Source organism: Grampus griseus (genome assembly GCF_964374135.1).
Source record: "Grampus griseus genome assembly, chromosome: 21".
Lineage (NCBI taxonomy): Eukaryota > Metazoa > Chordata > Mammalia > Artiodactyla > Delphinidae > Grampus > Grampus griseus.
The window spans coordinates 14,128,119-14,200,207 of NC_139015.1; the positions used below are offsets into that span (position 1 = coordinate 14,128,119).

Below are 72,089 nucleotides of genomic sequence, written 5' to 3' on the forward strand. Positions count from 1 at the left end.
TTGGGTCGCAGGGATTTACAGCTTAGAAATCTCTCCAGGTGGTGGACTGTTGAATTGATGTTCTATTCCTTGTCACAGACAACCAAAGAATGTCAGCTTTGAACCAACAGACCTTTCTCACAAAGAGATACTGGGCACAGAAGGGTCAGTTTTTACCCTGGAAGGTATCTGGATCAAATGCATTTATTTCCAGCATCTAATGAGATGCTGATAGAAACATTTAACTTTGACCCCCTTTTGCTAGGAACAGCACCTTCTTTATTTTTGGAGTTATCGTGGGATATCCCCACCTTCTGTTCTCATCCTTTTGCTTCCCCAAACCACACCCGCTGTAAACATGTGGTTCTAGAGGAAGCAATGGAGAGCCTCCCTCCTGCCCAGTCGCTCTCAAACTTTGAGTCTCTAGGACTTCTTTTATACTAACAGCAGAAGGAAACTCTGTTTTTAAAGGGGTCATGTGATGAGATTAGGCACACCCAGATAAGCCCCATTTTGATTAGCTCAAAGTTGACTGTTTAGTAACCTTAATTACATCTGCAGAATTGCTTTTGTCCTGTAACATAGTGTAATCATGGACAGACAGGGTACCCCAGCTTCTTCAGTCCCTGGGATCTGAGTGGGAAATCTTGGGAGACATTTCAGAATTCTGCCTACCACTGCCTCTTTCCAACTTCATTCTGATTTGGTTCTTCTGAATCTACAAAGAAATTTTTAGTTTTAATGTATTATGAGAACATATGTTTCACTGTAAGAAAAATTCAAAAGAAACACAGAAGTATATTTAAATAGGTTAAAATTGGTAATTGCACCTTTTAGGGAAACAACCTCTGAGGGTTTCTGCTGTGATTCGGAGAGAGGGTAGTTTTTCTCCCAGTCACCTTTTTTTCCTGATGAGGCCAGTAGCAGATGAAATCTCCAATTTAAATTCTTTAACATTGCACAAGCCAGAGGATTCCCTTTTGTCGTTTGCTGGTGTACCAGTTGATACCCTGAATTTAAATAGCGGTACAGCATGAATATTTGAAATATGCTACTTCACTACAGCCAGAAACTATTTTATTGGCAACATTATCCTACATTTTTAATAAACACTGTTCTGCATTGCAGTAACATGCATTAAATATTTATTTAAGAACTAACTCCCTAAAAATCTAATTTACTAGCCAGAAAGATGTATTGCATTTTTGAAGAATAGTTAGAAAACAAAGGGGATTTAGTGGGCAAGGGATTATAGTCTTTAAATATTTTTAAAAGCACAAAAAAGAGAATAAATCATTTTGTATGGATCTAGTAGGTTAATCTAGGAATGATGGATAGAAGTGGCAAGGAGGTATACTTCAGTATATACGGAGACTTTTTCTTAAAAATAAAAATAAAATAGAATTCCCTGAACAGGAACAGCCTCCTAGGAAAGCCAGTATGTTCCTTTCAGGTCTAGGTGTCCTGACAGAGAAGTCTAAACTCTATGCTAGGACTGCTAACTTTGTCTGACAAGGGGCAGATAGTAAGTCTTTTCAGCTTTGCAGGCCGTACGTACTGTTTCTGTCACAACTACTTAACCCTGTAGGGTGAAAGCAACCATGGATAATACAGGAATGAATGAGCATGACTGTGGTCCAATAAAACTTTATTTACAAAAACAGTCTGTGCACAGTGGTTTGTCAATCCCTGCTATGTCTTATTTCCTGAACTGGATGGCAGGAAGACCTAAAAATTGCCCAATTCCCTTCCATCCTTAAAACTTCAGTGTTACAGGATTCCTTCACTAGGATATAGGAAGGCATGGATACCATTTGCCAAAAGGGTCTTCGTGCCTTCCAGGATGATCTATCCATTCCCACCCCTTATTCAGTTGTGTATCCAGGTTATTATATTGGAAAAGTCTAGTTAAGATTTATTATGACCCCGAAATAACTAGGAATGTTATTATGGATCTTTTAAAAAATGGAAGCCCCTACATGAATTCTGTGGTCTTATTATGAAATAGTTAATGTATTTAATAGCTGAATACAGGAATGGGACGTTCATAGAATATGTTGACAGGACGAAAAGTTGAAACTGTTGGCAGAAAAGCAAAGTCAATATCAGAGCCAAGCAAATACTGCCTGCCTAGAGCCCCATAGGGAAAGCTCAAAGACTGGCCATTTTTAAGTGGCGAGAGACACCCTCACCTCCAGAACCACGAAGCAATTGTGTTTTCAGGTAGAGAATTTCTGTTATTCTGATTGCTTCCAAATAGTTTTTTTTTCTTCTTTAAGCATGAAGAAACTACTAGTTGATGTTCTAATTCCCTGTGTATCTAGAGAATGTAGAAGGAATTAATATTCTTATATGTGGAAATATTTAAGTAGAAGATATTTTTAAATCAAAGAGAATACTGAATGATTTAAAATTTTAAAACGGGCTTGAAGATTTTGAATATCGTTCCTTAGGGACTCTGGACCGATACTATTGCTGTGGTTTACAATAATTTTCTTCTTGTTCAAATCAAGAGGCTTCACAAGTGTTTAATTGCCATAATTACTAAGAACATAGGTGCCAAATGAACAATAAACACAACAGTAGCCTAGAGGTCTCAATTTGTATCTTGTGCCAAGTCCTTGGGTACAAAATGTACAGAAAACCCTTGCTTTCTATACTGGTGTGCTTAGATTTGCTATTCAGACATTTACAAGAAAATCTGTAACAGTTTAAATTAAGGTTCATGTTGAATATGATCTACAACCACTAGAGTTATGTGTGTGTTGCCTTCTCTTTTAGGATGATTTCATTCAGACAAGCAGCTTACTTCATTTGCTTGTTTGCTACAGTTTCCTGTGGTGAGTGGATTATCTATAAGACATAAAGTTAAGGGTGAATGTTTCTCTTCCACTGCTCATTGATAATTCCAGCATGAAATATTACCTGTATTGCTGCACAGACCTTGCAGTCTGGGAAGTAAACTAACCCCTTTTTCATGCTAGCACTCCAAAACATATTGGAATGTGTTTATTTCAAGTAGAGTTTGATAGTTTAGTGATGTAATAAAAATTCTAAATCCCCTAATTAATGGGGCAGTTGCCAAAAATGGAATATTATCCTTCAGAACTACCCAGCCCAGACTTCGAAAACAAACTTATGGTTACCAAAGGGGAAACATGGAGGGGAGGGATATATTAGGAGTTTGGGATTAACATATACACACAACTGTATATAAAACAGGTAACCAACAAGGACCTACTGTTCAGCACAGAGAGCTCTACTCAATATTCTGTAATAACCTATATGGGAAAAGAATCTGAAAAAGAATGGATATATGTGTATGTATAACTGACTCACTTTGCTGTACACCTGAAACTAACACAACATTGTAAATCAACTATGCTCCACTATGAAATAAAAAATAAAAAATAAACCACTACCCGGCCCAAATTGATGATTTACTTCCAGAAGGGAAACTGATTGAATTTGCTCTATGCGTTTTATTTGGACAGCTTGCCACCAAAACATTTATAAAGGAATTGATATGAGAGGAGTCAATTTCAATGTATCTAAGGTGAGCAGTGTTGAAGAATGCCAAGCAAGGTGCACCGACAGCGTCCGCTGCCCATTTTTCACATACACCACGCAAACCTTCTTCAGTGCAGGGTACCCGTGAGTAAAATTCACAGTGTCTGTTCTCTCTCATGGTGTTTTTAGGATTTAATTGTATTCTTCATAACCTGTTTTTTTTTTTTTTCCCAGCTGAAAACCGGACAGGGCTTTTAGATCTAACCACTCTTCTTATTAACTCAATTTTGGCGCCATTTCTCCTGAAAAGAGTAATTTCCATTTGGTCTGCAAATTTCCATTTGTGCTTGCAGAATAAGGGTTCAGCAAATAATGCAGAAGAATGGCTCCCACTGCATCCTCACCTTAACCCTCCCTCTGCAGAGGGGGGATGTCTATTTGATGAATAACACAGAACCCTAACCCAGTCACCACCAAGGTCTTGCTTTGTTTATTTTCCACTGACCATGGATCATTTTCAACTGGAAATGGACTTCTGCAGGTACCTGGAAGTTTAGGAAGCAAAGTAACCTCTGCTTTTCACATTCAGGAACAACTGCCTATTAAAGTACAGTCCACGAGGGACACCTACTAGTATAAAGGTGCTGGCTAACGTGGAATCTGGATTCTCACTGAAGCCCTGTGCAGACTCGGAAATTGGTAATTGTATGGCTCTTACTTCACTCCGTGATTGTAGTAGGCAGAAAAAGAGCCCCCCAAAGACATCCACATCCTAATACCTGGAATCTGTTACCTTACAGGGCAAAAGAGGCTTATTAAATATGTGATTACGTTAAAGACTTTGAGATGGGAGATTATTTTGGATTATATGGATGGGCCCGATGTAGTCACAAGCGTCCTTATAAAAGAAAGAGATACCAGAAGGGACAGAGTCAGAGAGAGAGAGAGAGAGAGAGAGAGAGAGAAAGAGAGAGATTTGAAGAGGTTACACTTCTGCCTTTGAAGATGGAGGAAGAGTCCATAAGCCAAGGAATGCAGGTGGCCTCTAGAATCTGGAAAAGGTAAGGAGCCCTGTCGGCCTCTTGATTAAAAAGCCCAGTAAGACCCATTTCGGACTTCTCGACTGCTGATCTCCAGAACTGTGAGATAATACATCCGTGTTGTTTTAAGCCACTACATTTGGGATAATTTGTTACAGCAGCCATAGGAAACTAGTACAGTGACATTGTAGAGAAAACTATAAGGTCATTTCTTGGTGGTGTCTGTTATCTAGTGAAATGACTCTAGCATAATGAATCAATGAAACCCTGTAGTCTCAGACACAGAGGTAATTTTCACTGAATTATCCAGAAACTTTGCTATGACATTCTACCTTATTTAGCATATCAGCATGTCAATGATAACATGTTATTGAAGCCAAATAGCCAACAGTCACTTCTACACAGTTATCAAGTGCCGACCCTGTGCCAGGCCCTGAATGGGGAGCTCCTGGGAAGACTGGGAAGTTGGCAACTATGCATACCTTTCCCAATCTGTTCCATCCTCCCCAGACACACCTCCTCCACAGTGTGTTCCAGATTCATTGCTTCGAATTAACTGATTATTTAATTTTTTAATATTCACATTTGGGTTTTTTTTTTAAATATAATTTCTTTCTCTTTATTGATATTCTCTATTTGGTGAGACATTGTTTTCATACTTCTCTTCAGTTCTTTAGACGTGGTTTTCTTTCGTTCTTTGAACATATTTAAAATAGCTGATGTAAAGTCTTGGTATAGTAAATCCAATGTTTGTGCTTCCTCAGCAATGGTTTATACTGACCTTTAATTCTGTGCAGGGGCCATAGCTCCTTGTTTCTTTACATGTCTCATAATTTTTTCTAAAAAAAAAAAATCAGACTTTTTAAACACTAGCATGTGACAACTCTGGAAATCAAATTCTCTCCTTCCTCAGAGATTTTTGTTGTTACCATTTTGTGTTGTTGTTACTGTTTGGTGACTTTCCTGAACTAACTGTGTAAAGTGTTTAGTCTTCGTTATACATGGCCACGGATGTCTCTGCTTGGTTTTCTTCATAGTTAGCTAATGATGGGACAGAAGTTTCCTTCAGTGCCTGGAACCAGTGAGTTTCCCAGCCTTGAACAAGGGGCTTTTTGTGAGAGTTAGGGCATGCCTACATTGCCTCCGCAGGGATTTTGCAACTTTGCCCTGGTCTCCACTTTCTGCTGACACAGAGCTCACAAAGGTCAATGTCAGCCGGCTCAGGGCTTCCTCAGATCTCTCACAGGCTTGTGCACAGCCTCGGTCATGCACACAGTCAGCTCTATACATGCTCATGGCCTTCTAGATGCCCAGGGATATGTCAGAGATTTTCAGGCTTTCCCTGGTTTTCCTTTTAAGATTTTTATTGGCTTGTGGTTTGTCCCAGCTGTTATTGCTGTCTTAGGCAGCTACAATGTTGTGTAATGGCCATACTTGTTTTTTGTGACAAATACTTCCAAGGAAAACGCTGTTAACACTGAGGAAGCTCTGAGTCAGGTGAAAGAAACTCAATCCTTGGGAGTGGGGTTTTCCTGAGAACTTCCACACAGTCAAATAATGACAATGATCTGGGGAGCGAGCTTTGGGGCAGCTCCAGCTCCGATCTGCCCCCTCCCGGGGCTGTTAGGCTGCTGGATTTCCCCGTAGTTGAGGGTGTTTTCAAGGCTTCTGTGGAGCTGGGGAGAGGGGCTGGGAACAGGGCAAGTTAAAACCCCACAAAACTTGCTGTTCTTATTGAGATTCGGCTGGTTTTCTTGAATAAACTCTCCCTGGACTTTTATAAACCTTTGGTTAATTCCTAGAGTTCTGAAACAACGTTGATTTTGACAATTCTGCCAGCGCTCTCATTACTTTTATGGAGGAGAGGATTTTGGGAGGTCCTTACTCTGTCATTCCCACTAACATCCTGTAGTGCTTTCAGTAAACGAAACAAATGAAAAACAAACTAGCTTTAAAAAAGAACATGGTCTTTGGAACAAGACAGCCCTTGTCCTTCTGTCATCTGGACAGGTCAGACTGTGACTGCACTTTCTATTCAGGTCTGTGCTCCACATTTTGTGTAGAGCAACAGACAAGTGGAACACTTCAAAGGAGAGTAACCCGAATGGTGAGATATCTAGAAATCATGGAAAATAAGATACAGTTAAAGAAGCAGGTTCTTTAAACCTGAAAAAGAGTCAGGATGACTGTTTTAAATTTTTCACTGGGAAAAGGACTAGATTAATCTGTGTAGTTTTATAAGGCAGATACTACTATGATAAAAATAAGAAAAAAATTCCAACACCTGCAATGATCCACAAGTGAGCCTTGTCATGAGGTAGTCAGCTCCTTGTCACTATAAATGTCTTAAATAAATGTTGAACAACTTGTCAAGGGTATCCTTGAGAGGATGCAGTTGTAGGTAGGTATGGATGACCCATAAGTTCTCTTCCAGCTTCAAGAGTCTGGTGGTTTTTTTTTTTTTTTGAAAAATATAAAAAATGATTTAATTAGTTGAGTTCTAATTTCCTAAACTGCCCATCTGAAGATATTATGTTATGGTGAACACTCCCAAAATATGTCCAAGGGGAGCCTGGACACTGGTGGAAATTAAACTATTTGTAAATAAATTGTTCTTTGTGAAAAATGCTCACTTACATTTACTCAAAGAACAAAATATTCTTCTATTCTCAAAGGTTTGTTTTTTTTCAAAAATTATATATGTATACTTTTTCCAGTTTTATTGAGATATAACTGACATACAATTATAAACTTATACATGCATAAGTTTAAAGTGTACAGCATAGTGTTTCGACTTATATGTGTTGTGAAATGATCACTGCTATAAATTTGGTTGGCATCCATCATCTCATACAGATACACACACCAAAAAAAAAAAAAAGAAAAAGAAAAAAAAAAATTTTTCCCCCTAATGGTGAGAACTCTTAGGAACAACTCTCTTAACAACTTTCAAATATACCATACAGAAGTGTTTTTTATGGGTGAATAATATTCCATCACATATATATATATATATATATATATATATATATATACACACACACATATATATGCCTATATATATGATGGAATATTTTATATATCTATATCTATATCTATATATATCTATATATCTCTATATATATATCTCACAGTATCTTTATCCCTTCATCTGTCAGAGGAAACATCTTAAGTTTCCATGTCTTGGCTATTGTAAATAATGCTGCCGTAAACATGGGGGTGCAAATAGCTCTTGGACACAGTGTTATTTCCTTCCAATATATTCCCAGAAGTGGAATTTCTGGATCATATGATAGTTCTGTTTTTAATTTTTTGAGGATTCTTCATACTGTCTTCCATAGTGGCGTTTGTTATCTCATATCTTTTTTTTTTTTTTTTTGCGGTATGCAGGCCTCTCACTGTTGTGGCCTCTCCCACTGCGGAGCACAGGCTCCGGACGCGCAGGCTCAGCGGCCATGGCTCATGGGCCCAGCCACTCTGTGGCATGTGGGATCTTCCCGGACCGGGGCACGAACCCGTGTCCCCTGCATCGGCAGGCGGACTCTCAACCACTGTGCCACCAGGGAAGCCCTCCCATATCTTTTTGATAATCATCATTCTAACATGTGTGAGGTAGTATCTCATTATGGTTTTAATTTGCATTTCCATAATGATTACTGAGGTTGAGCACCTTTTCATACCTTTTGGCCAGTCATTCTCTTCTTTGAAAAAATGTCTATTCGAGTCCTTTGCCCATTTGACAATTAGATTATTTGGTTTCTTTTTTTTTCTTTTCTTTTTTTTTCTTGGCTTTTGAATTGTGTGAATTCTTTAAGTATTTTGGATATTAACCCCTTATTAGATAAATGTTTGCAAATATGTTTTCCCATTCTGTAGGTTGTCTTTTCACTTTGTTGATAAAAATACTAATTTTAAAATTATTTTGAATATGTAAAACAAAAACTGAAAGATAAGAGTGTCTAGGCTTTCAGAACATAGGCAATAAGAGGGAATTTGAGAGATTTTTATGGAGATGAGAGGATAGCAGAGAAAAAGAAAGTTCTTTGGTCAACCTAAGGCTCTAGGGTGGTCCCAACGCTGCATTAGAGCCCAATACAGGGCTCTCTCTCTCTCCTTCTCTCTCTCCTCTCTCTTCGTTTGTGTGTGTAACTCGACCTTCTCACCTTTACTATTTTTATCCAAAGAAATGACCTTAATGTAAAAGTCATCATTCTCATTTGTTTTAAGACTGTAGTCTTACTCCTCTATTTATTTGATTGCCTCCTTCTGAAGTTGTACATTGTTTACCTCATAGGGAAAATCCAAAATACCCTACAAAAGACAAATGTTCCTTTGGTATCAAATGATGAATGCCAGAAAAGTTACAGAGATTATAAAATAACCAAACAGATGATCTGTGCTGGCTATAAAGAAGGAGAGAAAGATGCTCGGAAGGTAATGCATTGGATTATGAAAACACATAATAGGCCACTTGAGAAAAATCATTTCAAAATATATTTTTTCCAAGAGTACTTCACTATAGTTTTCCAAATAATTCAGAACCAAATAATCTGAAAACTTCACAAGAAGTCTTTAACAAATCGAATATACACATATAATTTTTTTTTTTTTTTTTTTTTTTTTTTTTTTTTTTGCGGTACACGGGCCTCTCACTGTTGTGGCCTCTCCCGTTGTGGAGCACAGGCTCCGGACGCGCAGGCTCAGCGGCCATGGCTCACGGGCCCAGCCGCTCCGCGGCATGTGGGATCTTCCCGGACTGGGGCACGAACCTGCGTCCCCTGCATCGGCAGGCGGACTTTTAACCACTGCGTCACCAGGGAAGCCCTATAATTTTTATATATTATATATTATACATCTCACAATCTTTGCAGGAGCATGCCACATCTAAGGGAAGACAACTGTAATACAATAATTGTGCTAAAATAGAAGAGCGTTAGATTTATCTCACCTTGGGTGATGATGTCAAAATTTCTTTGTTGGAATGAACAGAAAATGCAGCCATACGCTACTGACTTAAGTCACTTTCACCCCATTCAACAGCTGAGGCCCAGGAGTATCTGAAGAACTGAGAAATTTTTTGTGTGTGGTGTGACTACAGAATTCTAAAGGCACATCTGTCATAACCTATCATTTTATTTTTTCTACTCACTGTGACACAGGGTGATTCAGGTGGTCCCTTGGTTTGTAAACACAATGGAATATGGCATTTGGTGGGCATCACCAGATGGGGCAAAGGCTGTGACCGCAGGGAACAACCAGGAGTCTACACCAAAGTTGCTGAGAACATGGACTGGATTTTAGAGTAAACACAGGATGGCGATGGTCAGTCTTTGATGAGGTAGCCAGCTTAGAGCATTCGTTTTACAACCTGCGTTCAATTCAAGTACTGAGCCTTGGGGTCCTCATCTGCAAAAACGTGGGGAGTGGTGTCTACCTCCTGTCCTTGTCATAAGGGTAAAAAGGGCCGAAGCATACGCTTTCAACTTTCAGTAATAATGCTGTAATGGGAGAGAAAACAACTGAGGATCTCCACGACTGTTTGTTGTGAAATAAAATGGCAAAAGAGTGTGATTAAAAAGTGTTTTCTTCTGATAGTGAAACAGACTGGAAGATATGTGACTCCAGATTCTAGCACAGTGCCTGGGATCATTCTAATCTCACCACCTCCTCTGGGTCTCAGCCTATCTCAGAGATACTAAATTCTTCTCTCGACCTCACCTGCGTGGTTGTTCATACCTACTACTGCCTGCCTCACTTGGGGTGAAAAGCCGGTAAGCTTGGATTTTGTTCTGCCGGGTGGAATCGAAGAAACCTGTGTAACATGCACTTTTGCAAGGAAGAGGTGGGTTATCTGAACCTAGGAGAATAGTATAGTGCACCTTTTTACGTTGGCCTCCTACCTTGGGGCTAAGCTTCAAATTTACCTTTTCCTTACTGTCTCCTTCAGTAAGTTCTATTTCCCCCATACATCCCTTCCTGTAAGAGCTTTGAAAGGACCTGCCAGTGTTCCCGATCTGGGGTCATCTTTCTACACAGGCATTTGGCCACCAGGCACTGGCTATTCCACACCTTCAGAAACTGTTCAGATAACGGCAACATTGTTATGATAGACATAAAATGAGATTGTCTCTCTCTGTCTCCAAATATTGAAATAAGCCAAGGAAACTGGCAACACTTTCTAGATTTGGAAGATCACACTCATATCAGCAATACTGTCCCTGAACAAAACACAATATTTCCTCTGGTACCTATAACTTCAGCAAGTTCTGAAATGGGGACTGACTTATCGTTATATTCTTCTCTTTGTCTTCAGAATATTTTTTAAAAATCATGACTCCATTTATAAACCTAAGATCTTGTTTTGCTTTTCTCTGGAAAATATGAAGTCTTCTCTGAACCGTAACATCTTTCTCTAAAATTTATTTAAATCAAACGTATTTTAAAAGGTTTTAAATTTTTTATTTCTTTTAGGTTTTCAGGGGACCACATAGAGATCCTTAGAGCTAGTTAGTGTTTAATGTTTTAAGCGAGGACCTGAAATTTGGAGAGAGAAAGCAGCTTGGCCAGGGAAGCACGGGTAGCTAGTGTAAGTGCAAGAGTCTGGTTTCTGCTTAAGTTACATGACCAATAAACTAATGAAAGATCTGGGTAACAGAGGACATGCACCATCCTGATTTCCATAGAGCTTCTAGCCCTTCTTCAAGGTCCATGGGAAGGCTCTGAACAGAAACATAATTAAGTGAAACCCCACAAAGTATTTCACAAGCTTTCCTCTCTATGAACTGCAACAAGTCCTACCACTAGGAGGTGCCCTTATGAACAAAGGGAACTGACCTGCTGTTTTGGGATTGCTTGTCACTCAACAGCTAGACAGTCACTTCTTAGCTCTCCATTGGTGTCTTAGTGCACTGAGATCTAAAGAAAGTTATGTGGACTTCCCTGGTGGCACAGTGTTTAAGAATCTGCCTGCCAGGGCTTCCCTGGTGGCGCAGTGGTTGAGAGTCCACCTGCTGATGCAGGGGACGCAGGTTCGTGCCCCGGTCCAGGAAGATCCCACATGCTGCGGAGCAGCTGGGCCCGTGGGCCATGGCCGCTGAGCCTGCGCGTCCGGAGCCTGTGCTCCACAACGGAAGAGGCCACAGCAGTGAGAGGTCCGCGTACAGCAAAAAAAACCAAAAGAATCTGCCTGCCAATGCAGGAGACATGGGTTTGATTCCTGGTCCGGGAATATCCCACATGCTGTGGAGCAACTAAGCCCGTGTGCCACAACTACTGAGCCCACAGGCCGCAACTACTGAAGCCCATGCACTCTAGGGCCCGCATGCGGCAACTACTGAGTCCATGTGCTACAACTACTGAAGCCCACACGCCTAGAGGTCGTGGTCTGCAACAAGAGAAGCCACCGCAATGAGAAGCACACGCACCGCAACAAAGAGTAGCCCCCGTCCGCCGCAACTAGAGAAGCCCGTGTGAAGAACCAACGCACCCAAACGTTAAAAAAAAGAAAGCTATGAAAGTCACATATTTTTCCATTTTTCAAAAGAATTTTAAAGTCTAAAGGCATTCAGTGTTTGCAAGTGGGATAAAAGAGAGCTGGGCTCATTAGAATGAATCCTACCTTCCTAGGCCTCTGAGGAGGTAACACTATATAAATGGAAACTGTGATTGCAGAAGAGCAGGGCATCTACAATCGGCCCCTTACTTTCTACCCACTCTGTAACCCCCGAACAGCTGAGTTTCATTTCTCTGCTATTCTGAGCATCAGCAAGTCCATCAGGCTTCCCTTGTTTTCTTTTTAAATGGTGAGACTCAAGTTAGCCTGGAATTAATGATTAACAGTTGCTATTTGAAATTGCGGTTAAGTGCAGCTTTGGCCAGCAGGCATCCTAATTGTGAGTTTGACCAACTGCTAAGGCACATGGGCAAATTCAAGTTCTCTAAGCTTCTCTGTATGTCACTTGTTTGAATGCATAGTAAAATGAGAGAAAAAAATTAATGTATTGAAAAAGCAAGCACCTCTACCAAGGTATGTGTTTGATACGCAAAGATTTTAAGGACTTTCACAGGCATGCTGTACAAAGAGACGATGTTACATCACACTGGGAACCAGTAAAAGTAAATATTAAAGTTAAGTGAACATTACCTGCAAAATCTCATTTAGAGGAGGATGAAAACCATTTTGGAAAAAGAAAGACATTCTTATTAAGAATTGCAGCAAACAAGGAGTTTCAGGTATGATTTCAAAAATTATTATTTAAGATTTCCCTCAAGCAATTATTCCCTGAAGTGCCTTTTTCTATTGTACCATGGGGTTTTTAAATTTTTTTACAATAGACAATGATTGATTTTTAAAATGTGTCTGATTTAACATTTTGGAGGTTTTTAGTTAATAACCATAAGCAATGTGGGAGGAGATGGGAGATGCAGAACGGAAGAAGAGTAATAGTTTGTACTCAATAGCAAGTATTTTACAAATTAAAAAGATTTTCAAGAGCAATATGAACAAATCAGAAGACTTGATTTGTCTCACAGCAGGTTTTTCATAGAGCTGTCAGTTCAGGGCTTTGTGGGGATAAGTACATGTATGAGTGACCAAGACAACCTAGGAATAGATTTGTAACATAATTTTTAAATTAGAAAATTTTGTTAGTAAAAAATCATTTATAGCTTCTTTGACAGATTTAGAAAAGAAACTTCAAAGATGGAAAGAAAGGAAATGAATTGAAAGAGAAGAAAGAAATGGAAAAATTGGGATGGGGAGAGAGTCAGATGATGGCAGTGAGAAATGTCTGATTAATAGTGAGCTGGAGGCCGAGGAGAGGGAGGGAAGGGAGGAAAGTGAGAGGACCCTTCCCTTTTAGCCGTTGGTCCTTCGCAACCATGAACGTGTTGACCACTGCACATACGACCATGCTGAGGAACGCTCTAGGGTTGGGGAAGGATAAAGTTCAGCTTACGATAGGAGCTCTGTGAACACTACTGAATTAACTACTCCTCTCCCTCCGTATTTCTTGTAAACTCTGATATCAGTAAGTTACTTATAAATTCACATTTTGTGTTCTAAACACATGTACATTTTTCTTTTTGTAGGATGACTTTATTATATCAAATGGTACATTTCATTTTATTTGCCTCAGTTTCTGGTGGTAAGTAGAGTTTTATCTTTAGTATGGCCTGGGAATAGCTTGGTTCCCTGACTTGTGATGAGAAAACAGAAGGGTATAAGCCCAGAGAGGAAAATCACACTATTGTTCAAAGCAGGGAAGGAAACTGAGGTAAAGGAATTGTTCATGATACTAAGAATCTATGTCTATATCTATATCCATATCTATACTATGTTTATGTCTAAATCTATATCAAACATTTAAATGATATTTAAGACCAATATTAAAAAGCAGAAATCTTGACTTGCCTCACTGATTAGTCAATTTTCCATAATGCAGTCAGTTCAACGCAACACAAACACACACACAGAGGCAATTTTGGACTGAAAAATGTCCCCCAAAATGTCCAAAAATGCAAATATTCCTACATAGTTTATGCATCTCAATAATTTAATCACTGCTGTGAATTCTCCACTCTACGTCATGTCCACTAAGTCTGTTTATAAATTACTTAACCAATATTCAGAAGGACATATCAGTTCAAGTATTTTTAGCCCTTATACTTATTCTTTATTTAAAATGAAAGTTTAATCATTCCTTTTAAAAAAAGCCTTACATATATTACATTTAATTTCTGCTACTGTTGCTAGCATTTAATGCACAGTAAACTTTTTTCTGGCATATGTGGAAAATGGTAAATCTAGGTAAAGAGATTTAAAATAAAACACTACAGTTCATAATTTCGTTTTTCTTTGTGACAAGATTCTTATCCAGGTTATTATACTCCTTCATTGTCATCATTATGAAATAGTATTGTTATTTAATTGATAGGTCAGTAGTAACTCAATGGACATATTTTGAACATTGGACCCAAGAACTGCATCTCTACATATATACATCCTTTACATATGCGTATGGAACATTTACAAAAATTGACCACATAAAAGGCCCTAAAGCAAGTCTCAACAAATTTTAAAGGATTAAAACTCTACAGAGCATGTTATCCAATCACAATAGAATTGAGATAAAATGTAAGAAAAGACAACTGGAAAATCACAAATGTTTCAAAATTAAATAATACCCTTTTAAATAAATATCAGTCAAAGAAGAGATCACAATGGAGATTAGAAAATGTCTTGAATTGAATAATAATGAAAATATGGCTTATCAAAACTTTGGGACATAGCTAAATTGGTGCTGAAATCAAGTGTGTACACTTACATGCATATATTAGAATAGGGAAACTGTAAAAATTAATGATGTAAGAATCCAGTTTAAGACGATGGAAAGAGAATAGCAAATTAAATGCAAAAAAAACTAGAAAGAAGAAAAAAATAAAACAGCAGAAATTAAGTAATTGAAAAACAAACATATATTAGGGAAGCTTAACTTAGTCACAGTCTCCAAAGCATTTTGTAAGGCCAGTGTGATCTTGATACCAAAACATGACAAGGACATTGAGACAGGGATATTACGACATTTTGACAAATCATAGGCCTTTTTTCCTTGTGAATGTAGGTGCAATTATCAGAAACAAAAAAAATTACCAAACGTCACCCAGCACTATGTTAAAAGAAACCCAAAAAGGATGATTACATTGTGACAAGTTTGGGTTTATTCCAGGAACAAAAACTTAGTTTAGTGTTCAAAAATCAGTGGATGAACCACTTCTGGGTATACACCCAAAAGAAATGAAAGCAGAGTCTCAAAAAGATATATTCATAGCAGCATTATTCACAATAGCCAAACAGTGGAAGCAACCCAAGTATCCATCAACAAATGAATAAACAAAATGTGGTATGCACGCATTAATAATGAAATATTATTCAGCCTTAAAAAGGAAGGAAATTCTGACACATACCACAAAATGGATGAACTCTGAGGATATTATGCTAAATGAAATAAGCCAGTCACAAAACAACAAATACTGGATGATTCTACTTATGTAAGTTATCTAGAGTAGTCAATTTCATAGAGAGAGAAAGTAGAATGGTGGTTGCCAGGGTTTGAGGGGAGGAGTAATGGGCAGTGTTTAATGGATATAGACTTTCAGTTGGGGAAGATGAAAAAGTTCTGGAGACATATATGTTACTATAATAAAAAATAATAATTTAAAATACATGCAGAAAAAATATATGATAAAATTCCACTTATGCTAAAAATTCTTAGCAAACTGGAATTAAAAGGGAACTTCCCTCTTCTGTTAAAGGATATCTTTAAAGAAACAAACAGACAAAAGTCTAAACCAAAAATCTTCACGAAAGCTAATAAGAGTGAAATACTGAAAGTTTTTCCTAGGAATTGATAATAAGACAAGAATACTCACTATTAATTACCATAAACATTATACTGGCCTAGTCACTGCAATAAGAAAAGAAAAGAAGTAAAAGGTAAAGGACGAGAAAGAAACTCTCATTGTTCATGGATGATATGATTGTGTCCCTCAAAAAGTCCAAAATAACCAACACATAAATTAGTTGAGCCAATAAATTATATGAGCAAGAATTCTGGAATACAAAGTCCATATACAAAAACAGGCACTTTCTAGTTCACCAAAAACAGATTAACCAGTTTTTACTGGCACTAAGAAGCTGTGTTTGGATTTTGAAAATCAATCTGCCTTGTAAATTTAAATGATCCAATTAGTAGGTGGTATATTTTAAGAAATACAGCACCTATATTAAACATGTAAAATCTGTTTAATTTACCAAATAACTAATAAGCTTCTTAAAAGTAACATTTTAATATAGCATGCTTGCTTTGCACTAAGAGGTGGGATTTCCTTGGTCAACGGGACTATTTCGAGGTGCGAATAGACCCTCTATTAATGGAGGCTGCCGTACAGCTTCCTTAGAAGCAACACAGAGCCTGGGGAGAGGAGGAAGATTCTGTTCACCCTCAGGTCATTCTCAGGGAGCTGCCAATTTTGGAGAAAATCATGTTATATACAGAGGTTATTATAGATGGGTAATACAGAAGGCATATGGGGTGGATTTTTGAGGAGAGCTGTGGCAGGATCCTTGACTCTCTTCTCCCATGTATCCCTTGGCAGTTTAGTGAACTGGACTCCATCCTCAGAATAATGTTTTAAAGAAATAGTGAAAATACATAGGATTACCAAACAAATAAACTATATTTAAATATAGTTAGTTAAACTGTAAAGAAAATTTATATAGAAATAGATGTGCTTCTTATTAACACTTCATGTAGTAAGATTTAGTGGTGGGTCTAAAACTGCATAGTAATTACCATCAAACTAGCAATGAGTGATAATGATATTTTGAGATATCTGCAACTATAGTGTTTTTAAATCTGCGATTTTTATTATGACAAAGGCACAGATACTGTGAACCCTAATGCATTTTTTTCTTACATTAATAATGGAAAGATATGCCATATTTTAGTTAGAAGCTAGGGAAAATAAAGATGAAATTTGCCCCCATTTAAGTCCATGGACTGTATAATCCTAAAAGCCTTAGTGATAATTTCTACTGTTTTTTACCTATATACTTTCCCACATATTTATTGGTATGTTGGTTATTACTACAATAGAAATTAGTTATTTTTAATTTTATTTATTTTTGCTACAATAAATTTAAGTGATATTTTATTCTGTCCAAATATTTTATTTTTTTATATATATTTATATATTTGTTTTTATATTAAGAAAACTAAGGGTTATATTGTAGTATGTCAATAAAAATATACCAAAATTAAAAACTACAACACTTTTATTCAGTGACTAAGTAATAATGACCTAAAACTCCACAATCTGGAATATTCAATATCTCTTTCTAGAAACAGAAGCAAATTTTAATTTTATGCAATTTAGCTTTGTTTGTATTTTTAACTTACTTATGGTTTCAGTGGAAGGGGAGTCAATAATTTTTCCAAGAGTCTTTTTCCTGTTCCTGCCTATTTATTTATTTGTTTGGTTTTTATTTTTGTTCCAGTTTTATTAAGGTATAGTAGATATACAGCACTGTATAAGTTTAAGGTGTACAGCATGATGATTTGACTTACATACATTGTGAAATGATGACCACAGTAAGTTCAGTGAACGTCCATCACCTCATAGAGATACATTAAAGAAACTGAAAAAAATGTTTTCTTATGATGCAAACTCTTAGGATTTCCTCTCTTAACAACTTTCATATGTAATGTACAGCAGTGGTAATTATACTTATGCTGTACATTATGTCCCTAGTACTTATTTATCTTATAACTTGAAGTTTGTACCTTTTGACTTTCTTTATCCAATTCCCCTCTTCTCCAATGTCTGCCTCTGGTAACCACAAATCTGATCTCTTTCTAAATGAATTTGTTTGCTTGTTTTTGAAGTATAATTGACCCACAAGACCATATTAGTTCTTAAAAAAGAAAACAAATGAACAAACATAACGAAACAGAAACAGTCATAGAAAAACAGAATAAACAGGTGGTTGCCAGAGGGGAGGGGGATAGGGGGAGGAGAGAAACAGGTGAGGGAGATTAAGAGATGCAAACTTCCAGTTGCAAAATAAATGAGTCACAGGTATGAAATGTACAGTGTGGGGAATATAGTCAATAACTATGTAATATCTTTGTATGCTGACAGATGGTAACTAGACTTGTCATGATGATTACTTTGAAATGTACAGAAATATCCAATCATTATGTTGTGGGACAGGAACTAACAGTGTTGTAGGTCAATTAAACTGGTCCATTTAGGAAATAAAACAAAAATAAACAAATGGGACCTAATGAAACTTAAAAGCTTTTGCACAGAAAAGGAAACCATAAACAAGACGAAAAGACAACCCTCAGAATGGGAGAAAATATTTGCAAATGAAGCAACTGACAAAGGATTAATCTCCAAAATTTACAGGCAGCTCATGCAGCTCAATATCAAAAAAAACAAACAACCCCAGTCCAAAAATGGGCAGAAGAAAAAAAAAATGGGCAAAACACCTAAATAGACATTTCTCCAAAGAAGATATACAGAGTGCCAACAAACACATGAAAGGATGCTCAACATCACTAATCATTAGAGAAATGCAAATCAAAACTACAATGAGGTATCACCTCACACCAGTCAGAATGGCCATCATCAAAAAATCTACAAACAATAAATGCTGGAGAGGGTGTGGAGAAAAGGGAACCCTCTTGCACTGTTGGTGGGAATGTAAATTGATACAGCCACTATGGAGAACAGTATGGAGGTTCCTTAAGAAACTAAACATAGAGCTACCATATGACCTAGCAATCCCACTACTGGGCATATACCCTGAGAAAACCATCATTCAAAAAGACACATGCACCCCAATGTTCACTGCAGCTCTATTTACAATAGCCAGGACATGGAAGCAACCTAATTGTCCATCGACAGATGAATGGATAAAGAAGATGTGGCACATATATACAATGGAATATTACTCAGCCGTAAAAATAAATGAAATTGAGTTATTTGTAGTGAGATGGGTGGACCTAGAGCTTGAGTTATTTGTAGTGAGGTGGGTGGACCTAGAGCCTGTCATACAGAGTGAAGTAAGTCAGAAAGAGAAAAACAAACACCATATGGTAACACATATATATGGAATCTAAAAAAAAAAAAAGGTTATGAAGAACCTAGGGGCAGGACGGGAATAAAGACGCAGACCTACTAGAGAATGGACTTGAGGACACAGGGAGGGGGAAGGGTAAGCTGGGACAAAGTGAGAGAGTGGCATGGACATATATACACTACCAAATGTAAAAGAGACAGCTAGTGGGAAGCAGCCGCATAGCACAGGGAGATCAGCTCAGTGCTTTGTGACCATCTAGAGGGGTGGGATAGGGAGGGTGGGAGGGAGGGAGATGCAAGAGGGAGGAGATATGGGGATATATGTATATGTATAGCTGATTCACTTTGTTATAAAGCAGAAACTAACGCACAAAAACAACAACAAGAACAAAACACACACACACAAAACAAACCAAAAAAACGGGTCCATTTAATATAGTGAGGTGATGTAGTACATTATCACATCCAGGGCCATCGGATGCCACCCGAAGATGATCAGTGTGGAGCCTCTGTTTCATATAAACATGGAGTTTAGACATGGAGCGGCACTGGGGAAAGGGAAAAGCAGAGGTCATTCTAGACCTGTGAGCATTTTTGCCAGTGAAGATCTGAGAAACGAATCAATTGCTCACAAGGCACCCACGTCTCCAAGACAATCATTCAGAAGCACCATTCCACTGAGGCACACATGCCATTTAGTGATTTTCTTTTCTATCTGGGGCTGCTTATCCAATAAACTAAAAGCTTTTATTGCCCTGATTTCCATGTTCAGGCATATTTCCTGTTAAGTAGCCCTACTTCACTTGCCTTTGTGAGATTATTACCTGATTGGGTACGTGCGCACTAAAATCCCAAATAACACGTGTCATGTATTATAACACAGAGTGTGTGACCAAGCTGTTCCAAGATGCCTACTTTAAAGGAGGAGACATTACTGTTGTTTTCACACCAAATGCCAAGCACTGCCAAATAGTCTGCACCCACCATCCAAGGTGTTTGCTCTTCACTTTTATGGCTGAATCATCATCTGAAGATCCTACCAAGTGGTAAATGTTTGCTTTTCTACATAGAAGAAATAGATTTTATACGACAGACGGACAGATAGACAATTACCAACAATAAATTGCCGTCTACCATTTTATAAAATTTAATGTTAACAATTGGAAAATGTATTTTCCTTCCATTGAAATATTAAATATTACAGAAAAAACGGTAGTGTTTAGGCAGGTCAGGAGGAACAGACATGCCCCTCAGTGTGGTTTCTTGTGGTCTCAATATTAATGATACTTTCTCTCTGATTTCTTTCTACTTTAATGCCAATTAATCATTCTGTTCTTTGCTCTTCAACTGATTATTGATATTTGATATGACTTAAACTGGTACTTTTCCCTCAATTATTTTATTAGAAAAAAATTCATTATTTATAAAGGTAATTTGAAAGAATAGTACAATGATTTCCTATTGCCCCCAAGACTTTTTGCCATTTTTGTCTTCCCTATTATGTATGTGTAGATGTCCAACCATTTGAAATAATTTGAAACCATCATAACACTTCACTCCTAAATATTTCAACATACATTATCTTACACAAAAAACATTAAAAATTAATAAGAATCCCTTTATATCATCTCAATTGTCCCCCAAGTGTAATTTATAGCAATTAACCAGAATCTTATTAAGATTTGCAAATAGCATCTGGTGGTTTTGTCTCTACAGTCATATTCTTAAAATTTTTAGGACATTCCATCCACCATTTTTGTTTCCATATTGAGCTTGAAAATTTAATGATAAAGCTTTACGGCAGAACGAAGTTATTAACATCTTTGTGCATTATTACTGCATTCATAGTATTTACATAGTGCCCTGAACTTATAAAATTTACTATTCTAGAATCTACAACAGAGATTGGCAAACTTCTTCTTAACAGGCAGAGAGTAAATATTTCAGGCTTTGTGGGTCCAGAGGCAAAATCAAGGATATTGTATAAATACACAATGATTTCAAATGTAATCATTAAAAAGCATAGAAACCCTTCTTAGCTCATTAACGGTACAGAAACAGGCAGAGAGCTGCATTTAACCAACAGGCCATAGTTCACCCACTCCTGTTTCCAGTTAGGAAGGAGCATTACATGTGATCTTTTCAATGTCGGGATGTTGGAATGGAAAACAAGCTCACAGTCTTGCTAAGAATATATTTGTTTTGGCGTGAGACAGAGAAGTTTGTTTCCTTCTCTTTGACTCTCTGTGTGCTAACTTTTAAGACCTGTTATTTTAAAACATAAGATTTTCACCCAGTAATGTTATTTTTTTTAAAAACAGGTTTACTTGCATCCTGAAAGACAGTGTTGCAGAAACACTGCCGATGGTCAATATGACGGGAGCAATTTCTGGATATTCTTCTAAGCAATGCTCAGACCAAATAAGTGGTAAGATGTCTTGCTAGAATTGATATATACTAGTTATTGTGATGTGTACGTGCAATTACATCAGGTATGGTTTTGTGGCTATGAAATAAAACCCTGCTATATGGAAACGAGGTCTCCTAATGAAGTTCTTTCCGCATAGAGGAAAAACTAGCATACATGCATGTCCCCCCTACCCCATTATAGTTCATTAAAATTTATCTCATAGGACGTATCTAACTACACCAGTTCATCATTCACTTATTTTCTTTCTCCTTCTCAGCTTAAAGTTTTATATGAAAGTCCTTATAAATATATTAATTCAAATCAAAGGAAGCAACCATAAAGGTTAAGATGACCCTTGTCTTAATGGTGAGATATTCCAGATACTTGAATAGCTTAATTAGTGAATCAATCCATCAGTGGAGTTAAGGAAACAAGAGACATCAGTTCATAGAGCTGAAGCAGAAATGTACAAGTCTAATATTGCTGCAGTGCAAAAAGGACACTGACATTCTCTTACCGTTTCCACGTGAGAGTAGGAGTTGAGCAGATTAAAATAAAACTAGACGCCTTCTGAGGAAAAGTCAGGGAAAGAATTGAAATAGCAAGTCCGGAGGGACGGTTGCTAAGATAGAATTATCAGATGCCCCCAGAGACTGGAAGATAACCGTATTTTCTGATTTTATTTCCAGCTTGCAACAAAGATATTTATGTGGACCTACATATGAAGGGCCTGAACCATAACAGCTCTATTACCAAGAGTGCTCAGGAATGCCAAGAGAGGTGTACGAATGACAGGCACTGTCACTTTTTTACATTCGCCACAGAGCACTTTCCAAGCATAAAGTATCGGTGAGTGAGCTGTGGACTGAGCCCAAGGACCTTAGATTATCTGACAGAAAACAAAATGGGATTCTTTTTTTTTTTTCCTTCAACTTGTAGGGGTCAAAAATTTATTTTTGACCCCTACAAGACAATTCTATAAGTACTCCCAGTTTTCTTGATGGAAAATGCATTTAAAGTCCAACTTGGATGCATTTCATTTTGTAGTACGGAGTCTGTCTTTCAATGACGCTTTAAAAAAATGTTTAATGCATCTCCTAGCTAATTTGAAGAGCACTACATTTTTAAAGTGGCAATTTTGAAACAATTACAGTGGTCTGACAGTTCCATTCTCAGCCTAAAGGATGCTACAGTATGAAGCTATAGAATCAAAATGAAAAAGCTACTCAGATATCCTCCCAAACAACAGTTCCCCACCTGAGACAAAGTAACTGAAACCCATGTGAAGTATTTCAAAACTTGCCCCCTACTGGATTTAGAAATATTCCAGGTATAAACCTCCTGTGTAAGAATATAAAAGGATCTGATCTGTAATTGATTGATCTCTTTTCTCTTAAAAAATATTTTTAGGGAAAAATATCATTAACTTTTTAATTTAGAAATATTTGAGATGTTCTGGATTCATACGGGAAGCTACACTTACCTGAAATCCAACAATGAAAGAAAAGTTCAAATGACTGGTATTTGGATTTTAACATTCTGCTCTAGACATTCACGAAAAGGAGATGAGTGGCAATAAAGCGTCAAAGATTTGTTTGAAGAAAAGCAATGATAACACAGCATGAAACCCTCAAATTAATAATTAAGTTTTCAGGGCTTTTCTTTAGCTCAGCTCAAACTATACCTTTTTACGTATTTTACGTCTAAGATTCAATGCAGCATGAACAGCGAGCCAGGAAGTTGTGAGTTGCTACGTATTATAAAAAAGTTAAAATGCTAAAATTGAGCAGAGCTTGAGAAGTCATCAATTCCTACACCCCTACTCTTCATGTCACCACCCATCTAAAGCTGCCATCTTACTGATGAAAATACAAAGCTGACAAAACTCACAGGACCACCAGCTCTTGGCAGAGTTGGGACTCAAACCAGCCGTCCAATCTCTCAAATCAATACCTTTCAGAGCAATTCTTTAGCTGTCACGCCCAGGCTGTCTCTAAATGTGCGTTTCTTATTATCTTACGTTTTTCCGTATTTGCACTTGGAGGGATAAAATGTTTGTCCACTTTGGTCTTTATTTAGTAACATTTGTCTGTTGAAGTACACCCAAACGGGGATGCCGACCAACATAACAAAGCTCAGTGAAGTGGTGTCTGGATTCTCACTGAAGCCCTGTGCGCTTTCTAATCTGGGTAACTATTATTTTCTTAATGAGGTAGTTTAGCCATTAAATAGTAGGTGCTGATTATGTGTACGATGGGCGTAACTTAGGATACCAATTTGTGCTTACTGATGAAATGGACCCAATGATCTTTCATCTTCTTCTTGAGAAAAAATTCATTATGTTCTACATGATTAAAGCTTATATTTGAATTTAAAGCTTAAAACAATCACTTCAGTTATCCTAATTTTAAAAAATGTAAAAGATCTTGGGATAAACTAACTTTAAAAAATTACTAAGACCTTGTTTCTTTAGTGCAATTTTAGGTTCGCAGCAAAATTGAGGGGAAGGGATAGAGATTTCCCATATACCCCCTGCCCAGACACATGCACAGCATCCCCTATTACCAACGACCCTCGCCGGATGGTACATTGGTTACGACTGACGAACCTACACTGACACACGTATAGTCACCCGAAGTCCACAGTTTACATTACGATTCACTCTTGGAGTTGTACATTGTATGGGTTTGAACAAATATGTAATGGCATGTTTCTATCATTAGAGTATCATTCAGAGTATTTTTCACTGCCTTAAAATTCCTCTGTGTTCTGCCTATTCATCCCTCCCTCATCCCCCAACAAACTTTTTATATGGAATTTACGAACACCATGAGTGGGGTTTTACCTTTGCCAATGCTGCTGGTGAACTGACTTTCTAAATACGGTTTCTTCTGTTGCACAGCTTGTATCAGGGACATTTTCCCTAGAACAATGTTTGCAGACAGTAACATTGACAGTGTCATGGCTCCAGATGCTTTTGTCTGTCGCAGCATTTGTACTCACCATCCCACTTGTTTGTTCTTTACCTTCTTTTCTCAAGAATGGCCAACAATATCTGAAAGGTAAGGAGTTAAGATTGTGTCATGTGTTATCTTTTCAAACAGTTGATCAAAAGCCACCATTAAAAACTCTGAGCAGGGGCTTCCCCGGTGGCGCAGTGGTTGAGAGTCCACCTGCTGATGCAGGGGACGCGGGTTCGTGCCCCGGTCTGGGAAGATCCCACATGCCGCGGAGCGGCTGGGCCCGTGAGCCATGGCCGCTGAGCCTGCGCATCCGGAGCCTGTGCTCCGCCACGGGAGAGGCCACAACAGTGAGAGGCCCGTGTACAGCAAAAAAAAAAAAAAAAAAAAAACTCTGAGCAACTACAAATTTTATCTAAGTGTCTGTCAAGGATACATAAAAGGTGCAAAGAAGAATTCCTAGTTCCTCTTTCTTTCCATTCGCCACCTATTGACTGCAAATCTGGTGTTACCCAGGACTCTCGCCTTTCCTTATGTTAGGGAGGTCTCTGCCTTCAGAGAGTTGCTAGTTCTGAAAGGAATGAAGAAAATAAAGGTGGTCATCTTAGTTCAGTGCCTGGTTAAAATAACTGAACCTGGAGCAGAAAGAAAGAATTGGAAATATCAGTGACTTGTCAAATCCAAAGTGGAGAGGGGTGGAGCGATGGCCTTCATCAACAGAAGCGTGGGCAACGGTGCAGGGAGATTTGAGAATTTAGACCCTGCTTCCCTACCGATGGGTATTAACATTGGAAAGCGCAGGAAATTGCTATGATCATCAAAGGGATGTTTGCTGGGGTTGCTGCTCCTCACTAACAAAATTCACTAAAAAAAAGAAGAAGAAATCTTAAGATTATTTGCTTAAAAATCTAGATTGTATGTATTATCTTAATCTGAATTCTCAGAGCCCTTGTTATTTGCTTGACGTTGCTGCTCATTGCTGGGGAGAGTGTCCCCCAAAGCCATCCAGCCACAGTAAGCCCCTGAGTTCCTGTTTATCAAGCAAGACTGGTTTTTTATCAAGTGAGGATATAATTCCGGAAGTATAATGCTAGGTTTGTCACATGAGAATATATCTGTTACTTTCATTTTCTCAACATGGTTCTAAATGCGGGAATACCATTAGTCAACTCAATAGATTAAAAACCCTGCACTACTTGGACCAGAGTGGAAGTAAAAGAGAAGTGATTAGATTGGGATATATGGTCAATGTAGAGCCAGTAAGATTTGCTGACGGACTGAATGCCAGCTGTGAAGTAAAGAGTCAATGATAGCTCCAAGATTTTTGGCCCAAGAAAACTGGAAGGATGGCAATGCCAATGAAGAGATGGGGGAAGATTTCTTACAGAGATGATTTCAAGAGGCAAGAGGTGCCTGGTAGCCATCCAGAGAGAAATATTGAATTGGTGGTTAGAAAGGGAAGCCTGGGATTTAACAAGGGAGGTTTATGCCCTAGATCTGTGTTAGGTGTCACCAGGATACAGCTGGTAATTAATGCCATTGAAACTGATGAGGTCACCAAAAAATTGAGTGCAGTCAGAGAAAGAGACAAGGTCAAAGACGGAGCCTTGAGGCATTATAAACTTCAGAACTTAGAAAGATGCTTTTGTAATGTGTTATTTTGTCTTAATCACTGCTCCTTTTTTTATTCCTTGTATAAAATTCCCAATCAGTACCCATAAGAAGAGCAACACGTTTAATCCGCATTACAAGGGGAGAGAGGAACATGGGTGCTACAAGCCAAGACTTGGCGTCTTAAATTTACGTTAATGAATATTAAATAAAACTAAATATCCATTTCCTCAGCTGTATTAGCCACATTTCAAGGACGCAGCATATGGCTGGCTAGTGGCTATTGTATTGGCTGGCATAGATGTGGAGTATTTACGTCATTGCAGAAAATTCTGTTGGACAGCACAGCTCCAGACCGTGATTTTGTGCTAATTAGGAAAAGCTACTTCCTCCCAGAAAGATGCTGCCTGGGTAATGGAGTCTGTGGTGGATTTTGCTTATCCCTGTCTACGCCTACAGCAACTCTGGGTAGCAGATTTGTAGGTAGCATGAAAATTCTTGAATCGTTGAGATAGTCTAGGAGAGTTGAGAGAAAGGAAATAAAAAAGGAAGGTACTAGGAACAGTGCTGTTGAATAGAGCAAGCTTAGAAAATTTAGAGGCAGTTTGGTAAATTTGTCTACAACCTATGGATCATGGAGTCTGAGTCAGTGATTTATGAATAGTACTTTCAAAATGGGAACAACTTCCCTATTAAATGCCAACAGGAGCTGACTTCTGTATGTGCTGTGAAAATGTCTTCTTCTTTGATATGTTTTACATGATATCTCTGTATTTCCCTTTTTTACTGTTAGAAATCTGTGTCTACTTAAAACGTCTACAAGTGGGTTGCCAAGCGCACGCATTAGAAAGAACAAAGCTCTTTCTGGTTTTAGTCTACAAAACTGCCGGCACAGTGTCCCAGGTAAACAATGAAAGCTCTTCCTTCTGATTGACAATCAACAAATGTGCGCTAGGGTTTCACGTCTCATATCTGATATGTGCTTTGTTGTCTAGTGTTCTGCCATTCTTCATTCTACCGTGACACTGATTTCTTGGGAGAAGAACTGGACATTGTTGACGTGGACGGGCACGAAGCCTGCCAGAAAACATGTACCAACAGCATCCGCTGTCAATTTTTTACCTATTCTCCATCTCAAGAACCTTGCAACGGAGGGAAGTAAGACGTATGATGAGTTCCACAGATGCTCCTGCCCCATCTAGCTGCAGGGAGGAATTATGTTTATACCATTTTGTTTCCAACCTGCAGGGGTAAATGCTACTTAAAACTTTCTGCAAATGGATCTCCAACTAAAATACTTCATGGGAGAGGAAACATCTCTGGATATACGTTAAGGTTATGTAAAATGGATAATGGTGAGTTTAATGTCACTTGAAAAAATACATCCCCTGTATACTGAGTATGTCATGACTAAGAGAGTCAGTAGTAGCTACAGAGGGGAGAAAATTAGTAAAGTAATGAACTTAGATGCAATTTTCTGTTATTTTCACTGCTATCACTCAGGCTGACCTGTTTTAAAGGTAAATATTGGGCTTTGACTAAACTCTGTGTTGCGTGGCATTAACTGAATATGTGTTATAATTTCATACATTTGTATAACCAGTATTTCCTGGTGAGACTCAGGCTCAGCCCAAATTTTGATGTCTGATTGTTGTTATCAAGGTCAATAATCTTTCTTATTACCCTTTATAATAGAAATATCAACCAGCATCTTGGTTAATCAGATTAGTCATTTTCTTTCTATTGGCTATTACTTGATCTTTAATTCCAACAAAGTCATCATATGTTTGGAAAATTATGTATCTGTGCAAGAAATACTCAAGTGGCTCCTTCTCCAGGGCCTTCAGATTTCCTGCAAGTGTTCTGCATATTTATGAATATTAGCAAGAGTTACAATAAAACCTTATTAATTTGTAACAATGAGTATAGCAGGGTGGAAATAGAAAGACTGTCTATATTAAACAAGACCTATAATAACATAAAAATTATAGTACACATCAGATCAGCAGTGCTTCCATTCCAGTGGCCAATTTCTGAGCACAGAAACAAAAGATGGTTTGTAGGCAAACAACACTGTGTAAGGGATGAAACAGGAAAGAGCCTAATACACACATTCCTCTCTAAATTATTGTAATAACCTATTATGACTTTAATGTTCATTGACTTACGTACACTACATGTTTTTAGACTTTTACTGCTTACTGCCCAATATTATAATACAGTATAAATTAAGTTGCAACTGAGATTTAATGAGTGAAATGGAAGTGATAATTATGCTTTGTCGTAGATTTCAAAGTATGAAAATCTTCCGTGTCAGAAATATTGGCTCTACTGAGAGGTGAATAAATCCTTAACTTCTGAGAACTTGTTTTGTATAATAGAACATACAATATGACTGTATACTGTGTCCAATGCTAGCATCCTAGCTGGGAAATTCTGCCTTTCTAGGGCTTAGAGGGGCTCTGATGGGAATCTGGATGGCTCTAGCTTCTTTAAAAAGACAGTAAATTGAGTTGTATCTCATACATTCTCTGTTTTTCTTACAATAAACTTACCTAAGACGAGAAGGAGTATTTACAATCATTCTGTTGTCTTGGTTCTACCAAGCAATAGAAAGGATGCAGCAAATTTTGCTGTTAGTGATGTTGACATAGTTTAAAAAAGGGAACCAGCACTTATACCTTTAATTGCAGAATTCATTCTCTACCCTCCTTCCTGCTCTTTTCTAATGAATCTAGGGACTCTGGTCTCTAGAGGTTACAGAATAAATCAGGGGTAGATTAATAGCTAAAGCAGAAAATATAAGATAAAGGAAAATAAAATCTGATGTCTTTTTAGTGCATCTTCTGAAATAAGTGAAACTAGATAATTAGGTTTTGCTGCATTATATTAGATGAAATAATACCCTAAAATGAGAGGGAATATCTAACTGAGATGTTTATCATATCTTGTACTGTCATTTGTCTACGCTATAACTTAACTTTGTGAAGATACAGAGCAATTGCCATTCAAAGAAACATCTCTTAACACAAAATGTAAGGCTAAAAACAAATATTTAAAGCATTTTTTTGAACTGAGAAACCAAATAGAATGAACACCAAGACCTATAACTCATCTTAATAAGGTCTTTATTTAGTTGTTCTTAATATATTTTAGTTACTGATCTATTAATTTTCTAAGGCAAGAAAGAAAACAGAAGGGTGAGTTTGAATCAAAGTCCTTGGAAACATCAAAGGTTGAGCAGAAAACCCCAGTCTGTCAACAAGACCAAAGGGCAGGCGCAGCTCACAAACAGAAGAGCAGCCAGGTCTGGGTGTGAGTAGAGCAGGAGTGACTGGGACCAAAGGGCAGCTGGAATGGAAGGGGATGGGGAGGAACTGGACAAAGGCCACAAACTGAGTGGAAGGTGCTGAACTTTTCTTTGTAACGGTAGTTCTTAAACGTTAGTGAGGCTGATTAAAACTCAGATGACTAGGGTCCACTGTCAGAGTTTCTGATTCCCTACGTCTGAGGTGGCTCTCACGAATTTGCACTTCTAACAAATTCTCAGGTGATGCCATTGGTCGGGGGCCACACTTGACAACCATTGCTTTAAGAGAACCATTGAGGTTAGCATTTGATGGAGGGTAAGATTGCCTTGCCGCCCCAGATGAGGCATTAGCTGGGGGCATGCGATTACAAGGTGACTCATCATTCAGTTTTTATGTGCATGTTGTGCTTTGCCAACTTGATTCTAAAGTGTCTTCAAGTCAAGGTCATGGTAAATTATTGAATCCAGGGAAGGTTTTCTTCCCTGTGTGCCTGAAGGAACATAACTACTGTTGGAAAATGAAGATGTAGGAACCAACTCACTGCAATCCTTCTGTTGTAGCGTGTACAACGAAAATCAAGCCCAGAATTGTTGGAGGAACCAAGTCTGTTCTTGGAGAGTGGCCATGGCAGATAACTTTGTACATCACATCACCCACCCAGAGACACCTGTGCGGAGGCTCCATCATCGGAAACCAGTGGATATTAACAGCTGCTCATTGTTTCAGCGAGTCAGTACCACTGCTGTTTTTACTCATTCACCATACTCACACATATATTAAATGTATCCCTAGTATTTTAGTACAATTTTAAAGATGTAAATTATCCTATTTGCCAAATTAATTTTCTGTCTTTAGTGATAAAAAGCAAAAAGGAAGAGCCACTCATGATCTACCAGCATCAGAACAGGTGCAGGAACATGGCTGTTTGACTTCATAATATTCCACTTTTCCAGTTAAATGTATACACATCCCCAGGGGAGCTCTGGTTATTTCCTATTAAGAGCGTATCATCTTCTGTGCACTGTCTGGGCATTGGGTCCAGAACTAAACTCGGAGACAATTTCCTGCTCCCTGAATCTAATTTCCCATTTATTCCCCCACTTCTTCTCCCTCCCCCTCCCTCTCCCCTCCCCCCTCCGTCTTCTCCTCCCTTGTCCTCAATCTCTCCCTTCCTTCTTCTCCTTCTTCTTCTTCTCCTTCTCCTTCTTCTTCTCCTTCTTCTCCTTCTTCTCCTTCTCCTCTTCCTCTTCTTCCTCTGCTTCTTTCTCTCTCTCTCCTCTCTTATTCTCCCTCCATCTCTCTCTCTTTCTCTCCCGCTGTGTTTCTAGACCCATAAGGAAGAGTTTATTGTACATCATCAAACTGGATTCCCTACTTAAGTCAATTTCAATACTGGTAAACTTAACAGCTCCATCGGGAGAGCATTCAGAGTATATGTAATCCAGGGAATTTTAGCTGGCCAAACTTCCTCTTTGCACCTCAGTATCTTCTGGGTTGTTTCCAGACACAGTTTTGTGTTTTTGTTTATTTTATCAGTATGCAACTTACTCATATTATTACTCAAAGATTCATTTGAGGTCAATAGTCTATTTACCCTTTACATATGGGAAAATGGAGTACCAGAAAGTCCAAGAGAATTTCTCAGGGTCACAGCTAACGACCCCAGCAATGAAAGTAAAACCCAGAACTTTTTTTCTTTTATGTGTGTGTGTGTGTGTGTGTGTGAGTGTGTGTTGAAAGGCAGAAAAAGTATGCATTGATTTTTGTGTCTTTAACATAAGGCAAATGATAGCCCAGGACATTCCATATAGGAGGACTATGTGACTGAAAAATCTTAGCATAAAATCACTTCTTTCCACTTAAAAGCCCACCGTTGGCAGAAAATATTACCTAGTTAGTAACAGTCAGTTAAATAGCACTGTACCTCAAATGCTTGGGAATTAGTCGGTAAAGGAACTTTCTTTTCCTCGACTGCTTACTCCTTAGGGTAGAGTCACCTAAAGCTCTGCGTGTCTATAGTGGCATTTTAAACCAAGAAGAAATAAAAGAGGATACATCTTTCTTTGGGGTTCAAGAAATAATAATTCATGATCAGTATGAAATGGCAGAAAGTGGATATGATATCGCCTTGTTGAAACTGGAAATGACAATGAATTACACAGGTATGGAAAATTTTAAACAGAAAGCTGTCTACAGTGACTACATGGAGACGATGTTTCACGCTCCCAGATTCACGGCCAGACCCTGGCAATCTCTCCATGTGTTATTACCATGAAAGGGGGAGGGGTGCCGAGTTAGTCTTAAGACTGTTGGGGGGAGGGGGTGCCAGGCTAGTCTTAAGACTGTTGGGGGGAGGGGGTGCCAGGCTAGTCTTAAGACTGTTGTGCTTTCCTGACGGCTGCATCTTATTTTGGGGTGTGGGTGAAATGGTAGGTTGTCCCCAGGCTTCTTCAGATGCACAGAATGACATAACTTGATAATATACTGGAATATTAAAGAGGATTTTTATCTGCTTTTTAAGGAAGAAAGGATTGTGGGTCAGAATGATGAAGCAATTTCTACAGGGCCACAGGCCTCGCGAGAGTGATGGAGTTAGTGGAGAGGGCTGTGGCTTGTCTCTCTCGTTCCCTCATCCTGGGATGTGTGACAGATAACGCTGAACACGAAGGATGAAAATGTATGACGAGGAGACAAAAAAAAAGAATATAATAAATAGGGAACACACGAAATAACGGAACATGAAGGAAGTTTTTCCTGGGAAAGAAGATGTATTTTGTTTCTGATCATTAAACTGTGATTTTTAAAATTTAGATTCTCAACGACCCATCTGCCTACCTTCCAAAGGAGATAGAAATGTGACGTATACTGAGTGCTGGGTGACTGGATGGGGGTACAAAAAATTAAGAGGTAAGAAATGATGTTTCTCTGTATGCTCCAGCTCTAGATACAGAACACAATTTAGTCGTAAGCTTTTCCGCTATATCAATTCATACAGCTAAAATGAGAGTAAAATAATAATATTATTCAATTGCAGAAAACATATTAATAAAGATGGAAAGACAAAAATCACTCAAGTGAAGACGACACCTCGTCTGTTTGACTGGAAATTTTAAATATGACAATTTCTTTAAAGACATTGTTTTTAATGCAGTTTAATTCAAAACCTAGCACTTTTCAGTAAATGTCTTAGCCTGTTATCCAATTATTTTCTCTGGGAAGTAATTCCAGTTAGAGCCGTAATTAATTTTGGACTTAATTAACATTAACAAAACGGTACTCACAATAGTGAGAATAACATCTTCTCTATACTCTGTAATTATAAAAGATCTATGAAGTAAACCTAATATTTTTTTCCTTCTAGATTTTTAGATAGGTATGGTTTTGATTTTAAATACATATATTTAAATTTGTATATATATTATATATAAGTAGTTGTTCCATTAACAAACTAAAAATTTTTTTCAGACAAAATACTCAATACTCTCCAGAAAGCCCGGGTACCCTTGGTGACAAATGAAGAATGCCAGGCAGGATACAGAGGGCATAAAATAACTAATAAGATGGTCTGCGCAGGCTACAAAGAAGGAGGGAAGGATGCCTGCAAGGTAACAGTGTTCTCAGCCAACTGAATACACTCACATTAGAATGTTTCATGCATTTTTAAAGCAGTCTTCTGCCAATGAGCGGGGAACACAGTGGATTTGTTTTCCTAACCCTGAAATCTGATAGACTGAGGGAAAAACAAGAAATCCTGTTCTTTGAAGTTTATTAAAGGGCCAAGACAGAATTTTAGGTGAAATCACTCTGATGAAAGTGTATTTAAGATGAGAAGTGTCTGAACTGATCTGCGTGCCTTTTCTTTCCTCCATTTGTCATAGGGAGATTCGGGGGGCCCCCTGTCTTGTAAGCACAACGAGGTCTGGCACTTGGTAGGCATCACGAGCTGGGGCGAAGGCTGTGGCCAAAGGGAGCGACCAGGTGTTTACACCAACGTGGTCGAGTACGTGGACTGGATTTTGGAGAAAACGCAAAGCAGCTTGAAAGAGTCCCCAGATGCCATGTGACTCCCTGAAGGGTAAGCCAGGTTATTCCCTGGAAGAGGGTTTGGATTTCACCCAAGAAGACACTGCACCGTCATCTTCCTCCACAGGCTACAATTCTGAGACTGTAACAGATTGAAGGGGCTTGGTATTGGTAAGAACACACCAAACCTGTCACTTGCAATGCCCCCAGTTCCGCCATCAGCAGAGGGCGATCAGCACCCAGTCTCTTGCTCGCTGGTTGCACCTTTCCTGAGCCAAACGAATACTATAAGATTAAGATATTTGAGGATGAAAACATACCCAGATAGACCAGAAAAGAATCAGGCAGTGGCACCAAAGGATCAGGTAGAACTGCTCAAAGAAACCACTGTAAAAAGATTTGTTAAATGAAAAATGGGAACTAGAGAAAATGGAAACAAGGGCAGTCACCATCAAATCGCGAGACTCTGGGCTCTGCGTACATGCACACATCTCTTTTGTAAAGAAAGAACTTGACTGAATTTGATGGCAGGTTTTCAGAATAATCAAGAATTCTTGTCATGTCATTTTTTAATATTTTTAAAATTAGTTTGGGTAGAGACAAGCTATGAGTGAGTGTGAATGTGGGTTCCAGAATTTCTGTATGGGAAAGGATTAAAAGCAGCAATTCACCTGGAAGTGGGACCTTAGGGGACGAATCTTAAAGGTGTTCTTGCCTAGAAAACTATTTGTGCGTGGATTTCATATTTATTTGCATAGTTTTGGGTAGGGGAGGGCTGATGAAGATGAGGGGCTAAGCTAAAGACCTCCTAAAATAAGCTGCCTCTGTGAGTGTGGGTTTACAAATCTACGTTTATAGATGATAAATGTATTGACAGAAATCAAAATAAAATACATCCATACTACGGGGAAAACGATTTGGGAATAAATGGATGGTTACAGTAACGTCTTCAGCATCTTGAAAGTATTCTCAGTACTGGGGTGTTCCCTGTAAATATTTACCTGGTTATATAGTGCAAATATTCACCTGGTTATTGTTGCTGATATAGTTTCATAATCTAGAATTTTCGTTGTCTCCACCAGTTTTCAATCCATGTCAACCACTTATGCCAATATTCAATCCAATATGTGCAGTATTTCTTGAACAGACTGAGCTGGTGGGATACAGTAGTGAGCCAATAAATAGATCCCTACCTTCCTGAACCTTCCGGTCTAGCTAGCAGGAGCCACAAAAATAAAATAATTACACATGTATAAAATATATGATATAATTGTAAATGGAAATGAGAGGGAAGCACAGGGTTCTACGAGAAGTTAAGGAAGAAGAGAGTTTAGGGAAGGTTCAAAGACTGGGATAAAAAGGAATTTGTCTGAGGAAGAAACAATAAAAACAAAAGCAAACAAACAAACAAAACCCCCAGAATCAAACAACTGGAATGGCAATAAGGCCTGAGCTACTGTCCTACCTCATCAAAGACTCAGGGAAACTCTGATCCATTCTGATAAAGAGGCATGTCCCCAACTGGTCCTGTTCAGACCCACTTCTCCCTTTACCTTGTGGGTCCTGCCTTGTCCTCTAATATTCCTTTCTTATGGGCTTTTCCCACATCCTCCATCAACCTGAGTCAGAATGGGCCTTTCCCTGTCCTTGTACGAGAGAATTTTCTACATTCTGGTTAATGTCTTTAAAATTCACATTTAGAGAATTTACCTACTGCCCTGAGGCTCCAGCAGCAGTGAATGGTGGTCCTGTGCTGAGGCAATGGTTTCCTTTCTTAGCCTGCCTCTCCATGAGACGTTCTGAGGCCGCCAGGTACCCTGAGGAAGGCTTCTCTGGGGGCCTCTCCCTACATCCAACCCATTTCCCTCACGGGGTATGTACGCGGTGCTCATTCATCAGAGCAGGGCAAGCTTCTATCTTTCTTTCTGTCCTTCCCAAAGCCATCGACAAACTGAAACTAACTCTTCTGAGCAATTTTTCAATTAGGAATGTGACCGTGTGTGTGTGTGTGTGTGTGTGTGTGTGTGTGTGTGTCTGTCTGTCTGTCTGTCTGTCGGAGGGCGGGGGGAGAAGAGCTGGGGAGAGAGATGGAGAGAATGAAAAGGAATATTTCCAGTAAACACAATACTTAACACACACTCAGCCTCACTGCCTCTCTTGATGATCCCTCATCTTCAGATATAGTTTTAATTTCCTAGGGTTTCAGTAACAATTTGCCACTAACTGAATGCTTTAAAACAACAGAAATTCTTTCTTTCCCAGTTCTGAAGGCTAGAAGCCTGAAATCCCTCTGAAGGCTAGAAGCCCCCTCTGAGGCCCGCAGGGGAGGGTCCTTCCTGGCCTCTTCCAGCTCTGGTAGCCCTAGGCCTTCCTTGGCTTGTGACAGCACCACTCTGATCTCTGCCTCTGTCTTTACATGGCCTTGTCTCCTGGGTCTCTCCGCCTCTTCTCATAAGGACACCAGTCACATTGGATTAAGTGCTCACCCAACTGTGTAGAAGTATGTGCTACATGAAGTATAGAAATTATTGTCATTATCCATTTAGTTCAGACTTTCCGAGAAGAGACTATATTTAAAATACCCGCTGCAGCAACTGGCACAAAACAGATATTCAATGAACAGTTGTCTCTCTTTTGCCCTTGAGCATCAGACAGTTTTATTATAAACGTCGTAGTATGTGGTGGGATTCCCAGGTGGAGATTGTGATTGTGCATGTATGTGTTTGCTTTACTTGCTCTTTCTAAAGAAGTGTCAACATTTATCTTTTATCTACTGAGGCAGCTTCCCCACTGCACCCAACACCCCCGGGGAACGTGTGCACACTTTGTAACTCCAAGAAACTTTCAAAGGACACTGTGCTGTACCCAGGCAGAAACTTCCATATCCTGTGAGGGTCTGTGTTAATGCTCAGACACTGTGAAATAAACAGTCAACGGGCACTCGCGACCTTGGTTGGGAAGGTACTTTAAAAAAGAATACAGGGGGGCCTTCAAGATGGCGGAGGAGTAAGACGCAGAGATCACCTTCCTCCCCACAAATACATCAGAAATACATCCACACGTGGAACAACTCCTACAGAACACCTACTGGACGCTGGCAGAAGACCTCAGACCTCCCAAAAGGCAAGAAACTCCCCACGTACCTGGGTAGGGCAAAAGGAAAAAGAAAAAAACAGAGGCAAAAGAATAGGGACGGGACCTGCACCAGTGGGAGGGAGCTGTGAAGGAGGAAAGGTTTCCACACACTAGAAGCCCCTTCGCGGGCGGAGACTGTGGGTGGTGGTGGGGGGGAAGCTTCGGAGCCGCGGAGGAGAGCGCAGCTATGGGGGTGCGGAGGGCAAAGCGGAGAGATTCCCACACAGAGGATCGGTGCCGACGAGCACTCACCAGCCCGAGAGGCTTGTCTGCTCACCCGCCGGGGCGGCGGGGCTGGGAGCTGAGGATCGGGCTTCGGTATGAGCGCAGGGAGAGGACTGGGGTTGGTGGCGTGAACACAGCCTGCAGAGGGCTAGTGCGCCACGGCTAGGCTAGCCGGGAGGGAGTCTGGGGAAAAGTCTGGACCTGCCAAAGAGGCAGGAGACTTTTTCTTCCCTCTTTGTTTCCTGGTGTGCGAGGAGAGGGGATTAAGAGCGCTGCTTAAAGGAGTTCTAGAGGCGGGCGCGAGCCGCAGCTAAAGGTGCAGACCCCAGAGCCGGGCATGAGACGCTAAGGCTGCTACTGCTGCCACCAAGAAGCCTGTGTGCGAGCACAGGTCACTATCCACAACCACCTTCCGGGGAGCCTGTGCAGCCCGCCACTGCCAGGGTCCCGGGATCCAGGGACAACTTCCCCGGGAGAACGCATGGCGCGCCTCAGGCTGGTGCAATGTCACGCCGGCCTCTGCCGCTTCAGGCTCGCCCCGCATCCGTACCCCTCCCTCTCCGCGGCCTGAGTGAGCCAGAGCCCCCGAATTAGCGGCTCCTTTAACCCCGTCCTGTCTGAGCGAAGAACAGACGCCCTCCGCTGACGTACATGCAGAGGTGGGGCCAAATCCAAAGCTGAACCCCTGGAGCTGTGAGAACAAAGAAGAGAAAGGGAAATCTCTCCCAGCAGCCTCTGAGCAGTGGATTAAATCTCCACCATCAACTTGATGTACCTGCATCTGTGGAATACCTGAATAGACAACGAATCATCCCAAAATTGAGGCTGTGGAATCTGGATGCAACTGTAGACTTGGGGTTTGCTTTCTGCATCTAATTTGTTTCTGGTTTTATGTTTATCTTAGTTTGGTATTTAGAGTTTATTATCATTGGTAGATTTGTTTATTGATTTGGTTTATTGATTTGGCTCTCTTCCTTTCTTTATATATAGATAAATGTGTCTTTTACTCTTTTTGTGAGTGTATATGTCTATGCTTCTTTGTGTGATTTTGTCTGTATAGCTTTGCTTTTACCATTTGTCCTAGGGTTCTGTCTGTCCTTTTTTTTTTTTTTTCTAGTATAGTTTTTAGCACTTGTTATCATTGGTGGATTAGTTTTTTGGTTTGATTGCTCTCTTCTTTCTTGCTTGCTTTTTTGTTTTTTCTTTTTTTATTACTTTTTTCTTTTTAATAATAATTAATTATTTTCATTTTCATAACTTCCTTCCTTCCTTCCTTCCTTCCTTTCTTTCTCTCTTTCTCTCTTTTTTTCTCCCTTTTCTTCTGAGCCGTGTGGCTGACAGGGTCTTGGTGCTCCAACCGGGAGTCAGGTCTGAGCCTCTGATGTGGAAGAGCTGAGTTTAGGACACTGGTCCACCAGAGACCTCCCAACCCCACGTAATATCAAATGGTGAAAGCTCTCCCAGAGATCTCCATCTCAACGCTAAGACCCAGCTCCACTCAATGACTAGCAAGGTACAGTGCTGGACACCCTATGCCAAACAACTAGCAAGACAGGAACACAACCCCACCCATTAGCAGAGAGGCTGCCTAAAATCATAATAAGTTCACAGACAACCCAAAACACACCACCAGACTCGTTCCTGCCCACCAGAAAGACAAGATCCAGCCTCATCCACCAGAACACAAGCACCAGTCCCCTCCACCAGGAAGCCTACACAGCCCACTGAAGCAACCTTACCCACTAGGGGCAGACACCAAAAACAATGGGAACTACGAACCTGAAGCCTGCAAAACGGAGACCCCAAACACAGTAAGTTAATCAAAACGAGAACACAGAGAAATACACAGCAGATGAAGGACCAAGATAAAAACCCACCAGACCAAACAAATGAAGAGGAAATAGGCAGTCTACCTGAAAAAGAATTCAGAGTAATAATAGTAAAGATGATCAAAAATCTTGGAAATAGAATGGAGAAAATACAAGAAACGTTTAACAAGGACATAGAAGGACAAAAGAGCAAACAAACGATGAACAACACAATAAATTAAAAATTCTCTAGAAGAAATCAATAGCAGAATAACTGAGGCAGAAGAACGGATAAGTGACCTGGAAGATAAAATAGTGGAAATAACTACTACAGAGCAGAATAAAGAAAAAAGAATGAAAAGAATTGAGGACAGTCTCAGAGACCTCTGGGACAACATTAAATGCAACAACATTTGAATTATAGGGGTCCTGGAAGAGGAAGAGATTAAAAAAGGGACTGAGAAAATATTTGAAGAGATTATACTTGAAAACTTCCCTAATATGGGAAAGGAAATAGTCAAGTCCAGGAAGCACAGAGTCCTACACAAGATAAAACCAAGGAGAAACACGCCAAGATACATATTAATTAAACTATAAAAAATTAAATACAAAGAAAAAATATTAAAAGCAGCAAGGGAAAAACAACAAATAACATACAAGGGAATCCCCATAAGGTTAACAGCTGATCTTCTGGCAGAAACTCTGCAAGCCAGAAGGGAGTGGCAGGACATATTTAAAGTGATGAAAGGGAAAAACCTACAACCAAGAGTACTCTACCCAGCAAGGATCTCATTCAGATTTGACAGAGAAATTAAAACCTTTACAGACAAGCAAAAGCTAAGAGAATTCAGCACCATCAAACCAGCTTTACAACAAATGCTAAAGGAACTTCTCTAGGCAGAAAACACAGAGAAGGAAAAGACCTACAAAAACAAACCCAAAACAATTAAGAAAATGGTAATAAGAACATACATATCGATAACTACCTTAAATGTAAATGGATTAAATGCTCCAACCAAAAGACACAGGCTGGCTGAATGGAGACAAAAACAAGACCCACATATATGCTGTCTACAAGAGACTCACTTCAGAACTAGGGACACATACAGACTGAAAGTGAGGGGATGGAAAAAGATATTCCATGCAAATGGAAATCAAAAGAAAGCTGGAATAGCAATTCTCATATCAGACAAAATGGACTTTAAACTAAAGACTATTACAAGAGACAAAGAAGGACACTACATAATGATCAAGGGATCGATCCAAGATGAGATAGCAATTGTAAATATTTATGCACCCAACATAGGAGCACCTCAATACATAAGGCAAATGCTAACAGCCATAAAACGGGAAATCGACAGTAACACAATCATAGTAGGGGACTTTAACACCCCACTTTCACCAATGGACAGATCATTCAAAATGAAAATAAATAAGGAAACACAAGTTTTAAATGATACATTAAACAAGATGTACTTAATTGATATTTATGGGACCTTCCATCCAAAAACAACAGAATACACTTTCTTCTCAAGTGCTCATGGAACATTCTCCAGGACAGATCATATCTTGGGTCACAAATCAAGCCTTGGTAAATTTTATTTATTTATTTATTTTATTTTTTGCGGTACATGGGCCTCTCACTGTTGTGGCCTCTCCCATTGCGGAGCACAGGCTCCGGACGTGCAGGCTCAACGGCCATGGCTCATGGGCCCAGCCGCTCCGCGGCATGTGGGATCTTCCCGGACCGGGACACGAACCCGTGTCCCCTGCGTCGGCAGGCAGACTCTCAACCACTGCGCCACCAGGGAAGCCCGCCTTGGTAAATTTAAGAAACTTGAAATCGTTTCAAATATCTTTTCCGACCACAACACTATGAGACTACATATCAATTACAGGGAAAAAATTTGTAAAAAGTACAAACACATGGAGGCTAAACAATACAGTACTAAATAACCAAGAGATCACTGAAGAAGTCAAAGAGGAAATAAAAAAAAAAAAAGTGAACAGCTTGTTAAGTGGATATCCCAGACTTAAAATTCAGTGGGCCCAGCAATTAGTATCATTAATAAATATAGTAACACCATTTTGACTAACAAGAATAAGAAAAGAATGCAAGTAAGAATATTACAATATGGGACTTCCTTGGTGGCGCAGTGGTTAAGAATCTGCCTGTCAATGCAGGGGACATGGGTTCCAGCCCTGGTCCGGGAAGATCCCACATGCCGTGGAGCAACTAAGCCCGTGTGCCACAACTACTGAGCCCGCATGCCACAACTACTGAAGCCCCCGTGCTCCCCAACAAGAGAAACTACCACAATGAGAAGCCTGTGCACCACAACAAAGAGGAGCCCCCGCTCGCAGCAACTAGAGAAAGCCCGCGCGCAGAAACAAAGACCCAATGCAGCCAAAAATAAATAAATAAGTTAATTAATTAAAAAAAAAAGAATATTACAATATGCCCCTCTTGTGGAGTGCCTGCTGTGTGTTTTACTCCTTGTACCACCATGCAAGATAAGGTATTATTATTATCATTATAACATAATATCATGTTGTTGCTTCTACAGGGGGAAAAAGAAAGAAAAGACAAGAAGTTTTGCAAGTATTTTCTGCTCAATTCTCCACTTTCCCTCTAGATGGCACTTTGATACCTCCTTTTGCCACATTTTAAACCATAGCATCTGGACAGAATGCATTTAATTTATAAGTAAACAAATTCTATGTATATGTAGTATCTGGAAACATTAGATCAAATCAACTGCTTCAATTCAAAGTCGCTTGACTTTTCAAATATAATTGTTGTAAATATCGAGTCCCTAGACAGTAGTTTGTCTTTTAAACCACGTGCTCCAGAGCCCCCACCCCCCTTTGGGGACCCCTCACTTCCCCTTAGTGACTAACTACAGGAATCCTCAGCAGCGGGTGACACTGGGTCCTGGGTACCAAGGTGTGCTCCTAAAGACCTCTAGGACTGCAGAGGGAGTGATCAACTGTCTTCCACCAAGCCATTCCCGTTGTCACTTGCCACCTTGCTGAGTCACAAGCCTCAGGACTTCTTGCCATCTCTCTGTGGCTTCCCTTCAGCTGTTGCAGCGCTTTCTACCACCCCGCAACCGTCTGGTCATTTCCAGTCTCTTCCCCACCCTTGCTTTGCTCCACATGGGAACGGAATCCCCTCCCTTAATTACTCAGTATTGTAAAGATCACGATGCAATATTTAAAACAAACAAGCAAAAACCTTTGAGTTCTGAGGGCTTGGTGATAAGGAAAAAAAAAAGAAAAATACACCTCCCCTCAACACACACACACACACACACCCCACGTTTGGAAGTGGATGGAGATACAACCACTCCAAGACTCCGTGAGTCAAGTTCCTCCTCAAGGTTTCCTTTCCGGCTGTGTGTTTCCCTGGCCCCCCAGCTTGCAGAGACCAGCTGGCTTGGGGCTGAAGCTTATACTATTTCACAACTTTGACAAAGAAACCCTCTTAGGGACAGAATGTGCATCAGTATTTGGGTTTGTCCACTATGTGTGGACAGAGAAAAGGCCTGGACTACAAATCTTCCCTGACTTGTGGACAGTGTCTAGTAAGTCGGCCAGCTGGCTAGTGACTTCAAAAAAAATTTAAAAACTGGTGGGAAGAAAATCTAGGGAAGAGTGATGTAGGTGCAAGTCGTGGAAAGGGCAGTGTGAAATCGTCAGAGCTTCCACGTGTGCCCACCAGAGGGCGCAGCAGTTAGTCTGTGAACGGAAGACTAATTCTAGACTCTAGAGTCTAGAATTGAGAAATTTCTTGACGCCTTAAATGTCATTCCCCTCGCTGTTCTACCTTAGCGTGTCTTCAATTTGTAGCCCTCGAGTTTTCAAAAATTACTGGAGTCCAATGTTAGTTCGAGCACCCTATAAAAAATTGTTATTCCTACTAACCAGAGATACATAAGTATTGTCAAGGGCAAGTTGTGCAGAGCCCATGAAAAGTGACAGGTACTACCTACCCGTCTTTATCTGGCTCCCACAAAGCTCTTTAGAAACTTCTACCCGCAAGCTGTGCCTGGACATCGCAGGGATGGGCTCGAAACGCCTCGGCCACTACACCGTTAAACTAGAATTACCATCTGTGGAAGAAAAAAGATAGGTCCCTTCGTAAAGTGAGTCTAGATGGTGGCCCTCTGCTAAGAGGTGCCTGTTGGGCAGATATTTATTTGAGTGCCACATACTTCGGGGGGAAATGAGGCCTTAGGAAGTCATATTTTATTCCAACATTGCCATTAAATTGTATATCTAAGGAAGAGAGTATAGTCTTAGAGTACACAGCAAACTTTCACATAAAAGTATTATTTCAGAGTGAATTTCAGCTCAAGATCTGACTTCTAAAGTCACCCCAGGCAACAACAGCCACAAAGCAGAGGACTCAAAGATGCTAATGCCAAAAATATTCGACTCTTAGCAACAAACTAACAAAATGAACTGTGTTGCCAACTAGCCAGTTCAGCCAAGAATAATCATTCCAATAGATTCTGAGGCCTGTAACTGTCATTTTATTCCTGAGCGTAAGAGACTGGGAAAGAAACTTTTAAAACGCAGTTGTTAATTATATGAATGGGACATGTTAAATGATGTTTCATTGGGAGAACTTATGAAAATGATATTATAGTTCAGATATTTTAATTTTTTTCTTTCAAAAACAATGAGTGAATCTAAAATATAATTAATGAATTTTAAAATAATGCCAACTTCTTTTTTTTAACATCTTTATTGGAGTATAATTGCTTTACAATGGTGTGTTAGTTTCTGCTGTATAAAAAAGTGAATCAGCTATACATATACATGTATCCCCATATCCCCTCCCTCTTGAGCCTCCCTCCCACCCTCCCTATCCCACCCCTCTAGGTGGTCACAAAGCACTGAGCTGATCTCCCTGTGCTATGCGGCTGCTTCCCACTAGCTATCTATTTTACATTTGGTAGTGTATATATGTCCATGCCACTCTCTCACTTCGTCCCAGCTTACCCTTCCCTGTCTCCGCGTCCTCAAGTCTCTAGAGAAAGCCCACGTGCAGCAACAAAGACCCAATGCAGCCAAAAATAAGAAATAAATGAATAAATAAATTTTTTAAAAATGAGATGAATACAGAATTGATAAGCCGGGACAGGAGCTCCAGCACCACCCGTGTCCCTGGAACAGAGACTGAGAAACCCCTGGGGCACTTTGGAAATAAGTTTCAAACCAAGAATAATCAATACTTGTAAGAAAACAAATCCAGAAAGCTTCCAGGGTCAGCTAGTGGCAGAGCCTGGTGGTCCCTCCACTGCACCCAAAGCTCCAGCACATATAATGTCCTGCCATTATATATATTATGTATAATATATATATATAATGCATAAATATATACAATGGAATATTATTTAGCCATAAAAAAAGAAAATCCTATAATTTGTGGAAACTTGGATGAACCTTGAAAGTATTACCGTAAGTGAAATACGTCAAAGCAGCACAATTACTGAATGATCTCAATTACATGTGAAATCAAAAAGCCAAAGTGACCGACACAGAGAGCAGAATGGTGGTTGCTAGCAAGTGGGGGAAATGAGGAGTTGCTGGTCAAAGGGTACAAACTTCCAGTTACAAGATGAATAAGTTCTGGGGACCTAATTCACAGCATGGTGATTATTGTTAAGAACACTGTATTGGGGCTTCCCTGGTGGCGCAGTGGTTGAGAGTCCGCCTGCTGATGCAGGGGACACGGGTTCGTGCCCCGGTCCGGGAAGATCCCACATGCCGCGGAGCGGCTGGGCCCGTGAGCCATGGCCGCTGAGCCTGCGCATCCGGAGCCTGTGCTCCGCAACGGGAGAGGCCACAACAGTGAGAGGCCCGCGTACCGCAAAAAAAACAAAAAACAAAAAAACACTGTATTGTATCCTTTAAAGTTGCTAAGAGAGTAGTTAGGGAAAACATCAACGCTCATAAATCAGCTACATTTTACAGATGCAGAATATGAGGCTCAAGAGATTAAGTGATTTCCCCATAATCACAAAGCTAATTAGTGATAAATCTGAGTTTAAACAATGGATCTAAACTTCAGTTTGGAGCTCATTTTATTATACATGCTGCCATCGTGATCGCCAGTTATGGTAAGCTTTTCAAAATCCTAAAGACCACACACTTAACATTAGAACAAAGAGAACTCTGTTCTTTCTTTTTGGAGCGTCTCCTCAAATCATCACCTTTTTATGGGAGAGCATTTCTAGCTGTTACTCTGTGCAGACGATGCTCAGATTTGCTGTTCCTTCTATGTTACACTAAATACTTAATGAAAACACTTGCTTCAGTGTCTTTGTTTAGCTGAAGAAATAATGTCTTAATACTAACTCTTCAAAGATATTGTAAAATGTTTGCTGAAGACAAAAACTATATGTTACCTACAATGAAGCATAATAACAAAAGGAACACCTGTGGACTCCTCTCCTCCCCCAAATACCTTTAATCAACCTGTGTGAATTTTCTTCATTTTATTACTTCCTCTTCCCCCAAGATAATGCTTAGCATTACCTCTTTTAAAAACCTTTTAAAAAATTTAGTCACAAAATGGAAAAAATTATATTAAATTTCGTTTGTTTTTAAGTTACATAAATTTTTTTTCCTAGACTGTATGCAGTTTTCAGAAAATTGCCATTTCATTCAATATTATGTTCCCAAGATTTTTTCACGTTATTTCATGTAACAGGAGCTAATTGATTTTCTGCCAAATCATGTTCTACCAGGCAAAATACATTTATTCATTTTTTTATCAGTGGATACCAGGTCACTGACAATTTCTATTGTGAACAATGATATCATGACACTTTTATGCTAGTCTACTAGGCAAGTATTCAAATTTATGAGGTACTGCCATATTGACTGTTATAATAATTTATTATATAAATTGCTATAACAATTTGAATAATCAGATCTTTCTTTTTCCAAACTAATGTTTATAAAATTGTGCTTCATTGAGATCTCAAGACGTTATTTCCTGAAAAGTTAGTGAGGGTAAATATCTTGTAGTTGTTTGTAATTTGGCTTCCTTCTCTTTGAAATAACTCTTCATGTCTTTTGCCTGTTATTCTACTTGTTTGGGGGTTTTTCTTTTTGACAGGTAGCAGTCTTAAATATGATTCTTTTCTCAGTTATATGTATTGCATGTATCTCCTCCCAGCTTATGAGCTGTCCTTTTTTATTTTATTTAATTTTTTGGCCGTATTGCGCAGTTTGCGGGATCTCAGTTCCCCAACCAGGGATTGAACCTGTGCCACTCGCTTTCACGGCAGTGAAAGTGAGTCCTAACCACTGGACCGCCAGGGAATTCCCAATGGGTTGTCCTTTTAACGTTCTTTATAAAGTCTTCTGATGTACTTTAAGTAAAGAATCTGATATAATTAGAGTTATCAGTCTTTTATTAGTAGTAGTTTTAGGTCTTATTGAAAGCCCTTCTTCACTATTAAGTTTATAAAATGATTTTCCTAATTTTCTTCTAGAAGATCTGAAGTTTTTTTGTACTGCATTTAAGTCTTTCATCCATCAGGAACTTATTTTGGGATATGGTGTGTAGAGGGGGTCAATTTTCCCCACATGGATAACCAACTGTCCCAGGGCTGTTTGGGAAGCTTGATCCTTTTTTCAGTTATCTGCAATGCCACCACTGCTTTCTTACTTCGGTTTTGCGTATACGTGTTAGTCTAGTTCTCGGCTCTTTATTGCGTTCCTCTTCTCAGTCTGTTGATTTTAGCGTCAGCACCACATTTTCTTAATTGACCATGTTTTGCAATATGTCTTCCTCTGTGGTAGAAAATGATTTCTCCAATTCTCTTTCTTCAGCATCTTGTCTATTCTTAGGTGTTTGCTACTCCATCTTAATTTTAGAACCATATTGTCAAGTTTGTCAAAAAAAAAGAAGAGAAAGAAAAAACAGAAACTATAGGGGTTTGACTGGAATTGGGTTGAAACTAGATTAATCTGGAGAGTGAATACTATCGAGTATACTGCTTGGAGCTTTATGATACTGAGTTTTCCTACCCAGGAACACAGAATTTCTCCGTGGCTTTTGTCTTTGTTATTGTCTTTCAGCACAGTTTTCTAGTGTTCTCCATACTATTTTTAAACATCTCTCGCTAGATGTATTTCTGAGCATCTGGCTTTTGTTGAAGATTTTACTTGTAAAGCCATCTGGGCCTGTAATTTCTCTGTGCAAAAAAATTTGATTACAGAGTCAGTCACTTTAATGCAAAAATATTTGGTTTAATTTAATACTTGAAAAGCCTGAGTGGTCGCAATGTTTTTCTCTAGAGAGGAAATGCATCTTCTTTTGCCAAGATCCAGGGAGCACTTCTGACTCGGAAGCACTTCAGCTTCATGGAGGCGGGGGTGGGAGGGGAGTGTAGTCCGGGGTACCACTCACCTTTCTGGTCCTGATTGCTGTACCTTACAGGGACTTTGCTTTTATGTGAATAAAACTTAGTACTTACAGCTCTGAAAGATGTCTAATGCAGGACGCAGGTGTTTTCCAGTGAAAGGGCCCCTCAGAATATCTAGTCCGACATTCTGCCAAAAGCAAACATCTCAAGGCTGACTCTTAGGAGGCCACTTAACATCATTCATGGCTCCCAGTTGCTACAAAAAATAATGTAGGAATGTTGATCCTGACGGAAGGTGGCTGAAGGGCCTTCTCTTCTATTTAGAGGGTATGCTTATTTGAGGTGGGCATTGATGAAGGCATCCCTTGACACTGCTGCTCCCCTCTCTGGTTTTCCACACATCTACGAATCGGGGAGTGGTGAAATGAGGCCATTTCAACCCGACAGTGATGCTTGTGGGAGTGCTTAATGCATTTAGGCACCATATAAAGTCACGTGATTCCTAGTTTTGCTGATCAATGTACTCACTTTGGCTGAAAGAATAACCCTGTAAATGGTTATTGAACTCCAGTGAGGTCTGCATGTCACAGCCTTGACCTTGGAATGAGCAGCGATGCTATTATTTGTGATTAGGCTCCAATCTTTCCTCTGCTCTCCTTTGTTTATGTGGACCTGCACTTGAGCACTGCTCTCGAACATTTCTTCTGAGAGTTCCTGTCACCCACCACCCTTGAAGTGAACAAATATGCCTTATTCATCTCTATGTCAACCACTAGGCTGGCAAACGTTTGGTGTACTGAACTCTTCAAAGAGTGGGGGAGTGAAGGGTACAACTTGTCCCCTTTCTACATAGTCTTGGTTATACATACTGTTTAAAATCAGATGCAACATGATCCTACCTACTCATTTGTAACTTGGTTTATATATAACCGTTTACTGAGTACAACAAATAAGTTGAAGCACAAATACCTTCGGGAGCATCACCCACAGGAATATATAAACTTGGCAAGTAGATGAATTGCAGCTCATTCTAAATGTCAGAAACCTACCTGGAAATTACTCATCAGCCTCATTTGAGAGGCGAGCTCCACCTGCACAATGCAGCCCAATTAGCACTCATGCTTGTGTTCTCTCTGATTTTACACTACATGCAGATACAGTCTGGATTCTATCTTATCTAATTCGTGAAATAGTTTTCACCATTTATTCTTTCAAATAACAAACATATAGTGATTTTACTAAGTGTACACTATGCTGGACATTAGGAATACAATAAAATGAGAGAGACCAAGTACTGACCCTACGGGATCTCAGAGTCTCCAGGAAGAGACAGATACACAGTTGTAGGAGCGTAAAAAGTACTTTGAAAGAGGTACATACGCAATACCCAGGACAATCACTGAGAGTAATGAATTCTGCCTGACAGTCAAGAAAGGCTCAACAGAAGAAATTATATTTGAGTCAGATGGCAAAAAAAATACGCAGAAATTTTCCGGGATGAGCACAAGAGGAACATCTCAGGTGGAGGCACAATTATGATGTGGTGGCTATGAGGACAGTGGATTGGAAAGAGAAAAGCATGAGCTCACATCTGGCCCATTGCTCCTTGCGCTTCCGTTGAAAATCATTTTCCTCTGAGAGAATAATTTCTTCTTTGCAAATTAGGCATAATTATCTATCACACAAGGCTGTTGTAGGTTTGACTGAGATAAATTAAAAAGTGCTTAGCATAGTACACTGGTTTATAAAAATCAGTCAAGAAGTGGTAGCTTTAACTCACAAAGACAAATAAGTCATGATAAATCATTGTCAAGAAAGGAACTGCAGGTCAATCATTGTTTTTAATATTTTCCAATGAAGTCCAAAGTGTTCAGAGACCCATCTCTCATTGCTAATTTACCACTGCTTTTTAATCTGATTCTAAAAAGATTCTAAAGAGGAGGAGAGAGGAGAGTTTTTTCTTCCCCCACACTTACATTTATCTTAGTTCTGATTCACTGTGATATCAAGCAATGGTGATTTTAACACTCTGCAGCATTCAGGTTAAAACAGACTGGAACGTAAGTGGTTGACACTTGATAGCACTTGATGTTCTGATAATAACAGCTGGCTGCTTTGTATTTCAAACGTCTTTGAACTTCCAGCTGACTTCTCCTCCTTCTTAGGAAGGAAAGGGTTATTAGCAGGTCTGTAAACAATTTCTCCCTCCTAACGAACACCAGAAGCAAACCTGGCCATGAGCAGAACCCTGTGCAAAGGTGAACCGTTAAATCGGGGTCTCTCAGGGTTGCCATACACGGATTACTCATCTAGTACCGCTTTTAGCATGATATGCCGTGTCTGTCTAGAATAGATCACATACTGTCAATAAACTTGCAATGTGTGGGCTGCAGCTGTGTTGAAGAATAAACACTGGAACCAGAAGCAGCTACATGATTTGGAAGATAAGTAAGCTGAGAGACCCTACACGCAGCTTTGTATTACCTATTCTCCACAGACTTCTCTCTCAGACACCAAACCTCATCCTGGCAGAAATGGGGACTCGGGAAGCTCTATGTCATGGGTCTGGGCACTCCTGGGTACCGATGTTGCACGTACTATTACTTTTGTTATATATTTTACTAATCATCAGTAACAGTCTGTGCTGGGTATGAAATGTATTTTGTGTGAGTCTGATTGACAGGTAAGGGCTTCGTGTTCATTTGATTTAAAAAATCATAGAGAAATTCAACCTGAAATTGTCTTCACACAAAGGATTGACTCTAACCACACCTCAGACTGAAAAAAATGGAACATTAGGTTAATATACTCTTACTGTTGTTTGGACCCAGAAGTTCTGGAGCTGCGTCTCTGCTCTGCTGTTACCTGCTTCTTCTGTAGTGTTATGAAGCGTGTAAGAAGTTCTACTGAAACAAATACTTTACGTTTACTAGTAAAGATAGCTGCTCAGGCTGAACTTTTCTGATAACAGTAATGATCTCATCAGTTATTTAAATAGTTTAAATAGTGCCTTGGAGAGTAAGAAGATCTGCCATTAAGAGAAGAAAAGGCACAGCTGAGTTGTCTCAATGAGTTGAGATGCTCACTAGCTAATCTTCTCCAAAGTCTCCAATGATGTCCTGTTTAATGGCCACTAGAAACACAGAAGCATTTTAGTAGAGGGCTCTCAATCTAAAACCTTTTTAGCTGTAACATCGATTACTTTGTACATAATAATAGTAACACACATAAGAGCAGCCAACTTTTACTGAGAGCTTACTATATGCCAGATACACATGGGAATAGAGAATCCCAGAAAAGACATCCTGCATTAGTTCATTTGGCTAGCCACTGGATGTCTAACTCAAGTTATGTGTACATTTATTAATTTGGGTCAATTGACATAATTGACCAACTGTTCAAAATTGTGCAGATGGCAAGTACAGGCAGGTCCCAAAGGATCATGATTTATGAGAAGATACATATTGCATCCTGCCTCGATAGAGAAGAGAACTGCTTTCTCCCAGGCAGCATTAAGTCTTCATCCTGGGGTAGTAAAGGAGAAGGTTCTGTTGTTGCTCTAATCATTTTTATCCTTAATCTTCCTAACTTGGATTTCAACAATCCAAAATGAACAATGAATATTCACTGACTGAGTGTAATGCTGTACAGTTGGGTGGTATGGAAAAAAGAGAGTTCCAGAGTCCTTCAATAAAATCTCCAACAACCCCAGCGGTTGATTCAGATCATCTAATTCTCATCAAATTCTAAGCAGGACAGAGTTGGTCAGAGGACTTAACCCCTAGTGGAATCTGGCAGCACGGGTGTGGACAGTCAGAAAGAAAGCCTGCCCTCCAATCCCACCTCTGCTTGTGTGACTTTGCCTAACTTATCAAATCTTTCAATATTTCACTTTCCTCACCTCTAAGAGTGGAGACACTAGTAACTACCACATTGGGTTGTTGTAAAAATTGAATCCAAATGAGATGATATACATAATGTGCCGGGACACACCAAGCGTCCACTAGGTGGTGGCTGTTATTATTTTTATGGTTATTGTTAACAAGGACCACTTGGGCCAGTTCATCGCAGTGATATTAGGCCTCCATTTCCTCTGCCTAAGATTTCAGTACCCTTCCTGCCAACTTTGACTGGAACCTTGCCCCAAAGCTCTTTTCATCTGCCTTAAGCTTCCGTAGCAGACCCTGCTTCCTTTATACCTGTCCCACCAATACCATACATACCTCCTCCCTCCCCCACGGGCTGGCTGTATTTCTGCCACGGAGTAAATAGTCAAAATGATGCCAGTGCCCGCCTGGTTTTTTAGTATGAGCTGACATAGTAAGTTTCTTCTCTATTGCTGCCTTACTTAACAGCTGGACATCCTTAGGTCTCAGAAATAGCCTCCACCAGGGCTAAGCTTGCCTTTTGTACAATGAGTTACTTGGGGGCTATACTTGCTACAGTTGGCGGCATGAATTGGATTAGGTTGTGCTTCCCAGGCTCCTTGCTTAGCTTCGGTCTCCTCTCTGTCTGCTTAGATCCTGGCATGCGACACGTGTGAGCATTTTACATATAAGGACACGCAAAGGAAAAAAATCACGGCAACTTCAGCAAAGAAACTTACAATTCACTTTTCAACACAATCTTATCATTTACTCCAAAAATACTTGAGTAACTGACACAAAACCTATTATTATTTTACTACTATTTCTGTATAGGTAGAGTCCTATTAATAAATACCAGCATAGCATCCCATGCAAACCTGTGTTTTATCCTACCTTATATTGGTGTGCTAGTGTGGATATACAAAAATAGAGGTGTATCTCAAAAAAATAGAGGTGTATCTCAAAATCCTTATCAATTTCTCTCAGTGTATAGGAAATCCTTATCCATTTCTCTCAGTGTATAGGAAAAGTATAGCAAAAACTGTATTTTAATACCACTATAACGTGTCATTAATAATATTCAGCATTATTTTAGCAGAAGGAGTTCTGGGTGTTTTTCTGAGATCAAAAAAGTGCTTCTAAGTAGAAATCACAATGTTTCCCCCACAACCAACTCATCCTCTAGATTCTTCGTTTCTCAATAGGTTTTATTTTTGTCCTAGTCATGCAAGCTTATAGCCTTGGAGGCATTCGAATACTGTTTTAGCAGAAGATACAAATATATAACTGGCTGTATCTTTTAGATAGCATTGTATTGAAACTAGCCAAACATGATTATCTCATATAAACATCTCCTTTGTGTGTTATTCCTCACAAAAACCTTTTTAAAATATTTATTTATTTTGGTTGTGCCAGATCTTAGTTGCGGCTCGAGGGCTCCTTAGTTGTGGCGTGCAAACTCTTAATTGCGGCATGCATGTGGGATCTAGTTCCCTGACCAGGGATCAAACCCCAGCCCCCTGCATTGGGAGCGCAGAGTCTTATCCACTGCGCCACCAGGGAAGTCCCTAAAAACTTCTATTGAGGGCTTCCCTGGTGGCACAGTGGTTGAGAGTCCGCCTGCCGAGGCAGGGGACACGGGTTCGTGTCCCGGTCCGGGAGGATCCCACATGCTGTGGAGCAGCTGGGCCCGTGAGCCATGGCCGCTGAGGCTGCGCATCCGGAGCCTGTGCTCCGCAACGGGAGAGGCCACAACAGTGAGAGGCCCGCGTACTGCAAAAACAAACAAACAAACAAAAACTTCTATTGAGACAATTTTCAGAGCAATTTTAGGTTCACTGCAAAGCTGAGGGGAAGATGCAGTGATTTCCTGTGTACCCACCTGCCCCCACATATGCACCGCCTCCCCCATTGTCAACATCCCCCCACCAAAGTGGTACATGTGTTTTAATGGATGAACCTGCACTGATGCATCATAATCACCCAGAGTCCACAGTTTACGTTAGGGTTGGCTCTGGGTGTTGTACGTTCTTTAGGTTTGGACAAATGTATAACGATGTGTATCCACCATTATGGTATCATACAGAGTGTTTTCACTGCCCTAAAAATCCTCTGTGCTCTGCCTATTCATCCCTCCCTCCACCTCCTACCCTCGGCAACCACTGAACAGTTTACTGACTGTTTACTGACTCCACAGTTTTGCCTTTTCCAGAATGTCACACTGTTGGAATCGTACAGTATATCGCCAGTTCAGATTGGCTTTCTTTACTTAGTAACACACCTTTTAGTTTCCTGCACGTCTTTTCATGGTTTCGTAGCTCATTTCTTTTTGGTGCTGAATAATATTCCATTGTCTGCATGTACTACGGTTTATCCATCCTCCTCCTGAAGGACTTCTTGGTTGCACAAAGGCTTTTTGGACTGTATTTGGTGCTAGACAAATGATATTCCATAATCAAAGCAGTACCCCCACTTCTCCGTACACTGTAACATTAGTATCCCTTTTATTGAGGCTTAGATTTACTCTAATAATGTCAATATGACAGACAGACACAGGTGTGAATTAGGCAATGTTTTACTGCACGAACTCTATGAGTAGTGTGTGGTTTTTTACACTTCTGAAATATCCTACATAAAACCACGCATGCTTGTAAAAGGCCTCTATGAAAATGGAATTCCCCTCACCCCGAGTGGGTATAATTTTGACCACTGCAGGATGAGGGAACTTTCTGAAGCAATTGTTGACATGGAAATAAACAAAAAGGCTTTGTGCACCGGTGACCAAAAAGAAAAATCCAAACTTTAGGAAGAGACGCGATGGCTTCCCAGTTGCAGTCACACTGAACACACATTCTACCAACTACTGGCATGTTTTGTTTTTCTGTAACAAAAAGCTTCTTTATATAATATAGGTAATTAGTTATACTCAGTTGGGGGTTCAGCTCAGCTTCTGTCTCAGTAAACAGAACCAGGGAGGGATTAGCTCTGGTGCAGGATGCCTGCCAAGTGCTAACCCCTACTGGACGGATGAAAATAAAACATTGTTTAAAAGTCTTGTTCTGGCCTTAAACACTTCCCTACGTTTTCGCTATACTGCCACAGCTAACACACGTGGTTCCTCAAACTGCGTCATCCTAGGGGGCGCTGTTCTCCTGGGACAAACTTGTTTCCCACACTGTATTTGTATGTGGGAAACCTTTCGGTTGCTAAGTGTGTTTAGTCATTCCAGAATGGTCTTTTCATAAAGAAAACCTGAATACGTAATCACCTTGCTTAAAACACTTTAAATGGTCCTCAGTGCTTCTAGGATAAAGATCCCAATCCCTCCTGTAGCCTCTGGAGCCTAACATCATCTGGCCTCTGATGGTCCCTGCAGCCTCCACTCATATCACGTGCCCCTGCCCCTTGCCTTCTGCTCTCAGCATCCACCACCTTCTGTCACCTCTCTCCACAGCCCCTTCCCATCTCTCCCAGGAGTCTGTTCTTCTCTCTAGTTGTAGCTCAACTGTTACTTCCCCAGGAAGCCTGTTCTGACCATTCAGAGTACATGATAATCCCTGGTGCAGGCTTTCTTGGGGATGTACCACTTCTCTGCACCTCTTTTCATCACATTTCATATGTACATGTGTCACATAGAAATATATGTCACACACAGAGATTTGGCATAGAAGGTAGTGACTAGGGTGGAGTCTGACTTTTTTCCTAGGTATTTCTCTGAAAAATGCAAGGGCTACTGGTGAGAGCAGACTTGCGGTGGTGACCGTTGGCCTCTGCTCTACAGAGATTTTGTAACTCCTTGGAAAGAAGAGAATCAATCATCCTCCCTTTCAGTAGCTAGAAATTTAGAGTAGTTGAAATATGTGGGAATGAACCTCTGAGGGCCGAAAATGAGACATATTTGGGAACAATTCTTAAACTCTGTTTACCTACACGGAATATAGTTTTGTGAACTCACTGCACTGATGCTGTAAAAACTAGACGTTGTGGTCTATCTGTCTCTAAATAAGTGTTTTCTCTCCTTCAATATTGCTGTAAACAGTGGCATCCATGTAGCATATGTTTGATTTTTTTAATGTTTCATATACAAACTACCTTCCTGCAAATAAGCTTACCTTCCTATCCAGACATTTTTGTTGTATACGTGTTCTACCAGTTAAATACTTTTGCAGGTTTAATCCTGTATTATTTCTCCTGTTTTGTTTTGAGTAAAAGGGGGAAAAATTAAAAAGCTGGAATTCCCCTCCAAAAATGTGATGTTAAAAAGACATATATCAGTTACGCATATCTGTATGGTTAATATTTGTCTCATGTCCCAAACTCCAAGCTTCACAAAGCAGGAGACTATGTGGATTTTGCTCTTCATGGCGTTTCCAGGGCAAGCCTAGTTCCTGGGATGTAGCTGGCCTCCAGTCACACATTTCACGGAGGACAGGGAAGGATTGGAAGTTAATCGGCCTTTTTTGTAAAGAGAGCACGGTCATTCCAGTCAGCACCTCCCAGGTCAGGTTCTAGCGCTAGTTCTACAACTTTCTGCAGCTGTGCCCTGCTGTTGGCTACTCACTCTACTCACTACCCTCATTTCTCCTGCCAGTTTTGCTTGCATCTTTCTCACTTCTATTTATTGTCTTGCCTGGTAACCTGCAAGTCATTGATCCCTTATTCAGCCAGGCTCTAGTCCAGGTCGCCTTTTGTACGTGCTGAGCTTGACACTTCATATTGTTACCAGGAAGCGCTGATGAGGCCATGCACGAACCCAGGTGATGGCAGAGGCGAGGTCAATTGTCCTATGAAGGCCTCCTGCACCTCAGTTGTTTCACGCCAGGGAGTGCTATGCTTTTAGGTTTTTACCTCAGGCAGTGATTCACGCCTTTCAGGGCATAACCTGTACCAACTATTCTGACAATCTTTGCACACTTGCATTAATTAAAAAGGACTCTAGGTTTGTGGAGAAAAAGAAATCCATGAACTTCAGAGGTATTTGGATTGCTCAGAGATGTAAACTGCTTCCTCAAAGCTTTGACAGGCAAAAACACAATAGTATTTACACGTAGACAGATTCTTTGGGAAGGTCAAGGGTACATAATTTCAAACTAAATGTTCTAAGATGTTAACTGCCTTTTTTTTTTTTAACCCTTGGTATCATAGGACTCACCAGTGATGCCCCAAACAGTATCTATTTATAGAGATGTATTGATAGTCCTGGTTTATTAAAGTGTAACTCAAATTCAGTCTGAACTTGACCTAAATTCTAAGTGAATTCTGCACCCTCTGCATAACAAGTCATTGGCCTTTGGGAGTGAGGGGAATGGGCAGTCCTAAGTCACTTGATTGTTACGAAAGTCATTCACAGCCAAGTCAACAAGCTGGTCAAGTTGCCAGCATTATGACTACATCAGAAGAAAGCTAGGAAAAGACTTCATTGTTCTTGAGATTCAACCCAATCAAGATCTGAACCTTAAAATTTAAGTAATAATTCAAAATAAATGTTCCTGAAGTAAAAACAAGACCAAAATCTATGAAGTTGAACCACATTAAGTTGCCAATATTCAAGAATAATTTACCTTTACCAATGGCAATTTCATCTTACTGAATATATACTCATTTAAAGAGCCCACTAGGATCTGGGCAAAAAAGGACCCATAATTCTCAACCTTAAAACATATGCCAGTAAAATTACTAATGTTTATAGATCAAGAAAAACATATTTCTGTGCCTCTAAAAAACAAACACAAAAACAAAGCCATTTACAACGGAAAGAAATCTTGATTCACATCAGATTTCTCCCTGGCATAAACAAAGCAAAAGAACACTGAAATAACATTTTCAAGAAACGCAAGGAAAGAAAGTATGACTCAATTACTTTCTATCCAGCGAAGTTTTTTTTTTTTTTTTCCCAACTTCCAAGGCTTTGGAAAATAGTTTAAAACATACATATGCATCTGGAATATTGCAACCATAATTTTTTTCTGAGGAATGAACTACAAGACAAGCTTCATCAGAACATGTGGTTATAGGCGGAGCTTTGAACAAAGTACTGAGCATTAAGTGTATTTACATGTAAATCTAAGATTAAAACAGGATTAGGATAAAGATGGAAGAATAATGTGCAGACGTTAAACACTCCAAGAAAGTGAAAACGATTCCACTTTAAAATGAGAGGAGGGAGAAAATAGACTAAACTCATTGACTGCTGCATGGAGAAGAGATTATAGAAGCTAGTGAACCAAACAGTAAACTCCTAAGTCAGGAAAAAGGAAACTAAGGGCTTTATAAGAGATATTAATGTGAAAGTTACCACCAGGAGAAAAAAAAGCAAACCTTTCTAGAATCCTATAGAAATACAAAACCCAAGTATAATTTTATTTTTAAAAAAATATGAGCAAAGGAGTGGTTGCCAGAGGTTATGGATGAGGTGAGAACTTAAATATAAAGGGTTAGCACAGGGAGTGTTTGGGGCTGATGGAACTGTTAATGCATCTTGACTGTGGTGGGTGTTATACAAATCAATGCATGTGTTAACATTTACGGAGAGAAAATGTCTACGTTACTGTTTAGTTGATTCATTTTTTATTTAAAAATATAACAAAAGCATGTTTGTCAACTTACTGGATAAATAAATGAATAGCCACCTTTCCCACTATTCCCCCAAAATGAGCCAAGAAAATAGACGGTATGGTGAAAGACACATTATAAACATAATTCATACAGTAAGTATAACTTAAAATAATGACATAGAGAGCAAACACATCAGTCCTATCAATATGTGTAAACTGGCTTTACTCCCCTGTGGTAGGCTTGTGAAACATAATCTACAAAACACTGTTCCACACTGTAATTTGAACGCAGCCTCCATCTTCTTGCATTGTTATAACCTCTCCAGCAGTCAGCAGCAACCCACTTACTCATTTTCTTTCAAAGCTCCATCTTTTTGTGGATCATCTCGTTACTTTGCTATTTCTGGTCTGAGGAACCTACCTGGTTATCAGTCCATTTATTCATTAGTTCATTCTTTTGCATAAAAATAGCTGGTGGAAAACATCAGGATTTCATCTTACTAATTCTTTTTCAATTTTAAAATAATTACTGTATTAATATGTTAGGACTGCCACAATGCTTAACAGAAATTTGTTTTGTCACAGTTCTGGGAGCTAGAATTCCAAGATCAAGATGCCATCAGCGTTGGTGTCCAGAGAGACTTCTACTCCTGGATGGCAGACGGTGGCCTTGTTGCTGTGTCCTCCCACGAACTTTCCTTAGTGTGTGCACCTTGAGACCTCTGGTATCTCTCCTTAAGAGGAGGAATCCTACCTCCCTACAGGCCCTATCAGTACCAGTGCCCTTTCATCTTTTCACTTTAAGTGCCTGACTAAACCCCATCTAAAGGTAAATCTAATCCTCTGCCTTCTCTGTCCTTGTACCTGGACAACTGAACGTGATTGTCACACATTAAATTCATGTCCATGTACCTCAAGGGGACCATTAGGGGGCCAGACAACTCTTCTGCACTTCCTGAGTCCATTTGATCTTTCATTGCCCTAGATAATTATTTTATACCTTTATTTTCCTCAAATCTCTCAAATGTTACTTCTCATGTTTGATTCTTATTTCAGTGAGAAAACAAAAGCTATCAAAACATACCGTAAAACTCACCTGTTTAAAGTGTACAATTCAATGGTTTCTATTATATTTAGAGTTGAGCAACCATCATGTAATCTAATTTTAGAACACTGTCATCACCCCAAAAGTAATATATGCTATTTTCTCTTTTATTCTAAAAATATATTTACCTATTTATTTAGTTTTGTTTTTTTAATCTGCTCATTAAAAGCGAAAAAAAAAAAAAGACATTAAGGGGAAAGTGAAATTCCTAGAATTACTAAGCATGCCAAGAAGTTATAACTCACAAAGTGTTTCACTTAACTGCCATGCATGGCCGAAATCATTTAATTAGCCAGGCCAAAATGCACACTTTGTTGTGGTGTATTCTCTTGAGTGCACGTCCAGGGCCACATCTTTGAACGTTTTCCAGTTTGTTGTGTCTTTCTCTAATGCCACTGGGCTCTTCCGTGGGCTTGGCAGAGATAATATAGCAAATTCCAGATCGCTAATTCCCACAAGGCAGCCATTCTGTCATGTGCTTGGGATGGCACCACACGCACATGTGTATTTAACACACGTTTTCTTTTTGCCGTGACGGAAACCCTTTAATTTTTATTAGCTCAATTTACTGCAGGAAGGAATGACATCAATTCCTGCGTGAGGTGATGACATTAATTCCCGCGTGAGGTGACTGCAGCCACATGGAAGCTCTGGACTCCTGAAGCTCAGCCCCCGTGGCCCACAGGCAACATGCTGCCGAGTCAAGCTGAGGGCTCTGAGCCTCTCACTGGCTGACTCAGTGATGTGCTAAAACTGCAGCCCTTAATCTGGCTGCACAGGAACTTTAAAAATATCCCTGTGCCTGCCCCCATCCTCACACATTTGAATTTAATTGTCTTAGGGGGAGGTCCTAGCAAGGGTCGTTTTAAAAAGCTCTCAGCTTATTCTAATTTGCAACCCAGGCTGAGAACCACTGTTCTACTAGTGACTAGGTCAGGATCATGTTAATCAGTCGAACCATGTGAAATTGCCGTCTTCAGGGGGCAAAACCAGTTCAATGTTGGCAATTTCATACAATTCAGTCTAATTTATGGGCAACTGGTTTTTATTTTTGAGGGGGAGGTGAGATTGTCCTTCCAAAGTCATTCTACAGAAAACCCCCGTCCGGTGACAGGGAAGCCAATGATCTATTCTGTCAAGACGCTGCCCCTTGATGGACCAGACCCCCTGCATCTCCCCTTCCAGTGGAGCTTAAACATTCAGAAGCCCGAAGCTGCCAGGCATGAAGGGAAATGAGCAAAGCAGGCCAAGGGTGAGACAACCAGAGGTTTCCAGGGAACATGACAAAGAGAGAAGCTTCGTGCCTCCTTCAAAGGCATTTACATTTAAGAATATATATATTTTAGGGGCTTCCCTGGTGGCGCAGTGGTTGAGAATCTGCCTGCTAATGCAGGGGACACAGGTTCGAGCCCTGGTCTGGGAGGATCCCACGTGCTGTGGAGCAACTAAGCCTGTGAGCCACAACTACTGAGCCTGCAGGTCTGGAGCCTGTGCTCCGCAACGAGAGGCTGCGACGGTGAGAGGCCCCCGCTTGCCGCAACTAGAGAAAGCCCTCACGCAGAAACGAAGACCCAACACAGCGAAAAATAAATAAATAAACTCCTACCCCCCAACATCTTCAAAAAAAAAAAATATATATATATATATTTTAAATACACGGCAGGCCAAATAAAACACATGGATGGGGGAAATCTGGTGCTCAGGCCTGCAGTTTGTGACCTTGTCCTGAAAGGTAGATGTTTATGGAAGAGGGAGGTGGCCCAGAACAGGGGAGGACACAGGATACTCGACACAGCGGGCCTAGGAGCCCAGGGAGAAAGCAGCTAACAGCTCACTGCCATGCCTGGTGTGCCCCGGGGGACCCTGTGAGAGAAACAGGGAGGCAAGACACGTTGGCACGGGGCCCTTTGGGGAAGGGAGTGCAGGGGACCAATGAGGGGGTGTGCAAGCGTTTTGAGAGAGGCTAGCACATCCCCGGCAGAAATGGTACTACCAGGATAGCATTTCCTCCATGACAATGCATGGGAAAAGAAAAACAGTTTAAGACAATGCCCAGACACCCGCTGACCTGTTTCGCCTCTGGCATTCTGGTTTTCATTCACTGTGGCGAGCACTCACCCAAACCCGAAACACTGGGTGTCCCAGACGCATTGTCCTCACTCCCCTCCAATCAGCACCAACTTCCACCACCCCTGGCTCCTGAAGACTCCTCCAATCCAGCTCCTTCCCTCCAGCCTTACCACCACTGCTCCTGTTCAGGCTCCCTTTTCTCCCCCTGGATTATGGCAGTGATCCCTTCTCCAGCCTCTCTGTCTCCAATCTTTCCACCCTGACTCCTTGCAATCCGTTCCAGAATATCCTTATAGGCAACTCCATCTGGAAAGATCTTTCCAAAAGGAAATCTGAACCACATTATCTGCCTGCTTATAACCTTTCAGTGACCCAAAGAATAAAGCCGAAGGTTCTCAGCAGAGCATATAAAACCCCCAGGGTTGGGACCCACTTGCCCCTATAGCCTTCTCGGTCTTCTTTGCCACACACTTTACATTCTGGAAATAACTGTAAAGCTTTCCTGCACACCCCATGCTAGTTCATGCCTGTGTGCTTTTGCTCAAGTTGTTCTCTGTTTGGAATTCCCTTCCCACATTCCTCCAGCCTTTCTCATCCTTTAAAACGTCATCGTTATGGAAAAGTAAGTACCCCATCTCTCAGCTCCCCTAAGCCTCTGCATATCCCTCTATCTTATAGTGATTTAAGATCTTTCTTCTGTTTAAAATATAGGCATTTACTATATGTTTCCCTCTAAACTTTAGATACGTCCTATAAATTTTGGTAGCTTGTATTTTGTTTTCATTTTCTAATTTCCCTTGTGATTACTTCTTTGATCCATTGTTTTTTTTTAGGAGTATGTTGTTTAATTTCCACATGTTTGTGAATTTCCCAAATTTCCTCCTGTTATTGATTTCTAATTTCATTCCATCATGGTTATAAAACATACTTTGTATGACTTTAGTCTTTTTAAATCTATTGAGCCCTGTATTACAGCCTAACACATGAGCTATCCTGGAATGTTTCTACTACACTTAAGAAGAATGCACATCCTGTTTTATTGGGTGGTGTGTTCTGTACATCTCTAGGTCTAGTTGGTTTATAGCGTTGCTCAAGTCTCCTATTTCCTTGTTGATACTCGGTATAGTTGTTCTTTCCATTACTGAAAGTGGGTATGTATTAAAGTCACTAACTATTATTGTTGAATTGTCTATTTTCCCTTCAATTCTGTCAGTTTTTGCTTCATGTATCTTGTGGCACCATTATTAGGTGCGTATGTGTTTATAATAGTTATGTCTTCTGGATGGATCCTGACCCTTTATAGTTATAAAATGTCCTTCTTTGGTACTTCTCTGGTGGTCCAGTGGTTAAGACTCCGCATTTCCATTGCAGGAAGCGTGGGTTCGATCCCTGGTCGGGGAACTAAGATCCCACATGCTGCACGGTGCAGCCAAATTAAAAAAAATTAAAAAAATAAAATGTCCTTCAATCAAGTCAGAGAATAAAAGAATACAGTTTGAAAGAGAAGGAATGAACATAGTATACTCACCTGCCATCGTCCTCATTATTTGGAAACAGAACATTTGATTAAACAAATAATAAAGTGTCAGTTCATCTTTAACAAACTACGGTTCCATTAAAATATGACGTCAGTCTAAAGAAACAAATGAATGTCTAATGTGCTTCTACCTATGACATTTTTATGTTATGTGATTCTTGATCACTTCAAGAACACTGCAGTTTGTAGACTTTGTTTAATGACCCCGAATTGTGTGGTTGGCTATTCTAATTTTAAAAGCCAAAAACTACTGCAGCAAGAACAGGAGTTCTTTCTACGAGGGTGTCTTCATAGGAGGAATTCAGGGTTGCTTTTTTTTTTATTACTGTTACTGAATTGAGATAAATATTTCTATATGAAAAAAATGGAGTTAGTGGGAAACAAGGTAGATGGGAAACGACTTCATTGAAGTAAAAAAACAAAAAAGTTTGTGAAAAATGATCGAATCCCTATTGTGCAGGTCTTGAAGTGCTGGACACCGGCCATGCTTCTGACCAGTTCTTCTGAAGGGCTGTGGCTGCCCCTGCCCGTCCCTGCTCCTCTCTTCAGCTCTCCCCCCACAAAGTGCTCTCTCCTCTCAGCCAATGCCTTAGTCAGCGTTCTCCAGAGAAACAGAACCAATATGTGCCTGGCATACACTGGGTGATCAATAAACATGTGAATGAATGACACACATTTCTTTTATGCATCTATTCCCCACGTGAGTGTTTTGTATTGTTCACTTCATTCTAGCTTTATTTTTTTCCAATTTTTATTTCCCTGGGTCAAACTTCTCACACTTTACCAAGATATTATCTATACAAAAAATTGTCCTTATGACTATTATGTAATGATTCAACACTGCACATGTATAAACATTGCTAAAAACCACAGTCTCCTTAAGAGCTGTTTCCTATAGCTGATTTGATCTATAACACTCAAGACTACGCTTTCACTTACTTAAATTCAGTGGTTATCCCAGACAGATGGTCTTTACCAATAACAAGAACCAAGTTATCATAAACAACATCTAATTGCAAAAACAATCTTTGCTCTTTCACTACATTTTCTTTTATATCTTTTAGTTATCCATTTTTCATAACTACAGTGGAAAATCATATGGTTCAAGTACCTTATTTTATGTGCCCAAGTTATTTAAGGTGAGAAAGAAGACATTTTTTGATTCCCATTTTGAGTATGTACTAGTTATTGGAAACATAGCTGTAGAATAGGTACAAGGTGTATTTTAGGAAAGTACAAGATGAAGCTGGAATCTAGTACCAGAAGATGAAGAAGTGCTCAAAAGTGATGGGACAGATCAAAAAAAAAAAAAAAAAAAAAACCCAACCAAAACAAAACAAACAGAGAAGACAACTTTGATGGGCTCCTATATGCCAGACTGGGGGCGAGTGGAGCATTGAAATAAATAACAGCAGTAACAAACTCTATCCATTGAACTAAATAGGAAAACATGAGTTCATCCAAATATAAATACATGAATATTTTGAAAATTTGGTGAGGAATAGGGTATTTATATAATCTCAAAGTACTTCCTCACAAAAATACGAATTATAAAGAGTAATTCATCAAGTGTTCAAACGGACATCATTAGTTTTGGGACAAAGTGAAATCCTGTGACACCTAATAGGACGAAACGAAATAGGATTATCACATCCAGGATAATCCTGCCAGAAAGTATACCCTGAACCTAGTCGTGAAGAGATCATGGAAACTCCGCAAATGAGGGACACAACAAAATAACTGAAATCTTCAAAAGTGTTTAAGTTATGAAGTCAAGGAAAGACTGGGGTATTATCCCAAACTTACAGACTTAAGAGACATGAAGCATAATTCTGTACTGGATCATTTGGCTAAAAAAGAGAGGCATAGATGAGAGTAATGTTTCAGAGTCAACTTCCCACTTGTCATGGTCCTATTGTAGTAACACAGGAGAATATCCTTGTTTGTAGGAAATACAGACTGAAGTATTCAGGGGCATTAGGTCAGCAATTTTCTCCCAAATTCTCCAGGAAAAAATTTTCTTGTACTGTATTCACAACCACAGTTTAGTTATCCAATTCGCCTACTGAAGGGCATCTTTGTTGCTTACAAGTTTTGGCAATTGTGAATAAAACTGCCAATTGTCACAAGAACTGTACGTGTGCTTTTAGCAGTAAACTTAAAGCCAGCAGTGATACACAACATAAGTAATCATACTCTGTGATAACTTCCCTAGACAATTTTTTCCATCCTGAACATTGGGGTCAAAAATAGTTTGAAAACAAAAAATAGCTTTCCATTAGAATTCTTTAAATTTCTTACCCAATTCAGCAGTATGATCTGAAAGTTATCAAATGTTTTCCATATGATTTGTCCCTTCCCCAGAAGCAACCAACCCTAAGACAAAATTACTATCAACATTTTTCCTCAACAAAAATGTTTCCATTCTTTATACCTTCTCTTGCTGACAACACATATCCTACTTGCTTTACACACTGAAATGCTTCCCTTATCATTTTTAGTAGCTTTAATTACTAAAATGTTATAATTTTTAACCCTTAAAAGCCTTAACCAAACCAAGAAGCAAGTAATTGAACTGTTATACCAGGATTTACTTATTGGCAAACTTAAGCACATATTCCATAACCTCTAAAACCTTACATTTTTCTCATAGCATAATTTCTCTTTAATGTGGTTGGTACAAGATGCGTATTTAATAAACCCAAACATCTTTTGAAGTTCTACTAATTAACCCAAGACCAAAGTCGAAGGCAAAGTGGGCTGTGTTTGTATTTTAAGTACATGATAAGAATTAACTTCAGGCTTTCTCTTAGGCATATTTTTGTTCTCTTCGGGTCAGAATTTTGAAAACAGTATTTTACCAAGCTAGCTCTCTTTAACTGCATATGCAAAAAGAACCAGTTTTGGAATTTCAAAAGAGTTTAATCTTAACCATTTTTTCCGGAGTCTAAAGAATACTGTCGTCATATATTGTTAAAAAAAATTATCTTTTTCTTTAGTCATAATCTCACAGCTAAAATTTTTCTAATGAAGTTAACCTGAATTTCCCACTTTACAAAAAACAATAAAGATACCAATCACACAAATGGAATATACACTCACCCACCAGAAGACAGAACTGTCACAAATCTCAGGAAAAGGAAGAGGAAGACCCATACGGAGTCCCAAACAAATACCTCCCAGACACAAACGGTCCTCGACATCAGAACCAACTGACACAATGCCCAAAGAGTGCTTCGTGGGCTTCCCTGGTGGCGCAGTGGTTGAGAGTCCGCCTGCCGATGCAGGGGACCCGGGTTCATGCCCCGGTCCGGGAAGATTCCACGTGCCGCGCGGCTGGGCCCGTGAGCCATGGCCGCTGGGCCTGCGCGTCCGGAGCCTGTGCTCCGCAACGGGACAGGCCACAACAGTGAGAGGCCCGCGTCCCACCAAAAAAAAAAAAAAAAAAAAGGGTGCTTCGTGCTCAGAGCAGAAGTTAGCCTGGGTGCACACCAGTGGACTTACTTGGTCTTGGAGCTCATCAGCTTGTCCAGACGCATGTCTCCGTTCCACCAAGGAAAAGCGTAGATTGGCAGCCAGTGCCCAGCAGGGGAGAAACAGGGAGGATCCCCCGAAACAAATGTTTTTGGCAGCTGCTAGGAACGTCCCCTCAAACCCCCTTCTCAGGGCCAGCGCGAGCCACAGGTAGCGGGCTCCCTGCAGCCGTCGTGGCGTGTCGTCACGGCCTCTGCGGCTCGGCTGGGGCTGGGGGTTGGAAATCCCGGGAGCCAGATGTCGCGAGAGCGCAGCCCCACGGTGGGTGCCAAAAACTGACTACAGGTGGGGTCTGGCTGCCCCCTGCGCAAAAGCCAATAAAGAGAGAAGGCTGATGGGAAGGGAAGTCCGCTTTATCTCAGAGGCCAGAGACCCGGGGCGGGGGCGGGGCGGCAAACTCCCGTCCAAAGGCCAGCTGCCCCCACTAGCAATCAGCGGACAAGAGTTTATCGAGATGGAGGGAGGGGCTACGTGCAGGAACAGCAGAGCCGGCTCTCACAGTCATCTTGAAACTGGTCCTTGGTGGTCTGACCAGCGCCGTCTTGCTTTAAGTATAGTTTAGTCTTCAGTTCCAGTTCAGTCCCAGGGTCGGTTTGTTCCCATTTCTCTGAGGCCAGCTCTCGGAATTGTGGCAGCTTACGTCAAGGCTACAGCCTGGTCATCATGGAGTTAACTCCTTCCGCCTGGTGGGCGTTTCAGTATCTCCAAAACAGCTCAAAGAATAGAGTTCCTTGAGGAACTAAAGGCCCTTGACTTTGCTTAATGTCTAAACTATTATTATTTTGTCTTGTTGGACTGTTTTCCTTTGTTTCTGTATTTTCTCACTGAAATCTGATTAAACTTATTCTTTGGCTAAAGTTTTTCCATGGACGAAAGGCAGGCTGAGGACCTGGGGGGTGGGGGCGGGGGCTGAAGGACCGACCATAGGGTCCTGCTCTGTTTCAACATCAATTTGAATGTCGCCTAATGTGCTTGAATACAGTGACAAAGTGGAGTGCAAACACGTACGTACACACACACACGCACACACGCAAAAATCCCCATGGCCGATAGTCATCAAGAATTTTCCTACAGCTTAAAGCAACAGACAGTTGTCAAGAATTCAGTCAGCTTGGTCTTCCTCATTGTAATATTGAATACAAGCCAATACAAGCCCTGAGTTCTGCTCTAGCAAGGCTAAGACCTCATCTTAAACCCCTACTTAGAGATTTCAGTCCATTTGATCCAAATAGGAATCATGTTTCTCCAGGGGGGGCTCCACCAGCTTGTATTGGGCCCCCGGGCCTACATTCCAAGAGTGATTTCATGGTTATATTTACCAAGCACTTCTGAAATTTTTCATTAAGTCAGAACCTTAACAACTCAGGAAGTACGTTTGTGTAAATAAGAGGTTTTACCACACACAGAGAGATGAAACAGCAGTGTGTGCATGCATGTGTGTGTGTGTGTGTGTGTGTGTGTGTTCTGGGGAAGGACACTCATTAAATGGGGCTCACCCCATGCAAACGCTATAACAGATTACAATGCTTTCACAGTGACACAGGCAGAGTTCCCGAAGTAAACCATTTCCCTTCCCACCTCTTTGGCTGCGTTAACATTCCAAGCCAGGGGTGCATCAGCCTTGTCCCCATTATACATGTTGACAGCAGATAAGTGGTTTCACTCTGTGTTCATATCTCCTTTTGTGAAGGAATCAGAGCATCTGAAACCCACGAGGGGAGAAGTTGTGTTTGCAATTACATCTAATTGCAAATTACTTACAAATAATCCCTGTGCCCCATCGTGGTTACTGCCGAGGTCCTCCAGATACACAGGACTGAATCAGAATCGCACTGCTTGTATTTCAAGTTAACATATAGGAAACTCGTAAGTCATGAGGAGACGGTTCTGATTTTAATCTACTCTCTGTTACTCCAAGCATATAACTATTATTTCAGCATTAACATGTACTACAGCTTTTTAGGAGTGGGGAGAAAAGAGCGCTAAAGCATCACAATTCAGTTTTTATTAAATATGTTACTTCCTAGCATGCAACCCTGGACCACCCTGAAATATTTGTTTCTCGGTCAAAGGCCATGACTACTCATAAGCAAGCTTTGTTCACTTTTATGTGCAAAGGGTAGAGATTAAATTAATATATGTTAATGAAACCCACAAGATAAATTGAGCTGAGTGAATCAAAGAATGAGTGGATGTATGAATGAAAGAATGAATGAATAAACCAGACAAGGGGCAGAGTGAGAAGGGGCACCTGAGCCTCAGAAGCACCAGTACTTGGGCCAAGATTAAATGGAGAGTATTATTTTCATTTTGTTAAATGGAGCAGATGGGAGAATGAGAGGGCACAGGATAGGAGACTGTGAACTTGACCTTGAACATTCTCATCTTATTCTTCCTGAAGAGGAGGGACTTGATCGTGTTCATTCTTCACCAAATGGCAAACATAATGCTTCTGGCCTTCATTGACTGGAGTAGATACTCAGAAACAACTTGGCTAATGAACAGCAAAAGTGGCATCTTGAGACTTCGTTGCACCCACATCCTGTAGAATCTCCAGGGTTCAATGCACTGAGTTGGTGGAAAACAACAAGCATTCAAATGACCAAAGCTCTTCTGCGTTAGTCAATCAGTTCAATGATCTAAACTAGTGGTTCAGGAAACTTCTTTGAATTATAGCATATCCCATAAGGGCATGTTTAAAAATGTAAGAGATACATTTTAAAAATAATAAACTATTAAAACGCGTTATTTGAAAATTGGGGTGGGAGTGAGGGAGGAAACAGTAACAACCATAATAAAGCATCTATTGAACATCTATTTTGTGCCAAAACTGCTGGCAGGAGGGGCTTTGCCCTTTTGCTGTTGGATTCACTTCCGGAGATGCTGTTCAGAAAGCTGGTCCGTGGGAAGATTTGAGGCCAGAGTAAGGGCTTTGAACTTTAGCCTTAACACTGACCTCTGGGAAGTTACCTTGTCTGTGTCTTGGTTTCCTGAAATGTGGATAATAAAGAGGGTCACAGGATGGGTTCAGAGAGTTACTAAGTGCAGAAGCCTTGGGATGTGAGAAGCTCTCTCTCAGGCTGTTTGTATGGATTCCACACCACACCTGTGGGGGATTAGCCACCCCACCCCCCCCCACCTCCTTCTCAGCTGAGGAAACTAAGTTAAGTAAAAGTTAAGTAGTTGGTTCAACATCATATAGCACCAGTGACAGGGCACGATTCTGAACTCAGGTCTGTGGCTCAAAGCCACTGATGCCTTGAAAGTGTGGGTGTTTGAGAATATGCCCCGAGGGTCCTTGGTTTAAAAAGCAGCCCTCCTTTAAAAAGCAGAGTGAGAAGGACGGAACTTTGAGCTATGAAATTAACTGATCCTGAAGGTTGCACAGCTCCCCAGGCAAGGGTGTGGACGACTGTCCAATCCAGTCATGGAACGGCCCGCCTGAGTGAAGAGGGCTTCTGCCAGGTGCAGCAGGAGGTCTTGGTAAGGAGGATGGGCTCCCAAGGTTGAAGGGGGCATTCCCATGTGCCAGCTTTGTCATCATGGACAAATGTCTCAGCTTTTCTTATATAAAAGGGGGAGGATGATAATAGATACTCCCCATACCAGAGTTGTAAGGCTTATATGGCTAAGCTCATAGAAGAAAGCCTGGTGCATAGACTCAGCACGGTTTGTTGTTATTATTCTGGTAAAGAACAAACCTAGCCTTGTCATTCAGTGTGAGGGGGCCTCCTGAAGCATGGATCATTGAAAACCACGGCACAGGCATTATATGGGAGAAGCATGACCTGGGGGTAGTTTTAAATTTTGTGAAGCTCCCCCTTAGAAGTAAAAATGCAGCATTTTTATTATTAAAATAAAAGCTCAGAATTTATTATTAATAGAAACTATCTCAGTCCAATAAGTGCTTTTGGTCGGAGAACCTTTTTGCATTTTGAACATTCAATTTAATTAAAGGAATTCACGTTTTTAATAAGATTTACAAATTAAGCTTTATTTTGTCTGTCCTAACTTAAAACATCTATTTGAAAGTATGCTTATTTTTGAAAGAAGGGGAAAATACTCATTTAAGGTAAAAATTTAAATCACATCATTTAAAAATGTCTGTTTGTAATCCTAATTTGCAGGTGGGTTAACGTCTCAAACTTGGCAAAGAAATGGAGCCGTGCTTCTAAGTCTTGACGGACATGAGGGGGTTAACATGTCCTCTGGGTAGACTATTCGTTCCTTTTCTTATATTCTCCCCTCATCCTAAAACCGTTAGGTAACTTCCATAAGCATCAAAATGAATGGAAACAATAGTTATGAGACATTTTGAGAATTTCATTTTACCCTTGAAGATCATTGGATAATGGCTCTGGTTTAGAATCTTTGAGTTCATACTTCTCATCTCTTCCTTGTAGACCCTGCACAAGGTCTTAGCTCTGTCCAAGATATATTTGGTCCCATGACATTTTCATTCAAATGCTATGCATTTTCTTTCTCCTCTATGTCCAGCCTCATCTGAAAATGGAGGCCCTTCTATGGTCACACTTTCCAACAGCACAGTGACAAGTGCATTAATTTCCTAAGTGTTCACAGAAGCAGAGGTTTTTCTTGGGGAAAAAAAAAATTACTGTCATTCTTTTCAAGTGTCTCATTCTGTTTGCAGTAGAGGCAGTAAAACGCTGGTGAGGAAATTAAATTCTGACAAACAACTCTGTCTCTCATCTAGTGCACTAACTGAAATTGAACCAAACAACTCTGTCTCTCATCTGGTGCACTAATTGAAATTGAACCTCGTGCCTTAGATGAAGAGCAATCAGAAACTTCACAGAATGAATGCGAGTCTGCAAAAGACAAAGAACAGCCCACATTGACCTTCAAAAAGTTGCTGACCAGACTCAGTAGGGTGGTGAAAGTAGGGAATGACAGCTAAAGGGGAACCCATCAACTGAAAAAAGGCTGGGGGCGCTGGGTAGGGGGTTAGGATATTTTTCCAGATCTGATAGCTTATAAACCTAAATGTTACATTTATATGGAGTCCCTGAAAACTGAATGGAAATCAAGGCTAATTCTATGAAGATGATTGGTTCTCATCTAGACTTTTTCATAGAAATAAATTCACAGGAAGAGAAAAAAGAGCAGGATTATCCAGAATTCCCTAGATCAGGGCTTTCTTGTACCAAGATGCTGACCCTCCAGCCCTCTGGACAATTGGGAGGAGCCCGGGTCATCATAATACACAGCTGGAACTCCTGGTTTAGAGCAGCTTAGTCCCTCACGCCACTGAGCCATAAAAACATCATCTTCTCCGTGTGCCATGACATGGAAGAGGCAGGGGAAAAGCAGTGTCACAGAAATATCACAGCAGAGCACTAGATTGATTGTTAAGGAAATGTAAGAATGCCCATAGAAGTTCTACCAGTTTTGTTGTCTTAGGTCTAGAATTTTGTTATATGCAATACTTGGAAAATAAGTAATCCACATATCTAAAAATCTGTCCTGAAGAGGAACAAAAATGAATATACAAAGACATTAATGTTGGATAAAAAAAGACATTAGTGTTGGGATTGCCGTGAAAAAATCATAAACATCTTACAAGTAGCAAAATAGATAGGTTATAAATCCATACTATGAAACATTATGCATCTCTTTAGAAAGGCATTTTCTAAAAAGGATCATTTACACTGTAAAGTGGGAAAAGCAGGGGGCAAAACTGGATACAAAGTACCAAGTTTGTAAATCAATCTTAGGCAGCACACTCAGAAAATAAAATCAGACTATACACACAAAATGATAATGGATTTGTTTCTGCGAGATAGGATTTGTTTCTGGGAGATAGGAATCTAGTAGTAGATTCTTATCTACTTTTTTCAAAAACTTTTTACTTTGTTTAAACCAAAAAATATAAATAAATACATAAGATTTATAGAATGGCAGATTTTAAATGCTGGATTGATTGCATTCCAGAAATCTAAGAAAATGTGTCTGGAGTGATCATTGCATTTCTACTCTATGAAACTACACGATTGGGAACACCATATAGATGTTTTTAATTTTTTTTAAATTAAAAGATATAAAACATTTCAAAATACTCTTTTTATGCAGGCGAATGACAAAATGAAGAGAACAACAGCCCCGTCCAATGTCGTCTGGTGATGATTTGAACAGAAATAAACTGTGCATAACCAGAGTGTCCCCATGAAAGACCTAGAAAGGGCACTGTGTTGGAATTCTGTGCTTGTTAGGATGGCCCACTAGTAGAGTAGAGCTGGTTCTGCGTCATCCCCAGAAGCAGAAATGCTAAAAGGCAGCAGAGAAGGGAAGCAGGTGTTTTCCCTAGTCTTGGAGTTTATTAATCAAGTGCAATAAGCACGTTTCAATCTCCTATAA

The 72,089-nt window shown here is 40.0% G+C and overlaps 1 protein-coding gene across 1 annotated transcript; it reads left to right on the forward strand.

The window, feature by feature from the left end:
* Positions 1-12,661: 12,661 nt before the first annotated feature.
* Positions 12,662-34,462, forward strand: F11 (coagulation factor XI). The gene is made up of 15 exons (XM_082680463.1): positions 12,662-12,761; positions 13,620-13,675; positions 20,059-20,221; positions 21,497-21,603; positions 22,275-22,434; positions 23,665-23,774; positions 24,488-24,647; positions 26,950-27,059; positions 27,152-27,314; positions 27,405-27,511; positions 30,028-30,196; positions 31,454-31,629; positions 32,279-32,374; positions 32,933-33,072; positions 33,346-34,462. The coding sequence occupies exons 2-15, from the start codon at positions 13,621-13,623 to the stop codon at positions 33,529-33,531; spliced, it is 1,902 nt and encodes a 633-aa protein (XP_082536589.1). The 5' UTR covers positions 12,662-12,761; position 13,620; the 3' UTR covers positions 33,532-34,462.
* Positions 34,463-72,089: the final 37,627 nt, after the last annotated feature.

Excerpts from the sequence above, each read along its gene's own strand:
- F11 (XM_082680463.1), top strand. The coding sequence starts at position 13,621 with ATGACTTTATTATATCAAATGGTACATTTCATTTTATTTGCCTCAGTT. Across the intron at positions 20,222-21,496 it reads TCTGAAGATCCTACCAAGTG|GTTTACTTGCATCCTGAAAG; the intron begins GTAAATGTTTGC and ends TTTTAAAAACAG. Across the intron at positions 32,375-32,932 it reads GGGGTACAAAAAATTAAGAG|ACAAAATACTCAATACTCTC; the intron begins GTAAGAAATGAT and ends AATTTTTTTCAG.